At 39.6% G+C, this 72,089-nt stretch overlaps 1 protein-coding gene across 1 annotated transcript; it reads left to right on the plus strand.

The window, feature by feature from the left end:
* The first annotated feature begins 31,521 nt into the window (after positions 1-31,521).
* On the plus strand, positions 31,522-31,863 carry LOC122746788 (60S acidic ribosomal protein P1-like). The gene has a single exon (XM_043992739.1). The coding sequence runs from the start codon at positions 31,522-31,524 to the stop codon at positions 31,861-31,863; it is 342 nt and encodes a 113-aa protein (XP_043848674.1).
* Positions 31,864-72,089: the final 40,226 nt, after the last annotated feature.

Below are 72,089 nucleotides of genomic sequence, written 5' to 3' on the forward strand. Positions count from 1 at the left end.
TTGTCAGCTGGAATAAATTGTTCTCATCTGTCCATTCTGCTGGGGAAAGTCTTCACATGCTTGGGTTAGACACCCTCCACACACACACCTCACCAACTGGTTTATCAGTTACCTTCAACCTGGTTTAACCCATTTGCCAAGATGGTTTACTGGGGTGTGACCACTGGGCATTCTACAGCTTCTTAAAACTCTAAAGACAGGGCAGCTAGGTGGTGCAGTGATTAAGCACCAACCCTGGATTCAGGAGGACCTGAGTTCAATTCAGCCTCAGACACTTGACACTTATTAGCTGTGTGACCTGGCAAGTCACTTAACACTTATTGCCCCACCAAATAAATAAAAACTTTTTAAAACTCTAAAGAATCATAAACCTGGCATTGACAAATATTGAAAACACTATATGGTAACATTTTTATTCCTATTATATTCTCATAGGAGGCAAATTCCTGGGAGACAGGTAAGACCGATGAACAGTTATTTGATATTCATCTCAGATCTGTAATGTATGAGTACCAAGTCAAAGTCATATCTCCTAGCTAGTCGGGGTATCACTAAGCTCATCTGTGGGCTGGTCATCTCCTCCAAGAGGGGTGAGCTATAGAAAACTCTTCCTACAGCAACAACCACCAATTTGTGGACTCTGGACCTCTCAAGGGCACCAAAAGACACCTATCTCAGGATTGCTGCTGAGTTTTCTGTGCTCATAGGAGCGCAAAGCTACTAGGGACTTCAGCCTCCATTCTCAGACTCACCTGGGGGATCACATATACTCACTACAAAGTGTGTGTAGCCTCTAGAGCTGCTACTGGGAGAGAGGAAAATCTCCTCTCCTACTCCCATCCCCATCTCCACTGGAAGTCCAAGGGAAAGCTCTCAAAGAATCAAGTCACATGTTCAAAAGAGAGGAAGAGCAAGAGTAAAGATTGTTTAACCTTTTTAGAACCATTGTGGGTGGTTTTCCTGCTTAGTCTCAAGTCTTTAGCAACCAACTGGAGACTCAGGTTTCCACGTCCCTTTATCAAGTGGCCAGGTAATGAGTCCATTAGAGAGCTCTTTTGATTACCCTCATTATATTCATTAACCCCATTTTGCAGAGGAGAAAAAACAGCCTCAGCTATACTTCATTACCAACCTCTCCCTGAGCTTATTTGCATCTCCTACAGACAAATAATTGAATAATGATGAATGAACTAAACTACCAAACCTGAAGTCCTCTTGATCTCACAACTGCAGCAGCACCAGCAAATTCCTAATCCCCATTGTTATTTAAGGCCCTATGACAATGTGAACATAAAGATACTGGAAAGTGAATCCCAGTCCATAGAATTCTACCTCCCCTCCCCCACCTTCTCCCTGGCTATTCTTCCGACAGCCCAGTAGAAGTTGGGTGGGTGGTAGACCATATGTTTAGGGACTTATGGCCAACTGCGTAAATGTCAGGAGTGGACCCTCCCACCCAAACCCAGCCAACTCTATTTCTTCTTGCTAATGACATCATCTTCACATTTCTACTTTGCAACATCTTTCCTTCTCTCTCCTTTTCCCCCTCCCTTATCCCAGTAAGCTTTAAATGACCTTTTTTTCCCCCAACTACATATGACCTTCCATACCTCTCCTATACTATTCAACCTTCAGAAAGAAGAGAAAAAAAAACAAATGTGCCTCTATAGCCTGGCTATGTAAACAACCAAGGCTAAGGAGCCAAGGGGATAGAATTCAGAGAGATCTTTGTGTTGCTCTGAGGGAAGGGAAACAATGGTTTGGTGAGATGGGATTGCTTTCTTTAGTTTCAATGTAATAAGGTTAATTGTGATGAATTCTGTCAGTTATTTATGTGGGTGCCAGAAACATACTGACCAAGGAATGCCTTTGAAAGCCAGTACAAAGTAATGTCCTCATCCAGACAGAGTTCTGCCCTATCTGATCAAGAATGTGGAAATGGGTCATTTTTTCCCCTCTCTCACCCCCAAGTTATTGGTTGGACTCTCAATCTTTGAATAGGGGTGCTTCCTTTGTCTTGGAGGAGCTAGTTCTTCAAGCAAAAGTGTGAGGGTAAAAGGATAGTGGCAGAGGACAGTCTCAGAACACCCACCAAGTTGAGGGATGGCTGGCCAACAAATAGGACTTCAGGAGGTCATAAGATCTCATTGAGGACATGGCTGTAGTTTGTCTGGGCCAAGAGCTTCTTCCTGGGAAATATTTACCCAAAGCGATCTTTGTTTTCCTAGGGAGGACAGATAGCCCCAGGCAATGGATCAAGGAAGCTTTCCCTGTCCCCTTGGGAGACGAGCCTAGACAGCACTGGGTAGTTGCCACAATGTTCAGCTTTTCAGATTTAATAAGTCACAAATACAAAATATTAAACCTTAAAGGAACACGCCTAGTGTTTTTAGTTATGATTGACTAAGCTAAGCCACTCTTTTTTTAAAAGGAGGTAGGCTATTTCTTGCAGAGCCAGTGGTCCACATATATGTAACTAACTGTGTCCACTATCAATTTAGGTGGATAAAATCTGATTCTTGAGGGTGGTGTTATGGGGGAAAAATGGGGTACGGGGTGGGTTAAGGGTTGGGGTTCTTAGGAATTCCTCTTTAAAGAATTACACCCTCTTGCACACAAAAGTAGTTAGAATAAGGTGGTAGTTTATTTAGGGGCAAGGGAAGGGGAAGGGTGGGGGGTGAGGGAAACATGAAAGAAATCGTTGGACTTTTCATGGGGAGATAGCACAAAGCACATGGCTCAGAGGTACCAAATCTCCTCGAACAGGAGACTGGAAGGTACTTTTATAGAGGACTGATGGGGGTGGACCATCTGCCCCTGAAAGTTCCTTTAGTGAGAGAGGGACCATCCGCCACTGGTGGTAGCTGGGGGAATTGGGTGAGGAGTGGAGGACCATACCCCACTGGTAGTGACTAGAGGAATTGGGTGAGGGGGTTGCTACTGATCCCTCTTCAGAACGCAAAGGCCGCAGCCACACCCAAATTTATCTCCCCAGGGTAAGGGAGACCAGAATGAAGGGTAGGAATCCCAAGCTAGCTCAGTCCGATTTGGGTTCAGTTTATCTCTCTAGGCGTTATCTGTCCTCTGGTTTAGTTTCTCAAGGAGAAGCTTCCTTGATGTGCCCCAGAGAACTTCTGGGGTGCTCTGTACCCCATGACAGTCTTATATTTTAAAATGTAATAAAACTTTATTTAAAATGGTTTTAAAGGAGCACTCTTAGCTCATGGACTATAGAAAAATAGGCCATGGGCTAGATTTGACTCATGGGCTACAGTTGACTGCTGGTCTAGCCTACGTCTTTCTATCTCTTCTATGTGAACAGGATGAGATAGTTTATTAATGCCTTGGTAATGATGGAGGAAGGTAAAAAGGGTTAACAAATAACCTAAGACTTAATCAATAGTAGCTAAAAGGGTTACCAGAGAAACTAAAATTTGAGTTTTTATCAACTGTATCTAGAGGGTTTGAGTCCCTATCACCCAACACTATCAACAGAAGCTTAGGGAAGGTAACCAGGGACCATTAACCATTAAAATCCATTAATATTTCCTAGATGACAGGAAACAGAAACTGCACCTAGAAACCAGATCTTAAAGTAAAGAGATATCCTCAAAAGAGAGACCCTGACAAGTCTGACAAGTCTGAACATGTTTTTATGAATATCCACAGTAAGACCAAATATGTTCTTAGGTTCACCTTATGATGTTTAAAAACCCCAAAAACACACCCCTAGGGAAAAGTACCCACCTTGGAGGATTCTTAGGACCCCAAGAACTCAAATTAGGATATGAACCTCCCTAAGGAAGAAATGAAGATAATAAGAAGATAACCTACTTCTTGCTATAAATATAACCCATTTTTATTATATGTGGTCACCCTATTTCTGTCCCAAGTATAGGGAAAATTAGCTGGGGTTTATCATATATTTGTTACTAGAAATTAGAGGTGACTGCATCAGTTTTGGGGCATTAAGGATTTATTAAAGTATATTATATATTAGTAAAGAGAGCACACATGGTTCTGAAAGATAGGAAAGCCTGGCTAGGATCTGGGAGGGGGAGGGAAGAGAGAGAGAGAGAGAGAGAGGAGAGAGAGAGAGAGAGAGAGAGAGAGAGAGAGAGAACTGGGCCATGTGGCTCCCCTTCCAAGTTCCCAGGCCAAACAAGAGAGTCTCTGTGCAAGCTCACTTGCAGGCAGGAGCAGAGACTGCCCATACACATTGTTCAAAACTAATTGGTTAGCATCACTCATAATCTATTGGTTCACTAGATTTGAGGGTGGTTCAGGCCAGTCTTGCTAGAGAACAGACCCTCTGGCAGGAACAATGCTTTCGGGTAGGTGTGGTTTTGAATGAGGTAACTTCCTGACTCTGGGCTGACTTTAAGAGAGGTCAGGCCAGGGCAGCTAGGTGGTGCAGTGGATAGAGCACCAGTCCTGGATTCAGGAGTTCAGATCCAGCCTCAGACACTTTACACACTTACTGGCTGTGTTACCCTGGGCAAGTCACTTAACCCCAATTGCCTCACCAAAAAAAAAAAAAAGAAAGAAAGGTCAGGCCATGCTTAGTGAGGGGCCTCTGGAGAGTCCCAAAACCCCATTATTTTTTTCACAAGATCCAGGGTCATTATCTTAGAGGTGTGATGTTTAAAATCTAAATGTGTGGTTGCCTTAAATAGAAGCTTTAGGCACCAGTCTTTGGGCATTAAGCATTTATTAAAGCATACCAGTATTCACGTGGAGTTCAGAAAGTTAAGAAAAGGCCTGTCTTAGCCTAGAGTTCCAGCCTGGTCTGGTTCTTCCTCAAGTCCTCCTCCACGAGCCTGCTTCAATGAGGAACTGCCTCAAACTGAGTGTGGAAGCTTTTTTATAGGTCTGGAGCAGAGGCGGGTCCTTACATGCTGCTTCAAGCTGATTGGTTGGCGTCATCCAAATCCATTGGTTCACTGGGCTTGAAGGTGGTCTCAAGTTGAGTTCAAAGTCCTTAGCTTCTGAGAACAATACCTCCTTAAGAGCCGAGCTAGGCGTGTTTACAATCTAATTAACTTGAAGTAGGCTAATCAGCAAAGTCAACCACTCTCACTTAATTCAATCAGTTTAGATTAATCTCCAGGTGGGCCTTTGAGTATCTGACAAATCCCATTATTTTCTCACATAGTCTCTCCCTCCCTTCTTATTTTTAATAACTTAAGAACTTAAGAATTTCCTCCAGGGGTCAGATCCAAGGTCTATCCAGCCTAATATTCTCACTCTGACAATGGCACCTAGAGAAGGTTGGTGGAAAGACATTTTTATTTTCCATGATGTAAACATCAAAAATGTATACACAGGGGGCAGCTAGGTGGCACAGTAGATAAAGCCCCAGCCCTGGATTCAGGAATACCTGAGTTCAAATCCAGCCTCAGACACTTGACACTTACTAGCTGTGTGACCTTGGGCAAGTCATTCAACTCCCATTGCCCCACCAAAATAAATAAATAAATAAATAAATGTATGCACAGGTCATAGAGTGTCAGAACTAGAAGAAACTGTAAGATCATTTAGTCCAATTTCCTTATTTTATACATAAAAGAAAAAACTTTCTTGCTTTAAATACTTTGTTTTACCTGAGGCTCAGAGACTTTATGCAATGTGCTCAAAGATAAGCAGCTAACTCTATGATTTGTCAGGTGCTCTGACAAGGCAATCCAGTCAGGTATATTCCCCAAGCTTCCCTAGTTTTTCTTAATAACCCCTTATGAAGGATTATCCAGAGGTGTTCTAGTAAAAGTTTAACAACCTGCCCTTTTGTGGGGGGAAATGTGCACATGACCCACTTTTAAATTTAATCTACTTTTTAATCATTTTGTTCATCACTTTCTTAAGTTTCAACTATAAATCAAACAATAAACCAAGCCCCAATTTGTAGCATTTGCTGATTTTCAATGTATAAAAGCTCACACTGAAAATTTAACAATCAACTTTTATATAGCACAAGAAAACCCTTCTTGAAACCACTGTGGTCTTCAACCTGTACTGCCAGTCCTATAAAGGATTTATTTCAATATGTCTTATAAAGTTTTATTTCAAGGTTAACTACTTCATTAAAGCATTCAGTCTATAACAAACAAAACTAAGAGAACATTGTATATAGTGATAACCACAATTTACTGAGAACTGACTGATCCCCATTTCTAGGTCAATGAATTGCCTGCGACAGTAACAACAATATTGTTTTAAGAATGACTTTGAGTGACTAAGTGATTTGACTTTATAAATATCCAAATTAACTACAAAATACCTATGATGGAAAACTCTATCTTACATTCAGAGAAAGAACTGATAAATAGAAGCATGTATAGAATGGTTTTACATAAATATGTGCACATGTGTCCATATGTGTATGTGTATATATATACATATTAAGAGGAATAATGTGTCTTCTTCAGTAGGCAGGATACATTATTCAAGTCCTAGGGGCTTCTCCCCCATCTCCACCATTCCTTCCTTTTAATGCTGAGTTAACAGTTAACCAGTAGAGGATGCTCCTCTCAGATAAGAATAGAGTATATTATTCAAGCCCTAGAGGCTTATCCCCCCTCCCCAAAATTTTCCTTCCTTTCCCTGCTGAGTTAGCAGAGGTTTTCTGAAGTTAGATAACAAAGAATCATGAAATCTCAGGGTCTGGTTGTTCCACGGGGTGGGGCAGCAGTGGCGCCATATGGCAGGGGTGGGGGTGCAGTCTACATGTTTAGAAGTGTCAAGAAGAATGGGAACCCAGATCGGGGAGGGACTTCACGTTAGATCTATGATAAAAAGGGAAGTTTGCTATGGCAAAGTGTGCCACTGTCCTAGAGTGTGTGCCCTTTCTTGCAAAGTCATAATAAAATGGCCTTCCTTCTTTGCACCAGACTGGGAGTTGTGCCTCAGTTTATCTGCTTCTAACATATATACATACATATATACACATACATGTACATACACACACACACACGCACATATATGTGCGTGTGTGTGTGTCTAATGGTAGACATCTCTAGATTTGATGAATTGCCCAAATCTTAACCTTTTGCAGTTAGTTTTTTTCTCCCTTATAGTAAAGAACGGGAACTGATAGAAGAGCTCTGGGTATAGGGGATCCACAGTTTGGGGAAGGGGGAAAACAGAAGGGTCATGTAACCCTAATGGCCCAAGCCAGAATTGGCTTCTTTGGCCACAGCAGTCAGTTGAGTTCAGGAATAGATTATAATATGATTTCCCATGTTAATCTAACAGAACACTTTTTAATTTTTTTTTATTTTGGGGGGCAGGGCTATGGGAGTTAAGTGACTTGCCCAGGGCCACACAGCTGGTGTCAAGTGTCTGAGATTAGATTTGAACTCAAGTCCTCCTGAATCCAGGGCCGGTGCTTTATCCACTTCACCACCTAGCTACCCCTCCTCCATATATTCCTAACAAGGCAAGTTGGCCGGAGGTTATCTATGGACCAGAGAACAGGCCAGGTGAGTGAAAAACTTGCCCTTCCTTAAACCAAAACACTGGGGACCCTCTGAAGCTTGGGGCAGTGTAGCTTGGAAGTAGGACCCCACTGTAAGAAGGAGTTAAAAGTCAAGTAAAAGATGGGCAAGATGAGCAAGCAAAGACAGTTGCGAATCATAGAAAGTTTCTTTAGTGACAAGGAAGATCAAGGTGCACCCTCAGAAGAGGAGAGCAACATCAAGGCCCCTACATCAAAAGCTTCCAATAAAAATATGAATTGGTCTCAGGCCATAGAGGTACTCAAAAAGGACTTTGAAGACAAAATAAGAAAGGTAGAGGAAAAATGGAAAGAGAAATGAGAGTGAGGCAGGAAAGTCATGAGAAAAAAGTCAATAGCTTGAAAAGCCAAATGGAAAAGGAGATAGAAAAGCTCTCTGAAGAAAATAATTGCCTAAGAGTTAGGATTGAATAAATTGAAGCTAGTGACTTTATGAGAAACCAAGACACAATAAAGCAAATCCAAATGAATATAAAAAAAATAGAGGGCAATGTGAAATATCTTCTTGGAAAAAATGCTGACCTGGATCTAGGAGAGATCATCTGAAAATTATTGGACTACCTAAAAACCATGATCAAAATAAGAGCTTAGACATCATCTTCCAAGAGATTGTCAGGAAAAATGGCCTTGATATTCTAGAAGCAGAATATAAAATAGAAATTAACAGAATCCACTGATCACCTCCTGAAAGAGATCCCAAAATGAAAACTTCCAGGAAAATTCCAGAGCTCCCAGGTCAAGGAGAAAATATTGCAAATAGCCAGAAAGAAACAATTCAAATACTGTGGAGCCATGGTCAGGATAGCACAGGATCTATAAGCTTCTACATTAAATGATCAAAGGGCATGGAATATGATATTCCAGAGGGCAAAGGAATTGGGATTACAACCAAAAATCACCTACCCAGCAAAACTGATTATAATCTTTCAGGGGGAAAATGGGACTTCAATGAAAAAGAGGACTTTCAGGTATTCATGATGAAAAGACCTGAACTGATTAGAAAATTTGACTTCCAAATGCAAGACCGTAGAGAAGCATAAAAAGGTAAACAGGAAAGAGGAATCATGAAAGATGTTAAAAGGTTAAATTGTTTACATTCCTACATGGGAAGATGATATGTTTAAATCGTAAGAGCTTTTTGAGTATTAGGGAAGATGATAGGAGTAGATATAGACAGAGGGCACAGTTGGGAATTGATTATGAAGGGATGATATTTGTAAAGCATTTATTTTTTGTTTATCTTTTTTGGGGGGGAAGGGGCAGTTGGGGTTGGTTAGTGTTTTGTGTCTAAGACTGAATTTGGACTCTGATCCTCCTGGGTCCAGGGTGGGTGCTTTGTTCATTGTGTCACCTAACTCCCCCATGATGACATCTTTATTGTGAAATTGAGGGGGGAGAGGAATGTATTGGGGGAGGGAGAAGGGAATAGGTAGAAAGGGGTGAAATCTCACATGAAAGAAGCAGGGAAGGGTTTATGGAGTGGGGGGAGAGATGGGGGAGGAGTAGGGAAGTGAATGAGCCTTACACTAATCAGAATTAGCTCAAAGACCTTAATCTCATCAGAACTGGCTCAAGGAGGGAATAACAAACACTCAATTGGGTGGAGTAATCTATATAACCCTGCAGGAAAGTAGGAGGGGAAAAGGATGGGGGTGTGTGAAAGAAGGGAGGGCAAAGTGGGGGAGGGGGCAGTCAGAAGCAAAACACTTTTTGAGGAGGGATAGGGTAAAAGAAGAGAAAATAGAGTAAATATCATAGGAAAGGAATAGGATGGAGGGAAACAGTTAACAATAACAATTGTGAAATTTTGAAGCAGAGGCAAGAGTTATGTAAGATGATTGATGATGGATTGTTGAGTTGGTGATGATCGGAGGAAGATGAGGATTGATGAGGACTGATTGATGATGAAGATTGAATGAAGAAGAGGGAGATTGACAATGTTGAGGATAATGATGAGGATTGATGGATGATGCTTGATTGATAGATGATGTTTGATTGATAATTGATTGATGATGATGATGCTAAAATGTATGGCACTTATTTTTCTGGGCTATTGTGAAGAAAATTCTTTGTCAATTTTCAGATACTATATAAAAGTCATCTATTACTGTTGTTGCAATAATCAACGTTATGGATTCATTGTAAGGAAATCTCTCTTTAAAGTAATATATAGGAGGCAGCTAGTTGGCACAGTGGATAAAGCACAGGCCCCAGATTCAGGAGAATTTGAGTTCAATTCCAGCCTCAGACACTTGACCCTGGGCAAGTCACTTAACTCTCATTGCCCCACCAAAAACCAAAAACAAACAAACAAAAAGTAATATATAAATATAGTTTTACTATTAAAAAAAAGATGATCAGGATACTATCAGAAAGACCTGGGGGAACCTGCATAAACTGATGCAAAGTAAAATCTATTGTATACAAAATAACAGTAATATTGTGACATGTTCTGCTGTGAATGACTCGGTTATTTTCAGCAATGCAATGATCCAAGACAACTCTGAAGGTCTTATGAAAAATGCAATCCATCTACAGAGAGAGAACTGATGGTATTTGAATACAGATTGAAACATAATTATTTTTGTCAGTTACTTTATTGGAAACAAAAAAAAAATGATAAGCAGAATGCTATCAGAAAAACCTGGAAAGACGTACATGAACTGATGCAGAGTGAAATGTACTGTATACAAAATAACAGCAATAGTATAAGATGATCTGCTGTGAATGACTTGGTTATTTTCAGCAATGCAATGATCCAAGATAAATCTGAAAGACTTATAAAAATTGCAATCCATCTATAGAGAAAGAACTGATGGTATCTGAAAACAGATTGAAGCATACTTTTTTGATAGTTCCTTAATCTAAAGTTTTGTTTTTGTCTGTTTTCTTTCACAACCTGTTTAATGTGGAGATGTTTTGCATGACTACTCATGTATAACTTATATTGAATTGCTTGAGTTCTTAGGAGATGGGGTGGGGAGGGAGGGAGGAAGAGAAGTTGGAACACAAAGTTTTTTTTTAAATTGCTGTCAAAATTTGTTTCTACATATAATTTGGAAAAAATAAATAGATACATAAAATAAACAAAGTGATTGTTCTGATTCACAGCTCCACCAACAATGCATTATTGTGTCAATCTTTCCACAAGCCCTCAAACATTGACTATTTGCATCTTTTATTATCTTTGCCAACTTGCTGGGTATGAGGTAAAAAATCAAACTTTTTTTGATTTGCATTTCTCTTATTTTTTGTTATATGGAATATTCTTTTGCATAGTTGTTAATTGTTAGCACTTTTGAAAACTGTTTGTTCATTTACCTGTTGGAGAATGGCTTTTTGTCTCATGTATTAGGCTTTTGCCTCATAGAGACAGCTTAGTGGATATGTTAGTTAATGGTGGTACTCCTCACTTAAGATCATTCTGTTAAAAAAAAAAGTGAACATTATAGCATCAGAAAATTATCAATACTACAAAGATGAGTCTATAGGAAAATAAGATCATCATCAATGTGGCATCCTAGCTACTTCCCTACCACACTGTTGCTCTCTACCCCCCTACCTCTGGACTAATTTCCAGCTTCTTCCCTGGGCCTTTGTGCAACTGACTGGTAAAAGGTTACTCTATCTAGGTGTCTCCAAACCTACCACGATTCACTTCTATCATCTTCCAGCCATGTTTTAGTGTATACTCCCAGGAAAGCTAGGTGACTCAGTGGATAGACTACTGGCCCTGGCATCAGGAGAACCAGAGTTCAAATCTGGCCTCAGATACTTGACACTACTAGCTGTGTGACCCTGGGCAAGTCATTTAACCTGATTGCCTCAAACATCCTGGGCCATCTCCAATCATCCTGATGTATATCTTGCCACTGGACTCAGATAGCTCTGGAGGAGAGAGTGGTGCTGGTGACTTTGCACAGCCCTCCCTCACTTAAATCCAATTTAGTGAAAGTCATGATATCACCTCCCTCTGTCATGGTCCTCTTCAAGAACGAAGGGTAAGCAACAACAATTAGTATATACCCCACTCTTCTCCCTTTTCTCCTTCTTGTTATAGGAATAGTATTCAAAACAATCTTACCATTTCTGGAAAGGAGGTAGCAATCAATTGCCTACAACTCAATTCACCATCCCTCTGATTCCTACATCAAAACACCACTCCCCAGCCACCACTACCCTATTAGTGCTTGTTATACAAGGGCATAATAGCAACACTCTGTCAGGTTCAGCATTTAGCAACATGAGGAACTCTCAAGTGGAACAGGTAACAAAAAAATGGTTTACTTTGCTCTAATACAGCAGAAATATGCAACAGGATCTATTGGCAATATGGCCTCCATTCTGTCCATATGGAAATTTGCCTGGCCAATAAGGCAAGGTATGGTGACTCATGTGGTCTTCAGAAATCCACAAAGTGGGGGCAGCTAGGTGGTGCAGTGGATAAAGCACTGGCCCTGGATTCAGGAGGACCTGAGTTCAAATGCAGCCTCAGATGCTTGACACGTACTAGCTGTGTGACCCTGGGCAAGTCACTTAACCCTCATTGCCCCGCAAAAACAAACAAATAAATGGAAAAAAAGAAAAAAAAAAGAAATCCACAAAGTAAGAGAGGCCTTAACTCTATGTGTGTGGAACTTTTTAAGCCCTTGGGTGACCAGGAAGCTGCAACAAGGAAGACAGGGGTCAACCAAGTACCCGGGACAGCTTTGTTGCATTTTAGAAGAAATTACTCCATATCATGAGAATCAAGGAACCCTCATCCTAGGGATCAGGAACAGTCTTACTTTTTGCATTTGTTCCAGTATTTAGTATAGTACCCAGCATATAGTAAGCATCTATTTCCTATGCATCTTGTCTATACCTATTTATATGCACATTGTCTCCCTCATTAGAATATAAGTTCTTTTGTAAGGAAATCTGAGAAAGCAATATATGCTAATGACTACACATACATAAATGGAAAGAATAATCACTGCATTTAAAAATGAATGTTGTAGGGGGAGCTAGATGGCACAGTGGATAAAGCACTGGCCCTGGATTCAGGAGGACCTGAGTTCAAATCTAGCCTCAGACACTTGACACTTACTAGCTGTGTGACCCTGGGCAAGTCACTTAACCCTCATTGCCCTGCAAAAAAAAAAAAAAGAATGTTGTAGAATTTACAAACTTGACCCTCAAGAAGAGATATGAAAAGACACATCTCTTATACCTTTGCAGAGGTAGATAGGGGAGGGAATGGATGTGGAAGATTGCATCTAATGTCATTTTTTTTTTGCAGGACAATGAGGGTTAAGTGACTCACCCAGGGTCACACAGCTGGTGTCAGGTATCTGAGGCTGGATTTGAACTCAGGTCCTCTTGAATCCAGGGCTAGTGCTCTATCCACTGTGCTACCTAGCTGCCCCAATTTTTGCTTTTTCTATGCTTCTCCAGAGGTTAGTATAGTCCCCTGCCCATAATAAGTACTTATGAAATGTTTCACTGATGTGACTAATATGAAAATATGTTTGGCATGACTATACACATATAACCTATAATCTAATTGCTTTCCTTCTTAATAAGGAGGTAGAAAGAAAGGAAGGGATGGAATTTGGACATCAAGGTTTTAAAAGCAAATGTTAAAAAAAATGGTTTTTTACATGTAACTGGGGATAAATAACATCCTAAGAAAACTGCCCAAAAAAGAGAGAAATGTTTCATTGAGTGATTAATAAATACTTTTTCATTCATTGATCCCACTCATGAGGCATTGAAAGGGTAGCTACTCTCCTGTCCACACTGATCATTTGTCAGATAGCCCTTAGCTGAGGTCCTTGCAGAGCTATCCTAACACTCCATTTCACCTGTCTCTGAAGATTCAGTCAGCCTCAGATTAATTACATAGCAAGGTCAAGGGCCACACGGTCCAGTCAACCCCAAGTTGAATGGCTTCACTTATCTACTGGAAAACTTAAGTTCTTAGAGTCCTTAGGAACATGGTAACAACCCAGTGAGTCCTTTCAAATAATGTGCTTTATTCATTTGTTAACATAGTTCAAACCATGTATGTGTAAGGTGTAATATCTTTATCAAACAATGCTATTAGTAAGGCTAGTGAGCTTCTGATTCACTTGATCCTCACAACAACTCTGAGAGGTAGATGTTATTATCCTCAATTTAGATCAGGAAATTGGGTCAGGCAGAAGTCAAGTGATTTGTCTAGGGTGACACAGCTAGGAAACTGTCTGAGAGGATTTAAACTCAGATCTTCCTGACTCCAGACAAGGTGCTCTCTCCACTGTGCCATCGAGCTGCCTATTAAAGATAATAAGGGGGGTCAGCTATGTGTAGCAGTGGATAGAGCACCAGCCCTGGAGCCAGGAGGACCTGAGTTCAAATCCAGCCCCAGACACTTAACACTTACTAGCTGTGTGACCCTGGGCAAGTCACTTGACCCCAATTGCCAAGAAGAAGAAGGAAGAAGGAGGAGGAAGAAGGAGGAGGGAGGAGGAGGAGGGAGGAAGGAGGAGGAGGAGGAAGGAGAAGGAGGAGGAGGAGGAAGGAGGAGGAGGAGGAAGGAGGAGGAGGAGGAAGAAGAAGGAGATAATAAGAAAGTAAGCCAGAATATACAAACACTTTAATACTAAAATTAGCAGCTGCAGAAACAAAATGGGTAAACTAATGCTTGGCAATACAGGAGGCCCTCAATATATAGTAATTATCTTAGGGACTTGGTAAAAGGAAACTCAATGGAATATAGTATGGTGGTAATTCCAATTTCCTCTGCTTCTTAAATTTACTTGGTTTAGTTCAGAATGTGTGTTGATAATGAAGTAAAACTTAAAAATAAAATTAAAAAACAATAACAGTCTAGCTAGTAATTATTGTTCTTGAGTCATTATTTTAGTCATGTCCCAGTTGTGTCTGACTCTTCCTGACCCCATTTGGGGCTTTCTTGGCAAAAATACTGGAGTGGTTTGTCATTTCCTTTTCCAGTTCATTTTACAGATGAGGAAACTGAGACAAAGAGAGTTAAGTGACTTGCCCAGGGTCACACAGCTAGTAAAAGTGTCTGAGGCCAGATTTGAACTCAGGAAGATGAATTTTCCTGACTCCAAGCCTGGCACTCTATCCACTGTGCCATCTAGTTGCCTCACAGTAATTATGAGTAACTTCAACTTTCTACTTATACCAAAGATTTCAAATCTTTTAAATTTAATTTTTCTTATTATTGAGAGATAAAACAAGCATTTCCATAACACAGTACAATAGAGATTTCAATTTAACAAACATTTATCATATACCTACTATGGGGCCAACACAATTCTAGGTGCTAGAATAGGAAAATTAAAATGAGAGTCTCTGCCACCCAGAAGCTTAAAATAGGAGGTAGGGGGAGGGGTGTGGGGAGAAGGATGGACACAAATAAATAAAATAAATACAACATAATTTCGATGGAGAGTAGAGAAGTGCTAATAACTGAGGGAAAATGGAGAGAGACTTCCTGGGGGGGCAGCTAGGTGGCACAGTGGATAAAGCACTAGCCTTGGATTCAGGAAGACCCAAGTTCAAATCCAGCCTCAGACACTTGACACTTACTAGCTGTGTGGCCCTGGGCAAGTCACTTAACCCTCATTGCCCTACAAAAAAAAGAAAGAAAGAAGAAAGAAAGAAAAGAATGAAAGAAAGGAAAGAAAAGAAAGAAGAAAGAAAGAAAGAAAGAAAGAAAGAAAGAAAGAAAGAAAGAAAGAAAGAAAAAAGAAGAAAGAAAGAAAAAAGAAAAAGAAAGAAAGAGAAAGGAAGGAAGGAAGGAAGAAGGAAGGAAGGAAGGAAGGAAGGAAGGAAGGAAGGAAGGAAGGAAGGAAGGAAGGAAGGAAGAAAGAAAGAAGGAAAGAAAGACTTCCTGTAGGTAGCATTTCATCTGAGTGTTTAAGGGCATAGACTATTCTAAAAGGTGGAGGTGAAGAAAGAGAATTTCAGCCATGGGGGAAAAACCTATAAAAGCAAAGAAGCAAGAGATAGAATGTCAGGTACGGGGAACATCAAAGATGCCAGTGCCTCAGTTTACTTTAATGTCAATTGTGACAGCCTGTGAAAGGGAAGCTATACCTGAAAGTTAGGTTAGTGCCAACTCTACATTAGAATTCTTCATTGGCACAATTTCATAAGGTGTCACAGAATTGGTCTTTTTTTGCTCTTAGTAGTGTAATGATTAGAATGATGCCACCTACTGGAGACTTGCTATGGGAAAGCTCCGCCATGAGGAAAATGCCTCAGAGGCATTGTGGCTTTTCCTTGGCATCAGGAAATGACGTTTACTCATGGGTGCTGTCTATCAAGGCTACCAGCCAATCAACTTGAGGAGCCTCCTATTTTCTGGGAGGAGACAGGAAGAAGGAAAGGGAGCCTGCGCGGAGAGCTCTCCCTCTTTTGGGGTTCCTGACTTGATGGTGGTGGTGGCGGCAGAGGACTTCACAGGAAATTTGAGGAAAGATAGGAATGCCAGGCTGTTGGAATTCTGTTCTCAATCTTTTTTCTTTCTATTTTCCAATAAACCCTTAAAAACCTAAACTCGTTTTATCAGTGATTTTAGTCAGTTTCCCCCAAAACTGGGGGAACAGATTAGAATCCACATTTAGAATCTTAAATTACACAGTAGGTAGTGTCTATTACTTTTTAATATAAATGCAATGCATTTCTCTGCTATAAACCTATAGAGACACAAGTCTGAAAAAGATTATTTTTCTGAGAGAGCCCCTAAGGGAAGTCACCAGTCATAAGCTAAGGAAGTGTGGAGAGTCACTAACCTGATCTAGGAAAGGAAGTACATTAATTGGATTTCCAAACTGACAGGTATCTTAGCACCAAAGCTAAGAACTAGCAGCATCTTTAACCTAGAGATGGGAACTTTTCCTTCAAGATGCTAACATTGAAACACAGTAAAACACAAAAGGGCTGGGAAATGATGACTCTGTGTCATAAAGTCAAAAGCAGCTGCATTTTTGGCATCTTTTGAGCCCTTTTCTTAGACACAACTGTGTCAAAGACAACAAGACTACTGTACATCTACTGAGATGGGGAGTGGTTACAATATGCATCAGGGAGGAAGTACATGCATTGATGAAATCATGACTCTGCTTACCAGCCTACAGGGTGGTTAGTTGCCTACCACCTGCCATGGGTGACTGAGGTGCCCCACTCCCATGATGTAAAAGATAATGAGTAAAAGAAGAATCAGTGGGAGCTTGGGAGCAGTGGGTTTAAATAGATGACAACTAAAACCAACCAGATGATTACAAATTCAAAGTAAAAACATGTCATGAAACAGAAGAGGAGGCAATTAACATGGAATTCAACATGATCAAATGCTCCATCCATTTCCATATGGCTGTCATTCAGTCATTTTTCAGGGACAACTGGTCTTGTTCCTAATTTAAATAAGACTTTCAACTTCTCTCTTTGCTAATATCTTATCTATACCATCTCTTGAAGTATGCCACCTGTGCATGCCACAGAGATTCCCATAGCATTTCTAGACCCAGCTGTCTATACACCTGTATGCCCACTTGGATAGACAGAACTTTCTTACATATTTTTCCAATTTCCAACCAGAATTACACATGTCATGAGGGATCAGGGAGCTTAGATGAAATGTCTAGAACTTCTTTTTTTTTATGTGAGGCAATTAGGGTTAAGTGACTTGCCCAGAAGTGTTAAGTGTCTGAGGCTGGATTTGAACTCAGGTCCTCCTGACTTCAGGGCCGGTGTTCTATCCACTGCGCCACCTAGCTGCCCCAAACTTCATTTTTTTTAAGTGACAAGATGTCAGTTTTGCATCACCCTGACCCTAGAGTAGGGTCCAGAATCCAACATAGACTGAGGCAACGAACCTGTAACAAAGAAGGTCATTCTTTAGACAGACTAATACTGTTTATCACACAGGGAACAGTAATAGGAACCAGTCTGCTGCTGGGTCTCTCTGATCCTGTTATGGCCTCTGTACCAGAGCAAGGATCAGGGTCACATGTGTTGGTAGGTCACCACCTTAGATACAAGGAATTAGATTCAAGCTTATGAGATTGTGTTGCCCTCTAAAGGTGAGACCCATAGAAAGGTTATGCCTTTACTTCATCTGTAGCTGTTGGACCATCCTGACCAGGGCCAGAGGTTCTATGCAGGGAATAGAAACAGGAATGAAACTAAATCAGTCTTAATTCTCAACCAGCTGAACCTTCACACTAGTTGAAAGTGGCTGGAGCCAGCTAGAGTCTACTGGACTTTTGACCAGGGGCAATCCTACATTTGTGTCACCCAGATTCAAACTAGTCTCAGGAATTTGCAAAGTTCAAACTAGAAATCCAGAGACCTGATTCCACTCTAGATCAGACAAGTTAGGTTATACTGAAAGTTTAAATCTCCCTGACCTGAGTTGCCTCTGAGATCCTTGAAGAATCCAGAACTTAATACCTGAAGAAAGCAGTAACAGGAGTTTAGAGAATACAAATCAGTACCAAACAAGACCCCAGCATTCAATCCATAAGTATTCAGATCCTGACCTAACATGAAATTCCAACTCAGGAAGTTAATCTGGAAGGATGAGTAAACAAAAAAGGCATCCCACAATTAAGAATAATTATGGAAATACTTCAGAGATACCCAAGACAAACTAGAATAAGAAAACAACTCCATAGTATTTACAAGCAAAGAGTAAGAGAAAAACACAGCTTGACCATAAAGTCACATAGAATTTCTGAAACAAATAAAGCTAGATTTAAAAAAATCATATTATAAATTAAATGAGCTCTCTAGAAGAAAGAATTGGAAAAGAAATGAGGACAAAAAGAAAGACTTGACGAATTAAAAGCCTGGGGGCAGCTAGGTGGCACAGTGGATAAAGCACTGGGCCTGGATTCAGGAGGACCTGAGTTCAAATCCAGTTTCAGACACTTGACACTTACTAGCTGTGTGACCCTGGCCAAGTCACTTAACCCTTATTGCCCTGCAAAAAAAGAAAAAGAAGAAGAATTAAAAGCCTTTTGCACAAGAGATGCAAAACTCTACCCAAGTAACAAATTCCTTGAAAATTAGACAATAATATTAAAACAGTCAAAAGATTAAAAAAAATAGGGGCAGCTAGGTGGCACAGTGGATAAAGCATCAGCCCTGGATTCAGGAGGACCTGAGTTCAAATCCAGCTTCAGACACTTAACACTTATTAGCTGTGTGACCCTGGCCAAGTCACTTAACCCTCATTGCCCTGCAAAAAAAAAAAAGAAGAAGAGTTAGAAGCCTTTTGCACAAGAGATGCAAAACTCTACCCAAGTAACAAATTCCTTGAAAATAAGGCAATAATATTAAAACAGTCAAAAGATTTAAAAAAAATATAGGGGCAGCTAGGTGGCACGGTGGATAAAGCACTGGCCCTGGGTTCAGGAAGACCTGAGTTCAAATCTGACCTACTAGCTGTGTGACCTTGGGCAAGTTACTGACCCACAATAAATAAATAGATAGATGATAGATAGTTAGATAGATAGATAAGATAGATAGACAGACAAATGAATGAATAAATAAGTGAATGAATGAATAAATGAATAAATAAAATAAAATTTAAGATATCTCACATCCAAAGCAACTGACCTAGAAATCAAGTCAAGGAGGGAAAAAATCTACCAGAAAGCCATGGCCAAAAAAAGAACCTGGATTCCATAGATCAAGAAACCATAAATGAATGAAACTACCTATACCTGTTAAAATTAGAGGATAAAGGGAACATAGAAAAAAAAACCCACCAGCCACCTCCTGAAAAAAACAACCTAAAATTAAAATTTCTAAGAATGTCATAGCCAAAATCCAGAGGTTCCAAGTTGAAGGGGAAAAAAAATATATATATATACATATGTATATGTATATGTATATATATGTATGTGTATGTATATATATATATATATATATTTACTACCTATGTGATCTTAAAAAAAAAAAGTCATTTCCAATTCCTGGGCCTTGGTTTCCTATAATGATAGGCTTGGACTCCATAATCTCCATTGTCTCTTGCAGGTCTAAATCCTATGACCCCTATGACACCATAATCAAAAGGATTTTTAAACTACTGTATAACACATTAGAAATGTAATGTATTATATAGTAATTAATGGTTACCAAGTAATAATTCCCCCGTGAGTACTTTTTTTTTTCATGGAAGGATTTTACTCAAAGCTCTTTTACCAAACCCAGGATTAGAGCTTCATTTCACAAGGTCAATATTAGATCTCTTCTTGTATGACATTTGTTTGTTTATTGATTTAGGGGGTAGGAGAGTGATCCAGACCTGATCCACATGAGGAAACTCCCAACACCTATGCAAAAGTACAATTCTTAAATATCTTACAGTCTTAGAAAGTTGCCTTTTGTTCAGTCTTTTTTCAGTTGTATCTGACTTTTATGACCCTATTTGGGGGTCATAGTGATACTGGAATGATTTGCCATTTCCTTCTCCATCTTATTTTGCAGATGAGGAAACTGAGGCAAACAGGGCTCAGTGACTTGTCCAGGGTCACACAGTTAGTAAGTGTCTGAGGCCAGATTTTAACTCAGGAAGATGAGGGCTAGCACTGTAGCCACTCTGCTACCTAGCTGTCCTAGGATGTTTCCTAGGGAACTCTGAAGTTAAGTGACTTGCCCAGGGTCTCACACCTAGTATGTGTCAGAGGTAAAACCTGAACACTTCTCTCTGCCTTCAAAGCTGGCCTTCTACTGCCTACACCATGCTGCATTTATTTTATCAGAATTAACTACAGGGGCAGCTAGGTGGCTCAGTGGATAGAGCACCAGCCCTGGAGTCAGGAGTACCTGAGTTCAAATCCAGCCTCAGACCCTTGACACTTACTACCTGTGGGACCCTGGGCAAGTCACTTAACCCCAATTGCCTCACTAAAAAATTAAAAACAAAAACAAAAACAAAACTAAAGAATTAACTACAAAAGGCTCTTCTTTGGTAAGAACGTACAAGTAGTCTTGGTTGTTTGTAGATAGGCCTTTATAAAACACGTAGGTAAACCACCACCATAGCCTCAGGAAATTAGACTGAAGCTTATGAGATTGTGTTGCCCTCTAGTGGTGAGACCCATAAAAAGGTTATATATCTTTATTGCAGCTGTTGGAGGACTCTCCTTTCAATTGTTCTCCAGAGCAAGCAAAGCAAAAATCCCAACCTAAATATCCATAACTCAAAAGTCTTTCTTAGCTCCATGACTTCCCTATGAGCTTTAGGATGAGGGGGAAGGTGCTTAAAAAAAATGCAAAGAGACTAAAGCAAAAACTGCAAGAGAATACCAGTACACAGAAGAATTTTCTAACTATAGAAAAATCTTTGCACTGATGCAGAATCTTAAAAAGGATTGCCAGAATTAGATACAACAAAAACAAAGAAAAGAAGGAAGCAAGGAAGGAAGGAAGAGAAAAAAGAGAGAAGGGAAGGAGTGAAGGGGGGGGGAGGGGGGGAAAGAAAGAAGGAAGGGAGGAAGAGAAGGAGGAAGGAAGCTCTAAATTGTTGGAATTCTTTAATTCTTCCATTGATTTCTAGAAGAATAGTGACAACCTTCGATGTCACACATTGATCTGCCTGGCTTTCACTGCTCACAGGTGGTTTAGCTAAAAGGGAGAGATAGCCCTTGTCAATATCAAATGTAGGGGCAGCTAGGTGACACAGTGATAAAGCACCAGCCCTGGAGTGAGAAGATCTAAGTTCAAATCTGACCTCAAACACTTACACTTACTAGCTGCATGACCCTGGTGCAAGTCACTTAAACCTCATTGCCCTGCAAAAAAAACAAAACAAAACAAACAAACAAAAAATCAAATGGTAAACAAAGAAAAAATCCATTACTATTTAGCTCAGGAAAGAAATTTATATCCTGTTCTAAGAAATTAAATTTTGCCTCTATTATAATGTCATTGCCTTAACGTCAATGAATGAGATGTTAAGGATACATATTTAATGAGGTATAGTAAAGAACACTCAGGCATAGAAGACATCTTAGCCTTAACCTGTACATTCCCTCCCAAGGAGGTGGTGCTATGAAATAAGGAGAAGATGCTGGGATGAGACAGTAAGGTCTCCCCAACAATGCTACTTGCTACTACTCACAGTAAATCCTGAAATGAAAAAGTGGTTCAAGAAAAAATACTCAGAGGCAAATCTAACCTCCAAGCTGTCCACTTCTCCATATGGTAACAAAAGGCTGTATGTCTTACAGAAGGCAGCAACTTCTGAGGGCTCAGAGGAACTGTTTGGTTCCTCAACAACGCACCCAAGTGGAAAGAGATGAATCTGAAACATTGTTCACTGAAGCTGGCTGGGAATTTTACTCAAAAGTTCCTAGTACATATTAGATTGTAAACTCATAGATGGCACAACGCTAATATATGCCTAGGTTTTTTGCACATGGTGTCGCAAAAATCTTAGTATAGACTAACCCTAATAGACTTTTGGAATACCTTGTATAATATTTCACTTAGTACTAGGCAAATGTTTAATAATTTGTGGTTTTTTATATTAAATACTGGAGCAGCAGAAAGGGGTTATAGATGGAGAGTAATTATCCAAGTCAAGAAGACGTGTGTTCAAGCCCTGTCTCTGGCTATAGGACCCTGGGCAGCAAGTCATTTTGGTACATCAGGCAAATCTTTAAGACTCTAAGTTATAGAACAATTGTTGATCTGCATTGATAAAAAGGGTTTCTTCAATTGGGGTTTTACAAAACAGTGAAATCCTAGGTCAAGAGAGGGGGGGGGCAGCTAGGTGTGGTGCAGTGGATAGAGCACCGGCCCTGGATTCAGGAGTACCTGAGTTCAAATCTGACCTCAGACCCTTAACACTTACTAGCTGTGTGACTCTGGGCAAGTCACTTAACCCCAACTACCTCACTAAAAAACAAACAAACAAACAAACAAGAGAGAGAGAGAGAAAGGCAGAGACATAGAAAGACAGAGAGAAAAATAGAGAAGTGAGAGAAAAAGAGAAAGCTATACAGAGAAGTGATAGAGATATAGAGACAGACGGACAGACAGACAGATGGACAGACAGACGGATGTATGGACAGATGGATGGATGGATGGATGGATGGATGCTGACTACCTTATGGGTAGAGATAAACATTCTGTGTTTCTTTAATGCCATCTGCTCAGGCTCTAAGTAACAAGCATGATAAATAGAGACCAGTATGTCTGTTTATTATATAAAATAATTTGATAAAAAATGTTTCCGTAACATTTTAATTAGCTCATTGGCAAAGGACCTTGACATTTTGCTGACACCAAAATGAGTCTGAGATGTCAAATCTGAAATCAGCTAAGCTTATGTTTCTTATTGACTATATTTTAGAGAATTTCTCTTTTCTTTTTCAGGTCAAGGATATTCTAGACCACCAACATTTTGTATAATTACTGTCCCTTATTTGCTCATAAATTGAAGATCTAGAACTGGAAGAGAGTTTAGAGGTCACTCAGTCCAAAGCTCTTAGTTTATAGATGATGAAACTGAGGCCCAAAAAAGTAAGATGAGTTGCCCAATGTTACATAGCCAAAGAGAATTAATCCCAATCAAAGTATGTGAAAAAACAAACAAACCATTCCAGACACATAGGTGTTCTTTTTGTATCTATCTGAACCTAGTGGCATCTTCTTTGAACAGGATAAATGAACAGTTCCAGTAGTGTAGCTTGTCTCTGGATTTGGAAATCAAATTTACATGTCCAGTGGAAACTGATCTGTGCCTGCCACCAGTTCATCTATTAAGCATTCAGGTCAGTCTGCACACAGATGTTAGTAGGGAAGGTTTTGTTGTAAGTGCTGGTTTGCTTTAAACATGGCTGTATCTTGAACAATGCAGGACATTTCCCATTAAGTCCTCCTCCTTTTGGCAGAGCAATGCTGTGCATGGAGACTCTGATGTGTCTTATAAGAGCAAACATTTGAGAAGGCTAGAAAATAACTGTTCAGCTACCTCCTTTTTATAATCACCAATAACTGGATTATTTCATTGGCCATGTACTTTCTTATCATTCGTCCTTTTTTTTTTAAAATAACTAGGGACTGCAGTAGATTACAGTGCTGGGCCTGAAATTCAGGAAGACCTAAGTTCAATCCAGCCTCAGATAGTAGATGTGTTATTCTTGGATAAGTCACTTAATCTTATCTACCTCAATTTCCTCAACTTAAAATGGGGATAATAAAAATATCTACTTCCCAAAGATTGTTGTGAGGATCAAATGAGATAATATTTGTAAAAGAAAAAGTTTACCCCAGTGTTTGGCATATAGTAGGACACTTAGTAAATCTTTATTTGCTTCCTCTTTTACTTTGTTGCATTGATGGGCTAAACTGTACAGATTACAAAGTGGAAATTATGAAGAAAAAAACAGGGCAGTTAGGTGGCGCAGTGGATATAGCACTGCCCTGGATTCAGGAGTACCTGTGAGTTCAAATCCAGCCTCAGACACTTAACACTTACCAGCTGTGTGACCCTGAGCAAGTCACTTAACCCCAATTGCCTCACTAAAAAAAAGAAAGAAAGAAAGAAAAAAAAACAAATAAAGGATGTTATCAAAGTGTATACACAAAAATTTGAACTGGTCACATGACAAAAGTGAGGACACTGGACAACCTGGGTCATCCATTGATATCTTAGGGACATCAAGAGAAATCAAGGCAGGCTTCCAGCACATTGGGTGCACCTTGCCCCATTATGGTCAATCCAAGCAAAGATATGGACAAGAGTTGCCCAAGATAGGCAGGAATGGGCAGACTGGCTGTCATCTACATAGAAATGGAAAGAATATTTGCATCAGCAAGACCAGATATCCTCAGATCCCTTTCAGTATCTGAAAATTGGGGCAGCTAGGTGGCACAGTGGATAGAGTACTAGCCCTGGAGTCAGGAGTACCTGAGTTCAAATCTGGCCTCAGACACTTAACACTTACTAGCTGTGTGACCCTGGGCAAGTCACTTAACCCCAATTGCCTCACTAAAAAACAAACAAAAAACAAATATCTGAAAATCATTTTACTATAATCACTTCAGCTCTAAAAAATGTCAATGTAGCTATGATAAGGCAGCTAGATGGTATGGTACATAGAGCACCATGCCTGAAGTTAAGACGGCTCACCTATCTGAGGTTTTTGCCTCCAACACTTTCTAGCTGTGTGACCCTAGGCAATCACTTAACCCTGTTTACCTCAGTTCCTCAGTAAAGTAAAACTGGAGAAGGAAACCCCTCCCATATACCTTCCAAGAAAACCCCAATGAAGTCATGGACTCTACTTAATCGGGTCATGAAAAGTCAGACCTGACTGAAATGACTGAATAATAACAACAAGCTACTGTGGACCACAACTCTGAGATAGCGATGGTGGAGGAATAATATTGGGGCAAAGGAGAGTTTGGTTCTAAAAGGTTTTTCAGTCATTGCAGTTAAGAAGATTTACTGAACATTCTAATAAGAGAGAGAAGCAGTTTGGTGTAGTGGATAAAGGGCAGACCTTCAAGTCTTCCACTTCGGATACATAGTGACTGTGATAAATAAACAGTACCCCCACCCCAAAAAAAATCATTTGACTTTTCAGTACTCTAGGTCAGAGGTATCAAACAGGTGGCCCAGGCCATATTGTGGGGTGTGATGGAGATGGAACAGAAGTAGGTCTGAACCAGATTAAAATATAATTGGGAAATAGTTAACAAAATAAATAAAAATCCAATATATCATATATAAGATTAATGTATGGGGGCAACTAGGTGGCGCAGTGGGTAGAGCACCAGCTCTGGATTCAAGAGGACCTGAGTTCAAATTCGGCCTCAGACACTTTACACACTTACTAGCTGTGTGACCCTGGGCAAGTCACTTAACCCCAATTGCCTCACCAAAAAAAAAAAATATTAATGTATACTTTAAAAAAGTCAATATGTGGCCTACAGGAATCCTTATATACTATTTAGTGGCCCCTGTTTCTATTTGAGTTTGACACCCACTTCTCTAAACTACTCTCTAAGGCTACAACTTGTAGAGAAGGTGCTGACCCTGGAATGGTGAAAGGAGTTTCCTTACCTAACAGTTCTCTACGCCAATAAATCTTAAGTCTAGCTCCTATCCCTTAAGAAATGCAGAATTATGTTTCTCATGAAACCTAAGACTCTTTTTCCCTTTGGAGAAAAACCAATAGACACCAGTGCTCAATATCCTTAGGATACTAAGAGATAGTGAGAAAGGCCCACAGTACCTTCTTCCCACACAAACCCATGGGAGGACATGAACAACAACTGTAGTGAGAAGGTAAAGCTACAGGACCCAGAAATCTTTAAATGTTGGTTTCAACCGTAAAGAATTTCATTGTATCAAAATTGTAGCGGAGTCAGCGAGGTGGCACAATGGATAGAGACTTGGAATCAGGAAGACTCATATTCTTGGGTTTTTAAATACAGCCTCACACACTTACCAGCTCAGTGACCCCGTGAGAGGTCACTTAACCCTATTTGTCTCATTGTCCTCATCTTTAAAAAGAGCTGGAGAAGGAAATGGCAAACCACCTCCATTATCTCTGCCAAGAAAACCCCCAAATGGGGTCACAAAGAATTGGATACAACTAAAACAATTGACCCATAACAACAACCAAAGAACATTTACCCCCAGTTTCTCATGTGTCTATTCTCCATTGTTGGCTTTAGAAGCACAGGTCTAGACAAATCAGATAGTTTTTTCTCTTTGCAAACTTTTGATATCAAGTATCATAAAAAGACCAAAAAAAAAAAAACCCTCAGTACTTTTTTAATGTTTCTTGTGTTCATTGTTGAAGAGGACCAATTACACCATGGATGATGTTTTAAACTTGTACATGAATTGGATTTAAAGGAGCAGAGTTGCACAAAGTCATCAGCCTCAACTCTCTTCCAGAGTCATTGAAGTCCAGTGTAAATGAAAAAGTCAGGACAACTGATGATGGCCCAGGATGCAGTGGATAACCTTGGTGCCTTCAAGGTGTGACCAAGCTCTAAGAGCTCCACAGGGCCTGCCTCAACCACCTTCATGGCCATTAGAACAAATTGTTCTCATCTTCCCATTCCCATTCTGTGGGGGATGTCTTCACATGCTAGGAGTAGGTGTTCGGGGAGGGCTAGCACTTCTACTGAACCCTTTTCAGGGCTGCTCATCCACCTTTGATGTCCAACTTTTACCCAACTCTTACCTGTGGTTCCAAGAAACTCTCTCAGTGGCCACTTCCGGGTAAAACCATTTCTGCAGGACTAAATCAGGTTGAGGGTAACTGACAGATTTTTGAACGAATACATGAATGCCAAATTCCTGGGGTTCTCTGGAAATGTTATGCACAAAGTGCTCTCTCAAGCTTTGCCTGATAGCTAGAATGCTTGATTACAGAGCAAATAACCTCAGTCATACTTTTAATTTCAAAGGTTCAAATTTTATCTCAGAAATTTCATGAATCAGATCCTCAACAAGAAAGATCTTGGAGCTTTCCTGAATATTGTTAACAGATGGCTCATGACTGTGATTTTGGTATCACAGTGCATCTGTTTATGATAATGTGAAAAACAAAATGTAACTAAGTACTAAGCGAAAGTACTGTAGGCTTGTAATGTGTTTTATACAGTCTTATATTTCTACATCCTCAATAAACAGTGTTACTGATATTCTTATGCTGCAGGGGCTTAAGAAAAAGGGAATACAAAAGGATCCAAAAATCTTGAAATATTGGTTTCAAGCATGACAACCTGCCCAGGTTTCTGTTTTCCTCTTTGGGTATAAAGCTAAATTCTGTCTTGGTTACCATCTGAACTCATTCATTCATTCAATGAGCATTTTTTCTTATGGTTGTTGAGTCTTTTCAGACCTATCCAACTCTTTATAATCACATTTGGGGTTTTCTTGGCAAAGATACTGGAGCAGTTTGCCATTTCCTTCTCCAGTTCATTTTACAGATAAGAAACTGATGCAGGCAGGATAAGTATTTGCTCAGGGTCACACAGTTATTAAGTGTCTGAACTGGATTTGAACTCAGGAAGATTGAGTTTTTCCTGACTCTAGGGCCGGTGCCCCATCTACTGACCATCTAGCTGCTCAGTTAACATTTATTAAGCACCTATTAGTGCAAAGCATTGCACTTGAGATTGGGTTGTGGAGGTAAAAATTATAAAACCTGTGATCTCATCAACAGTAGGGAATTTCATGGGAGAACTCCTGTTATCGGTACAGATTAACATATACTCTGAAATGCCTGAGACTGAGAAGTTAATATGACCTGCCCAGAATCATCAGGTAGTATAATATGTGTCAGAGGTGAGACTTCAAATCAAGTCTTCCTGACTGGAAGATGGCCTATCTCCATTGTGTCATACTGCACTAGGAATATCAAGACAAAAATGCAACAATCCCTGCCCCTGTAGATCACAAAGGGGGTGGAGGCAAGGGGGGGGCAAAGCAACATACACACAGTACACAGTCATTTCAGTGAGAGGTTGGGGAATGGGCAAGAGGAAATTAATAACAGGGAATCCAAGGAGGCTTCCCAGAAGAGATGGCATTTTAACTGTGCCCTGAAGGAAATCAGGGATTCTTTGAGAAAAGGAGGAAGTGATTTTCTGTGCCCTAGTCAAAGAAGCTACTTCAATAACAGGAAGAGAAAATGACAAGTATGGGATTTATAAAGCTATCTTTATCTTGAGTTGGTGATGGTGAGAGATAAAGGAGAAAAGAACTGGTCCTGTAAAGGAGAGAGAACAGGCAGCTAGGTGGTACAGTTGATAGAACACCAGACCTGGAGTCAGGAAGACTCGAGTTTGGGTTTTGTTGTTGTTGTTGTTGTTGTTGGGGCAATGAGGGTTAAGTGACTTGCCCAGGGTCACACAGCTAGTAAGTAAGTGTCAAGTGTCTGAGGCTGGATTTGAACTCAGGTACTCCTGAATCCAGGGTCGTGCTTTATCCACTGTACCACCTAGCTGCCCTAAGACTTGAGTTTGAATCCAGCTCAGACACTTACTAGCTGTGTTGACCCTGGGTGAGCATATAATCCTATTTTGCCTCAGTTTTCCTCATCTGTAAAATGAGCTGGAGAAGGATATGGCAGACTGCTCCAGTATCTTTGCTAAGAAAACCCCAAAATGGGGTCACAAAGGTCAGCTACAATGGAAATGACCTAAACAACAACAAAGGAGAAAGGAAAGAATTGGTCCATATGAACCTGAATTTGCTGTAAGAGAATGAAACATATCTTATGCAATCATTCCAGTGATGGACAACAATTCCCTCAGAAAGTGATTTATGTTCTAAGGTCAGCTTTTTATGGGGTGGGGGGAGGGAGAGGTGGCCCATGGGGAGGACAGGATAGATATTCTCTTTCTTTCTTTTTTTTTTTTTGTTTGTAGGGCAATGAGGGTTAAGTGACTTGCCCAGGTTCACACAGCTAGTAAGGGGTCAAGGTGCTGAGGCCGGATTTGAACTCAGGTCCTCCTGACTCTAGACCAGTGCTCTATCCACTGCACCACCTAGCTGCCCTGTTTTAACCAAATGCCATATTTTTTATCCATTCCTTTAATGCTACCAATTTGGGGGTTTTTTGTGTGTTTGGTTTTGGTTTTTGTTTTTGCAAGGCAACGAGGGTTAAGTGACTTGCCCAGGGTCACACAGCTAGTAAGTGTCAAGTGTCTGAAGCCAGATTTGAAATCAGGTTCTCCTGAATCCAGGGCCGGTGCTCTATCCACTGCACCACTTAGCTGCCCCCTAATGCTACCAATTAAACAAAGCAAATTCCATCTCTTTGGGAATGTTTCTAGTTTGTGACAAACTCTGGTAATTACTCGCATAGAAGCTGGCAAAATACACCGTTTTTCTGTTTATTTTTTTCTTTTCTTTCTCAGCTATTTCCACTGTGACTTCATTCTGACCTTAAAAAGTCAACGATTTTTATGGGTTGAGGAAGATTCTGTCTACCAAGAAGTAATTTCCTTTGGCTACTACATTACTTCTAGAGCAAGAGAAATAGCAAGACATGAACAGTTTTAGGAGGGTGGGTAATCATGCGCACAGTGTGCTCAGTTGATGGAGTCTCAGTATTAAGATGCTGGGGAGCCTACTTCCAGAAGTGCATGAAGATTTATAATTGGTTTTGTCATCAAATTGAGATGTATCAAAAACCACTGACCAGCCAAAGCAAGCCATTTGTTCTGGTCTGGCTCTTTCCTTGCCGGCTAATATTGAAGATGAGTTTGCAGTGAGCCTCTGGGGGTGGGGAAGACCTAGGCCCCTCTCCTATCAGAACTAGCATGAAGATAAGAGCACATAGCCCTTCTGTTTCTTCTGTTTCTATTGGGTCCTTTCCCAGCCACGCTCTCTTGCTTCTAGGCGAAAGAAATTGAATATGGTTATGACCTTGTGAGCCTCAAAATATTGGGAGAAACAAGACACAAGAAGTCTGAGAGCTGAAGTGCATACTGGATTTTGCCTGAAGCCAAATCAATAAACTTGTTTGACCTAACCCAGGAGAAGCAGCAATGCCAACTCATCCATCCATCACATCCACCCATCCATCCATCCATCCATCCAGCCATCCACTGCTCATGCCGCATTTGGGAAATGTGAACAGCATGGCCTTCATAGAGCAAATGCTTTATAGAAATTTCTTTAATGTTGACTCTCCCCAAGGGCTGAAATGGTGCAGGGGGTCTTTTGTGGGGAGAAATTTATAACTGCAGATCCAGCTATTATCTTCACAATAAATTATCCTTATGTAAAAGCCAAATAATGTTCATTGGTTAGGTGGAATTGGGCAGCTAATCATTGAGGCTAACAGTGGGGAGGAACACCTTAAAATGGAAGTCTAAGTGGATAGCATTAAAGAAGACACCTCCCCCAAATCTTCAAAGTACTGGTAGACCCTGAGGGAAGATGTAGTCCGTTTTGCTCTGGAGACTAAGTCCAGGTCCCTACAATAGCAAAAAACCTTAGTCTAACCATCTGTGGATATTTAACGTCTTTCAGCATTCTGTTTTTTATTTATTTTATTTTATTTTGTGGGGCAATGAGGTTAAGTGACTTGCCCAGGGTGACACAGCTAGTAAGTATCAAGTGTCTGAGGCCAGATTGAACTCAAGTCTTCCTGAATCCAGGGCCCATGCTTTATGCTACTGCACCACTTAGCTGCCCCCAAGCATTCTGGTTTTTAAGATTTTTTTTTGTTAATCAATCTAATGTTATAGAAAGAATCCAACTATTCTCCTCATTATAATTATTCTTCAAGATTTATCCCTCTACTTCCATTAAGATGCCATTTTAGCAGATATGTCGAAGTTTTTTGGACTAATAAGAACTGGTTCTAGATCCATTTGTCAGGATCTGCATATTTTAATTATGCTAATGAATACTAAAATACTCATTAATAGAGTATTGATGAAATTGTGGGGAGTAAGACAAAAAGCAACCTGATTCCATTTCTCATACTAACCTATACATCTTTATAACCCAGTGAAGCAAATATCAGAAATATATTTTTGATTCAGGTGAAATATCTCTATCAACAGTTGTCACTATGATGACTATGTAGCATTTCTTGTGTACCTACTATGTGCCAGGCACAATATAAGTGCTAGGGATGTGAAGAAAGGCAATTCAATCCCTCTCCTCTAGGAGCTCAACAGTCTAATCTAGACTATAGTGTCTAGTTTAACCAAGAAATGTAGGATTCTGGATGATTCAGTTGAATAGGTGCTGGTCATTCATTAAAAAAAAAAAAAAAAGAAATTATTGAGTGCCTACCAAGTGCAACAGACTACCTTAGCTGGTACTAGGCTCTGGGTACTAGATGCTAGGTACTGTGAGAGATACAAAGATGTATAACTTTCTCTTCAGTTGTTCTGTAAGGTGCTCAGTTCTTCTTCGGAAGCTAAGGCCACGTTGGGGGGGAACCTTCACTTCAGCCGGCGGCTAGCACCACTACAAACAAGTCTCTCCTCATCCATCTCCCGAAATGGCCGTCTCTGAGCTCACTTGCATCTACTCTGCTCTCATCCTTCACAACGATGAGGTTACAGTCACGGAGGATAACATTAATGCCCTCATTAAAGCAGCAGGTGTAAATGTTGAATTCATTCTGGCCGAATTATTTTCAAAGGCCCTGAACAATGTAAACATTGCAAGTCTCATTCTGGCCAATGTAGGAATGGGGACCTGCCCCAGCAGCTGGGGTGCTGCCCTGCTGGAAGTGTTGCTCCTGCTAGCACAGCTGCCAGCTGAGGAGAAGGAAGAGGAAGCAAAAAAAGGAGAGTCTGATGGAGTCTGCTTGATGACATCGAGCTTTGTGTCTGTTTGACTAATATTTTTTGAATACACTTAACCAAGATGTATAACACATGATCCCTGCCCTCAGTGCCAAGGCATTCACAAGGCCCATGTCTGTCCACTGGTAGTATAATATAATGTTGATCAGTAATAACTGAGACAAGGTTCTAAGTAATTGCAATCACAGCACTTTATATAGCCTTCCTATATGCCAGGCCCTGTGCTCAGTGCCTTGACAATTCTCTCATTTGATCCTCACAACAAGCCTGAGAAGTATGTGCTTATTAGTATCCCCATTTTACAGATGAAGAAACTGAACAAACAGAGGTCAGTGATTTTCCCCGGGTCACATTTTCAGGCTAGATTTTAATTTGATCTGGTACAATCTTCACCAGAGACTGACATGGGATATGGGGTGAAGGTAGAGGAGTATGGAGTTTGTATTACATCTTCTAAATTCTCCTATTAGAATTTTAGGCAGATTCAACAGCAAAGCTGGAAAGGATCTTAGAAATCATTTTGTCCAAACCCCTGTTTTTTCATAAAAAAAAAATACAAAAGATCACAACAGAGAAATTGCAGATGTTTTCCGCTTAGAAATTGTTCCTGTAACTTTGGCTTTCTTCATTCAGTTTCCTTTGTATTGCAAAAGGATCTGACTTCCTGTTGTCTCCTCTTCTCCTTCTCTTCCTTCCATGTTCCGTATTTTAATCTAAAACAACTGGAGGTGTTTTCTGTTACTTGTTTCCTACACACGTTTTTGTATCTTACTGGTTACTGCTAAGTATAGTTAGTTGACTGCATATTTGTAGACATCTTTGGTTTGTTTTCCCATTATGGCAGGAAAGTGGAAGGACCATGGCATATTAGGCAGACATACAGAGAATGTAGCATAGCAAACATTTCTGAACACCAAAGACAGCCATTGCAGAAAACATGGATTTCTTGATACAGACTTCTCCCTTACCTGGTTGGTCATTTAGTGTTATGTTATAGAGTGTGTTAAAAAGTATTAAGAGCAGTAACAGAGCAAAAGAGTTATTTTCATAACTCAAGGAGAAAAACATGTACTGAGTTTTTCATGTTGAAAGACTGTTCTATAGGGGCAGCTAGGTGGCACAGTGGATAAAGCACCAGCCCTGGATTCAGGAGGACCTGGGCTCAAAGTTGACTTCACTTGACACTTACTAGCTGTGTGGACCCTGGGCAAGTCACTTAACCCTCATTGCTCCACAAACAAACAAACAAACAAACAAACAAAAGGTTTTGAAAGGACGTCTGTAGTTAGTCTAGCTTCAGTGAGGGAATCTTACCATGTTTGGTCCCCTTCCTAAAAAAAGAATGGGCAGGAAGTGGAGACCTTGGTGTTGAACGCAGGGCAATGTATTTGTTGTCCTCCTTGTCAGCAGAATCAAGGAGGATTCATTAACAAAGCAAATCTCTTTGCACACTCAGTCATAAAGACAACTGCCCTTTTTCGTTGGGAAAAGGAACCAAATCTGTACCCAACAAGGAACTTCTGGTTGCTTTGAGTCTTGGCTTTTCCATCTGTATAATGGAAATTGTGGAGTTGTGGGTTGGGGGCTTTTTTGGGGGGGTGGTTATGGATATGTTCCCCATGAAGAGGGGAGTCAGATGATCTAAATGGCTTTCAAGACTGTAATAAGGACAACTTCAGAAAGCTCCAAATAATATAAGAATAAACTATTCTTCAGGTCACCCATTTTAGAAGCCCAACTAATCATGATACAGTCTTTTTTTGTTGTTGTTGTTGTTTTGATAGGACAATAAATTATATCATACATTATAATGCTTCTATTTCCACATATTGGTAGTGACTTGTTATTTATGGATTGGAATGATTGTGACAAATAAAATGGCTAGAATATTATTAGAATTGGCAAAAAAATGTTTTTCACACTTCCAGGAGACTAGATGCAGATGAGTCCAAAACATATGGAAAACTTCAGCATCACTTTCTTAAGAAATATATTCAGGCCCTTTTTATTTACAAAGCAATCAGTTCCCAATATTATCTGCCTTCCAACACTTCACACAACACACACTCACAGAAAGAGAGAGAGGGAGAGAGAGAGGAAGAGAGAGAAAGAGAGAGAGAGCCCTCTCTTGGAACAAAATAAAACACTTAATTATATCTTTCAGTGTATGCAACATTCCATACCTATAACCCCTCACCTCTCCACAAGAGAGAGGTGTGCTTCATTGCCTATCCTCAAGGACAAAGATTGCTGAACTAGAATTAATTGTATGGACCCATCTTTGCCCTTTGAGAATAGGTGATTAAAGCACACTTCCTTCTCTTATGAGAGGTGAGGAGCTACAGGTCCTGCATGACAATGGTTCTTTACATTTGTAGAGGGAATAAAGAGAGAAGAGGCTGTGATTTGTTGCTGGAAATGAGACAAAAGTCACCAACATTGTCAGGGTTTTGGTTTTTTTTCCAGTCAGATGTTTTGATTGCATAGAATAAAGGAGCATGATGGGAAGGATATTGAAAGCAGCTTCCTTAACACTTAGCTCATTTTGTTGGAGTTTTGATTTTGTTTTTTTTTTTTTTTTGAGGATGCTCACCCCCTTGGGATACTGGTTTGCTTGGAAGGTTATAAGAACTAGGAACTAAATGAGTCTATAATCATCAGATGAGAATTGATGTGTGGAAGTCAGAGCCCAGTAGAGGGAAAAAGGAAGAGATGTGATATAGGCATACTGGTGAGTGACCTGCCTGAGGGGAAGAACTTCAGAGCCATCAACTGAAAGAACTAAAAGAGCTGTAACCTTCTTTTTTTTTTTTTTTTTTTTAAGTGAGGCAGTTGGGGTTAAGTGACCTTGCCCAGGGTCACACAGCTAGTATGTGTTAAGTGTCTGAGGCCGGATTTGAACTCAGGTACTCCTGACTCCAGGGCAGTGCTCTATCCACTGCGCCACCTAGCTGCCCCAAGCTGTAACCTTCTTAGCTTATTAATCACAGCCACTCCCTTATGGACAATGGACAAAATAGCATATGGTCTCAAGTAAAGCTTTAGCTGAGACATAGTAGAAAGTTGAAAGAATTTTACCCCACCCTTCATAGGAGACACTTACTAAGCTGGGCATCTTCTCTCTCCCCCTAGGAATTATGGAGGTAGTTGAAAGTTGTGGTCATTCCCTGGTAGGAAAGAAGTTTATCAACTATCCCAGCTGACATTAAGGTATTGTGTGATCCTGAGGTTATCTGGGTAGCTGAAAACTAGTTATAGGCAGAGATGCCCATGCTCACCATGAGATATACAGATTCAATGGCTGGGGTAGGGGAGAACAGTATAAAAGTGACACCAAGCAGAGAATAGGCCCAGCAAAGAGTGGCATGATAACATCGCTAGAAGACATCAATGGTTTTTACAATACTAGAAATATGAGTGGCCCCTCCCTGTGGAGCCCTAGTCACACAAGGTTCCCATATGTGTATGCCTCATGTTTGATCTACTCTTTCCATTAAATATGTATATTTATTTTATGAGAGGCTCCATGTAACAGAGGAAATGTTCTATTGTTACTTTGATTATAATGTCATTTCATGAAATTGCCCTTTGCTTTGGACTGCTTCCTCTAATTTATTAATAAAAGCAAACATATTGTTGGGATCTCATCAGTGTGGTCTCTAAAGGATTAAGAACCACAAAGTACCTAGAACCTAGGATAATTTTCTGGATTGGATGAGGGGTGGCCCTGATTGCTATACATTATTGAAATTATTGTATATTGTTGGTTCTGCTTTCTTCCATTTGCATCAGCTTTTATAGGCCTTCTCATGTTTCAATTAATTTTCATTGCTTATGGTTCAAAAATATTACATGGTCTTCATAGAGTAGTTTGTTTAGCCAGTTCCTGATCAATGAGCACTCACATTGATTTCAGTTTTTTGCTTGAAAATAATGCTGCTATTTTGGTATTTGGTAACTTTCTATCTTTAACCTCATTAGGATATATGTCTTATAGTGGAATCACTGGATAAAAGAATATGTACAGTTTAGTAACTATTCTCACATAATCCCAAATTGTTATATAGAAGTTATTCCTGTTCACAGCTCCATTATCAGGATTTTAGTGTTCAGTTTCACTGGGAGAGATTGTTGGAGTATTATTGTTCGACATCATGGCTTTCTATAGGATCTGCTCACTAGGCATGACTGTTTTCAAAGGAAACCCTGGCTAAGAACCTGACTCCTTCTCAAAGTCACATTTCAGTTTGGCAAGTGGTGAATCCAGAGCCCCTTCCAATTTTTTCACTATTTCCTTTGTGTAGTCTGGTAATGTGGCAAAGGAAAAACAAAACAAAACTAAGCTATAATAAACTAGTCTTGGAAAAAAAAATCACTTATGCAACCTCCCAACCCAGCTATATAAACACCATAATTTTCTGGTTGATGACTCTCTCAAGCAGGATAAAAGATGATCAGGCTAATGGCTACTGCTTTTGAAATGCACTGTTCTCTATGGCACAATCCTGTGGAGACAGCATTCAGGAAAACCATCAAAAACAGCAAAGCTAAGGGCACCTTTGTTTCCTGAGTCACTCAACAAGCACAGTCACTCTGCAATTTCTAGTCCCTGAAATGAGCAAAAGCAATGGGGAACATAAAAGGCTGCAGCTCCCATTCCATGTGGAACTGTAGCATCTACTGAATTTTAGGAGAGAAATATTTTATGAGTGGAACAAGATTTATGCACACTTAAGGAATTGTTTCCAAACAGTGAAACATCACTAAAACACAGGGAAAACTTCATATGCCTTCTTGCTTTTTGTCTTTTTTTTTTTTTTTGCAGGGCAATGAAGGTTAAGTGACTTGCCCAGAGTCACACAGCTAGTAAGTGTCAAATGTCTGAATCCGGATTTGAACTCAGGCCTCCTGAATTCAGGGCCAGTGCTTTATCCACTGTACCACCTAGCTGCCCCCATTTTCTTACTTTTTAATGACATAGCCTTTCTTGCACAAATGGACAAACCCTTAAAAGTATGAGAGCTTCCTCCTCTGAACTGAAAGAAATTCCAAGTTCATCATGTTGATGCATATGGCAGATCCTCGTAAGGCTACAGCAACAAATGGATATAGTTACTGTTCGTGGGGTTTTTTCTTATATACCACATATGAAAGTCAGAAGACCAACCACAGGGGCAGCTAGATGGCGCAGTGGATAGAGCACCGGCCCTGGAGTCAGGAGTACCTGAGTTCAAATCCGACCTCAGACACTTAACACTTACTAGCTGTGTGACCCTAGGCAAGTCACTTAATCCCAATTGCCTCACTAAAAAAAAACAACAACAACAACAACAAAAAAAGAAGACCAACCACAGCAACATTTCGCAATTTGTGTCTGATCCAGAAAAGTTATAAAGACACCCACCAAGCAGTCTTTTCCAGTTCTGATCTCCATAGAGTCTAACTTTAACCTTGTTGAGGTACCTGGACTTGCCTCTGACTCTTGTATCTTCTGTTTGGAAAGGTGTCAATGAAGAGTGGTAGTAGTAGTCGCATTATATAATACTCTAAGGTTTGCAAAGTACTTTACTTATCTCATTTGATCTTCGAAACTACCCTGTGAGACAGATATTGTTATTATCTCCATTTTGCAGAAAAAATCTTGAACTGAAGTAATTGACCCCTTGGGACACAAATTGGGGGGTAACCCAGAGGAGTGGTACTATACTGGATTCAAGGCACTCTGTGAGTCTATACTACCAAAACTGTAGCTCAAATCTCCCTTGAGGACACTTCTCAAAGCAGAAGCATTTGCTAAATTGACATTTTAAGAACAGCCATAGTATATTTTTTCCACAAACCACATTTTCCCCATAAAGATACATTCTTCTACATATACATACACCATAGGTGAGGAGTAGATACCCATAAAATTTGTAGGTGGAGAGACACACCCATAGGTAATACATGTGTCCAACTTACACTTCTGAAGCTGCAGGGTTACAGGGCTACAGGGCTGCTGATGTCCATGCACAGTTCCTGCCAACTTTATTCTAACAGTTCTTTGATAACTAACTATAATAGATTTTAGCTCTGGAAGATATCTTAAAAACCATCTAGTCCAACTCTCACATTTTACAGATGAGGAAACTGAGGCCTAGAGAGGTTGTGACTTGCCTAAGGTCACACAAGTAGTAAATGACAGAGGTAGGATTTGAACCTAGGGCCTAGAAATCAAAATTTAATATTCTTTCCATTATACCACTTTTTTTTGCCAAGGTCTCCTACTGCATCCTGGGTCATCACCAGTTTCCTTGACTTTTGTCCTGTCATTGATGACTCTGGAGGAGATAGTGAGTCTAACAACTTTGTACAATTCTGCCTCACTTAAATCTATTCACACTCAAGTCAAGGCATCACCCTCATTTTGTCTTTGATCCTCTCTGAGAATTAAGGATGAACAATAATCGACTGTTCTTTGGGGAATGTTCAATAGATGAGCAAATTACCTTCAGTTCATTGGAATTCCTACAAGCAATTGTGATCCTTTTTCCTTCCATTTTATCCAACAGATTGCCTCTACTATCTTTATTCTCTAATCTTCAGTTTCTCCCTATCTACTGACTCTTTTCTTGTTAACTGCAATCATCCACATCTCTCCTGTCTTTAAAAACAATCTCTCACTTGACCCAACCATTCCTGCTAGCAATTATCCAATATTTCTCCTTATTTCTTAGCTAGATATCTATACTAGATTCCACCACCCTCCTCCATTGACCTGCTACTAAGCTTTCTTTAATCTGGCTTCTGATCTCATCACTCAACTAAAACGTCTTTCCCCAAAGTTATCAAATGATCTCTTACTTGTCGAATCTGATGAGCTTTTCTTTCTTTCTTTCTTTCTTTCTTTCTTTCTTTCTTTTTTTTGCAGGGCAATGGGGGTTAAGTGACTTGTCAAGGGTCACACAGATAGTAAGTGTCAAGTGTCTAAGGCTGGATTTGAACTCGGGTCCTCCTGAATCCAGGGCTGGTGCTTTATCCACTGCGCCACCTAGCTTCCCCTTGATGAGCTTTTCTTAATTCTAATTCATGCTTATTTCTTTGTTGTCTTTGACATGAATCATTATCATCTCCTAGATACTCACTTATCTGTTTTTCTGACATTCCCCTCTCTTGGTTCTCATCCTATCCATCTGCTTGTTCTTCAGTCTCTTTTGTGGGATCTTTATCCAGATCTTATCCACAAATGGTGGTCTCATCTGAGTATTCTTATCTTTTCCCTCTATACCATTTTGTTTGGTGATCTCACCAGTACCAATGGGTTCCATTATCATACCTATGCCAGTGATTCCCAGATCTATATATCCAGTCTTAGTCTCTCTCCTGAGTCACAGTTTTATATGACCAACTGCCTTTTGTACTCAAAAACAAAATGGGGTCACAGAAAGTTGGACACAACTGAAACAACTCAACAACTACTTATACTTCATGCAATTTTGGTTATAAGCCAGTACAGTACTTAACTTTGGGGTGAATAGTGTGTTTAAGGAGGACTATCATATCTAAGGTGAGAGCTTACTAAGTCCTTTTCAGGACTGTTCATCTACCTTTGGTGTCCCCCTGATTCACCCAAATCTCACTTGTGGTTCAGAGAAGTTGTAGCAATGTGCAATGACCACACCCTGGTAAAACCATCTCAGCAGAAGGACTAAACCATGTTGAGGGTACCCAACAGGCCTCAAACCCATTAGTGAGTTAGGGGGCTGTCTACTGCAAACACATGAAGACTACTGCTGTAAGAATGAGCAGATGAGAATAATTTATTCTATGGCCATGAAGACTACTGAAACAGGTACTATGGAGTGCTTAGAACTAGGTCAAACATTGAAGATGCCAAGCTCACCCACTGTATCCCAGGCCATCACCATTTGTCTTGGTTTTTGTCTTGCCATTGGACTTCAATGACTCTGGAAGAGAAAGAATGAGGCCAACAACTTTGTATAATTCTGCCCCACTTAAATCCAATTAAGACATCACTCTGTGATGTCATTGGTCTTCTTCAAAAATGAAAGGTGAGGGGGCAGCTAGGTGGTGCAGTGGATAGAGCACTGGCCCTGGATTCAGGAGGATCCGAGTTCAAATCCGACCTCAGACACTTGACACTTACTAGCTGTTGTGACCTTGGGCAAGTCACTTAACCCTCATTGCCCTAAAAAAAAAAAGAAGAAGAAAAAAAAAGAAAAGTGAACAACTTAATTTTCATAGTTCCATTCTCCTACTTCTATAATAGCAGAGAACCCTCTGCAGATCTGAGCTGAAGTCCATGAGGGTCAGGACTCCTTCCCTTAACCTATAGTATTTCTCATAGACCTTTATCCTGTAGTTGTACTCACTTGAATATTCCAAAGGACAATTGGGACAAAGAAGTTTGGTCCAAGCTACATTTACTTCTACCAATGGCTTCTTCTCTGAAGGAAGTCCTGGATACTCAGCCTTCTCATGCAAGCATTCTGGCTTGCAGAGATTACCTTGACTCCCATGGAAGTGGGTAATGCACTCTGAATTCAAAGCTACCAGTGCCACCACTGATCTTTGGCTGGCAGCATTCAACTTAGCTCTTGTCATTATAGGGGATAGAGATTGGGACTAGATCATTAGTATGTGGAACTCCCAAAGGAGGAAAGTCTCTTTACCAATGCAGATCTGTACTTTATGGTCTTAGAGAATCAATTAGTGCCTTGTCCAGGGTCACACAGTCAGTATGTGTAAGAGGTAGAATTTAAACCTAGTTCTTCCTGACTCTAAGCTGGTTCTCTATCACTAAGTTGCAATGCCTCTCATCCACCTATTATTTGGAATTGTATAACAAATGTATAGTCTCACAGTTTTTCAGTAATAACCAGCTTCAAAGCCAAAGACTCTAATTTGTGAATGGGATAATAAAACTCACGGCCGATGAGCAAAGGCAATAGTTATTGGTGACTATCACTTTTCTAGGTCCAAACATTCTGAGACGCTGGTACATGTATTTATACCTAAATATATGATTAGATGAATATATGCTTTCATTCCAGTTACCTAGATAACATTTTCAAAGAAGGAAATCAGAGCATTAGGATAATAGGTATTTCAGTGAAAATTGTTATGGTATGCTGAGCCAAGTGAGGAAAGACATCATGGTGGAGTGGATCAAAGATTTAGAGTTGGGAAAGGATCTTAGGGGATATCAATTTGCAATCCCATTATTTTGCAGGTAAAGAAAACTAGACTCAGGGAGGTTGAGATGATTTGGCAAGTCACTCAACTAGTAAGTGTTAGAGATATGAATTTGGGTCATCCTAGCTCCAACGCTCTCTCTACTATGTCATGATGCTTCTCACAAAGTATACTAGATCTGCAGTCAGAGAACACAGATTCAAATTCTGTCTCTGCTATTTATTAATTAGGAGACTTAGATGGGCCTCAGTTTCACTATATGTAAAATAAGATATTTGTACTAGATTAAGCCTTCCAAACTCTAGATTTATTTGTTGAACTTTTTGTTGTTGTTCAGTCATTTCAGTTGTATCCCACTCTTTGTGATCTCATTTGGGGTTTTCTTGGCAGAGATGCTGGAGTGGCTTGCATTTCCTTCTCCAGCTCATTTTACAGATGACAAAACTGAGGCAGACAGACCAGGGTCATACAGCTAGTGAGTGTCTGAAGCCAGATTTGAAGGGAGGAAGCCCAGTGCTGAACTTTAAGTATTTTATATATATATTATGCAGACATGTTGGTGTGATTTCAACTCTCATTTGCACAGCTGGGATAATCTCGTCTTGTCACTATTAATTAGCACATGCATACATGCCCAGAGCCTGAAAAAAAATGGTAAATGAATGTTGCTTCTTCTTAGTTTCATCTTTACATTCGGCTTATTTGGAACTTTGTGATTGTAGAGAACTGAATATATACTATTACTGCTAAGTTCTAACAGTCAGGGTGAAAATTTCACAAGCCCTGAATTCTAGTTCCATCCTTGGTATGTAATGATGATGATGATGGCATTTACAGCCCTTTAAGATTTGTGAAGCACTTTACAAATTTTATCTCACTTGAACCTCATGACAATGCTAGAAAATAGGTATTATTATCATTCCGATTTTATAGATTAGAAAACTGAAGCAGACAACAGTTAAATGACTTACCCAAGGCCTCAGAACTAAGGCAGGATCTGAACCCAAGTCTTCCTGAATCTATGGCAGTACAGGGCTCTCTCCATTGTACCATCTAGCTCTCTGTACTGTATTGTATATTAGTCACTTACTAGTCAAAATACTTCACAAATGGAAAGAACTTTTGAGATTATCTAATCTAACCCCCACATTGTTTACATGAAAAACCCACTGAAGCAAAACAACAACAACAACCAAAACTTGAGTATTTAATCAGTTAGCAATCATTTGTTAAGCACCTACTATGTGCCAGGCACAGTGCTAAGAACAACTAACAAATACAAAAATAGAACAATCCCTGTCCTTAAGGAGTGTATTTTTTAAAGAGGGAGGCAACATGTAAATCTACAAGTGTATATAGAATAGAAGGCAGCTAGGTGGTGAAGTGGATGGAGCACTGGGCTTGGAATCAGAAAGACATCTTCATGACAAATCTGACTTCAGATAATTAATAGCTATGCAACCCTGGGCAAGTCACTTAACCCTGTTTGCCTCAGTTCCTTGTTAGTAAAATAATCAGGCACCAGCAGCAAGGAGGGGGAGGATATCAGAAAAGTCTTCATATGGGAAGTAGTTCTTAAACTGAGTTTTTAAAGAAACCAAAGATACCAAATAGCAGAAGTGAGGAGATGAAGGATTCTTTTTTTTTTTGGTGAGGTAATTGGGGTTAAGTGACTTACCCAGGGTCACACAGCTAGTAAGTGTCAAGTGTCTCAGTCCGGATTTGAACACAGATACTCCTGACTCCAGGGCCGGTGCACTATCCACTGCACCACCTAGCTGCCCAAGATGAAGGATTCTAAGCATGGGGGACTACCAGTAAAATAGTAAAGAAGGGGAAGACAGAGTGCCGTGTATAAAAGGCAAGGATTAGGTTGGTATAGCTGATCTACAAAGTACATGGAGAGGAGTAATCTGAGAGAATACTGGAAAGGTAAGAAAGAGCCAGGATGTGAAGGGCTTAATACCAGACAGAGAAATCAATATTTGAAAATAGAAGTAATAGGGAGCCACTAGAATTTCTTGAGCAGGGTTAGAGCCAGAAATAGCCATATCACTTAGAGTGAATCATTTCACTTGAACCTCAGTCTCCTTAGTTTAAAAAAAAAATGAGGACAATAATGGTTTAACAAGAATGAAGGGAAATCTATGGTTAGCCCATGTCCTTCACTAATACTCTTGAGATATCAAGGGCCACGATAACCCCCAGAACAATGCCTGGACCCTCGGGGGAAGTTTATAGGAGGACCTGAATTAGAGTCATACAGTATATAGGTGTGGATGAGTTGCCATCTGCATTGTTGGAGGGATCACTCATATAAATGAGATCTTAGCCTCATTTGAGACTACCTTTTTAGGTTTGTTGTAAAGATTACATTAGACAAGTGTGAAATTGTAAAGGAGTGCTACAAAAATGCAGTGTTATTAGCTCAGTGAAATTTAAAAAGCAGCTTGATTGATTGAATATAGAGTATATGGAGGTAAAGCTATTAAGAAATATAGATGGTGTCAACATGTGTTATCCACATTGTTGAAAATTTGAGTTGACCAGAAAATTCCCAAATTGACGAAAGCTAGATCGCCATGCTACAAAAAAATTTTAAATGTTTTCTAAAGAACTAAGGTTTTGAACTGGTGAGGGAGATGGTTTGGGAAGAAAAAGTGGGAGAAACTCAATGAAGTTAAAGTCCCTATCACTAGGGTTGTTGTGAGGTTCAAATGATATAATGTTTGTAAAATGCTTCATAAATCTTAAAGAGCTTTGAATGTCATCTATCATAATCACCACCACCACCATTATCATTACATGCGAAGGATGGGACTAGAATTAATCTATGAAATACATCCATTTTTCTTATCAAGCAAAGAAATTTGATTACCATTAAAAAGACTCATTGGCCTCTATTCCCTTCTCTTTTTGAAAAATGGAGACATTTGCTCTTCTCCAGCCCTGCTGAACTTTCAGATATCATTGACAATGGCTTGACAATCAAACCCACCATCTCTTTCAGTACCTTAGGATATCATTCCACTGGGCCAAGTGACTTAAGTTTATAAAGGTCAATTAGCTGCTCTTTTCCTATCACCTTACTTATTTTGGGTATCAATTCCCTGTTATCTATCTTTGTTCCATCATTTCCAGTGTAAAGGTTAGTCCCCTTGATGGAGAACAGAAGCAAAGAAGAATGAGGCAGCTCAACCTTCTGTGTTGTCAGTCATCATTCTCTCATTCACCACCAGTAACAGTTTGGTCTATTACTTTCCTATCTTAAAACTAAAACAGAATCCCCCAAAAAGCATCTTTCTTTTTCTTTTAGTTTCCATGAGTTCCTTAACTTCACCTCTTGCTGAACTTTAGTACATCTACAATGACAGGCCCATATCCTTCTCTTATATTCATCTCTTGTGACTGGTTCTTGCTTCCTTCTCTATATATCTTTGCAAAATCTAAAATGTTTGGTGAGTTCCCTGTGTATCCACATAAGTTACTTCAGGCAACTCCTGTTTTTCTCCTGCAATTGATAGTCCTTCTTTTCTGGGGGCAGTGAAAGATTGTATAATCAAACCGAAAGCTTTTTTCAACCAATTAATCAATCAATAAACCTTTATCAAATGCCTAATATGTGATAGGCACTGTGCTAAGCACTGTGATAAATTTTGGAAGTGGGTCAGGAGGTAGCAAGCACAAGATTTTCTTACAACATTGTAAGTACCTTTCAGGGAATAGCCCTCCTTCATTTTCATTTTTGTTTTTTGTGGGGCAATGAGGGTTGTGACTTGCCCAGGGTCACACAGCTAGTAAGTGTCAAGTGTCTGAGGCCAGATTTGAACTCAGGTCCTCCTGAATCCAGGGCCAGTGCTTTATCCACTGCGCCACCTAGCTGCCCCCCAGCTATTCTTGTAAATTAGCAGCTTTCCACCCCTGCCCCCAGCTTCCACCCCCCTCCCTTTATGTAAAGTCTTCCCCCATTAGGATTTAAGCTTCTTCAAGGTAGGGATCTGTCCTCTTTTCTTGTTTTTGTTTCACCCGTGTTTAACAAAGGACCAGACCTATAGCAAACTCTTTAAAAATCTTTTATCTGTCTAATCCAGCAAGCAGGAGAATTGCAGCATCTTAGAAATCCACAGGACTTTAGAGATCAACTTGTCCAAATCATTTGTTTAAGTGTGGTATAACATGCCATTGGGGGTTATTCAAGTTATTATGCATGTCAGTTCCATCTTAAAATAACTCCTGATACTGCCTACTCATTCATTCATGTCCAGCTAGTGTAAGATGATACCCTCTCAAACAAATGGGTAAATTCCTATGACATCAGGCCACTTTTCCATCATATTCATTCAGAGAATTTTAACAATATAATTTCCAAAATACAAGGTTCTGGGGTTCAGGATTCTGGGTATTGGTGATGTTTTTCACACCTTTACTAGGGAAGGGGTTGTAACGATTGGAATAACGCCACCTGCTGGATACTTACTGTAGAGGAGTTCTGCCCATGAAGGGAAGGTCTTTGAGGGCAAGACCAGGAGTCAGGAAGTGACGCGGGCTAGTGGGAGGAGGAAGGAAGAGACTGGCGCTCAGTCTCGCGCTCTTTCCTGGGGACGCTGGCGGAGAAGGGAGCTAGAAATGTGCTCTCCCTTTAATAGATAGGAATCTAGGCCTTTCTCTCTCTTTACCAAATTCTTATTCTCCTTAATAAATGCTTAAAAGTCTAACTCTTGCTAAAGCTTATAATTTATTGGCGACCACTCATTAGATATTTTAGACAGTTTAGCTAGAATTTTACCCCTTAACAGGGTTTAAGGACAGGGCGTAAATGGGACTCGGTGGACAGCTGACACAATTTCTGAAAAGTCAGGGCTACATGGCCAAAGCTAGACAAATGATCTCTGCCCATCCTCTTCTGGGGACCACCCTGACCCAGATTTCTTGCCAAAGTCCCGTCTTCAAATCTTGAAGCTCATCTTGTACAGACTTGTAAGCCCCCTTCATTTTAAAATTCAAAGACCTACTGTTGTGAGTAGGAATTGATTTGTCTTTTTGCCAGACCTGCTTATGGGTCAGGAAACAGTCCTCTTTTTATTATTTATTCAGATATTATTCATGGTGTGTGTGGAAAACTATTAAGCTTCTTAATTCCCCTTTCATAAATTCGTCTTGCATATTATGTGAAAGGAAAATAATGGAATCAGCTGCCTACTTAGTATTTAATTAAGGCTTTTAACCAAAGAAGGAATTTATGCTTTGGCATTTGGTTCACCAGTGTTTGTTGATTAAACAACATTTACCTATTTAGTGGGAGGTAGGAAACATTCCCTTTTTCCCTCATTCTAAAAAAATCCGCAGGCTGAAAATGGAATGGGTGTTTTGTTTGTTGGCTGTGACTTCCTCTTTGTTAAAAAAAAAAAATAAAGGGGCAGGGGAAGAGGGGGTGATAAATATGCCTCTTTAATCAATCCCATTACATTGTAAAATTGTATCTACTTTACTAGTCCTTTTGTTAATGGGGAAGCAGAATATAACCTGCTTCATAGCAAGCTGAAAATGAGCCCTCAAAGCTGATCGCATACTTCGTTTTTGATCTATGATTTTCCATGATTCCTGCAGTGATTCTAATTGCGTTCCTATTAATCTTCCTAATTTTCCCTTCATTATGCCGATTTATTCCCACTTGGTGTTGTGGATTCTATTGGGGTGGCTTCCAGTGATTATTAATTTGTGTTTATGCAGCATCTTTGAAAGTTGTATAGATTTAGGAAACATTTTTATACAGGGTCAGAATGTTACATTGTCAATTACTGTCCTACTACTGGTTAGAGTTTTATGGAACTGCTTGCTTTTGTTAGAAGGAAAGGTTCAAGGAAGGGAGAGGATCAGGAAGAGTCTCATGTTAAAAAAACAGAAGCAGGGGGCACCTAGGTGGCGCAGTGGATAGAGCACCGGCCCTGGAGTCAGGAGTACCTGAGTTCAAATCCGACCTCAGACACTTAACACTTATTAGCTGTGTGACCCTGGGCAAGTCACTTACCCCCGTTGCTCTACAAAAAAACAAAAACAAAAAACCACAAACAAAAAACAGAAGCAGCAATAAGACTGGTTTGTTTGTTTAAAGGAAAATATGGTAGCCATCATTTTGTCCATCTTTGATGTGGCTCCTGTGCTGTCTCAATTTTGACTTAAGAAGTGAAGCCCCAGGGCAGCTACATGGCACAGTGGATAAAGCACCGGCTCTGAATTCAGGAAGACCTGAGTTCAAATATGACTTCAGACACTTGACACTAGCTGTGTGACCCTGGGCAAGTCACTTAACCCTCATTGCCCTGTTCCCCCCCCCCCAAAAAAGAGTGAAGTCCCACATAAAAGAGTGGAGAGACTACAAAAAGGCAAAAACCAATCAGTATTCATTCTTATTTAAACTACTCAAGTCACTGGATCCTCAGTTCTCTCTTTGCTGGGAAACTTTGGATTCTTACCTAGAAGTCACTAGCCTGAACATTGCTATAGACTGATGTTTGAAGGATCTGTGATTTCATCAAGGTAGTAACATTCCAGTGTGAAAACTCTCTCTACCATTGCTGGGCTGTTGTGAAGAAAATTCTTTGTCAGATATAAGGTACTATATAAATGTTATCTATTATCGTTGTGTCAATCATCAGCCTCATGGATTTATTGTAAGGAAATCTCTCTTTAAAGTATTATATAAATGTAGTTTACCATAAAAAAAAGTGTGAGCAAGATGCTATCAGAAAAATCTGGAAAGACTTACATGAGCTGATTCAAAGTGAAATGTGCTGTAATAAAAAATAACAGCAATATTATAAGATGATTTACTGTGAATGACTAGGTTATTTTCAGCAATACAATGATCCAAGACAATTCTGAAGGATTTATGAAAAATGCAATCCATCTACAGAGAAAGAACTGATGGTATCTGTACAGATTGAAGCATAATTTTTTTTGTTAGTTCCTTTTTTCTAAAGGTTTTTGTCTGTTTTCTTCCATAACCTGACTAATGTGGAAATGTTTTGCATGACTACATATTGTGAGAAAATTATTAATAGGATGCTTTGGGGTTCTATGAGACCCAGAGAGCCTGGCCAGACCTTTGTTGGGGCCAGCACAAAGTCAGGACAATTTCAAAGGACCTTGGACTGTGAATAGGGATTAAAACCACGCCTACCTGAAGGCTTTTTCCCCTCAGAGGGCTCTGACATCAGCCAAACCACCCTCAAATCCAGTAAACCAATGGATTTGAATGATGCTACCCAATTGGCTTTAAGCAATGTGTAAAGGCGGTCTCTCTTCCTGCCAGCAGTGAGCTTACACAGGTACTTGCTCTCTTGGCTGGGGAACTTGGTGAGAGCAGACACAGCCCACTATGGTTTCCCATTATCTCTCTCTCCTCCCCTAGATCCTACCTAGGCTTTCCTATCTTTCAGAGCCATGTGTACTCTCTTTACTAATATTTAATATGCTTTAATAAATGCTTAATGTCCCCAAACTGGTGCAGTAGCCTCTAATTTCCAAGTAACATATATATATATATAGTAATGATTGGAATGACGCCACCTACTGGAGACTTGCTGTGGAGAGCTCCACTATGAGGAAAATGCCTCAGAGGCATTGTGGCTTTTCCTTGGCGTCAGGAAATGACGTTTGCTCATGGGTGCTGTCTATCAAGTCTACTAGCCAATCAACTGGAGGAGCCTCCTATGGTGGGAGGAGGAAGGAAGAGACTGGCGCTCACTCTCTTTCCTCTGGACTCGGGTGGAGAGCGGAGCTAGAAATGTGCTCTCCCTTTAAATAGATAGGAATCTAGGCCTTTCTCTCTCTTTACCAAATTCTTATTCTCCTTAATAAATGCTTAAAAGTCTAACTCTTGCTAAAGCTTATAATTTATTGGCGACCACTCATTAAATAGTTTAGACAGTTTAGCTAGAATTTTAGCCCTTAACAGATGGCTGACCACGAAGAGGAAAGCTGAACCTCACTTCTGATCTTCCGGTTGGGTAAGAAATTTCTCCTACCCTTTAAACTGCTAAGTACTGGCGCACTGGCTGTGTTTTCCCTTTAAATTTTTTCGAATGGACCTTTTAAACTCCCTAATTACCCTATTTTTGATTTTAGTCTGTTTAACCAGACAAATGGGAGATAAGATCATGTTAATGCTTTGTTTTTGTGGATTTTCTATTTTTCTTTTTATTTTTGTTAAAAGAGCCAGCAACTTACTCACAAAAGGAAATATCTCTCCCTCTCCCAACCATGCTTTTTCAGAGAAACCTGAAGAGATTCCTGCAGCTTTTCCCAGTTCTAACACTAATTGTTGCTCTAATTTTGCATGCCTGGAGGCAATGACCCACCCTCTAGAAGCTTTTAATCCCCTAGCACCTGGAGGCAAAGTGGGGGAAGAGGAATCCAGGCCTGAGTTCAAAATCAAGTCTGATTCAAATTGCGCTGGTCCCTCCCCTCCTCCCCAGACCCCACCCTCTACTCCTCCCATGGCCAAGCCCATTGCTTCCCCGGCCTGGGAAGTCCAGAGATCTAATGCTCATGCTCAACTTTCTCTAACTACATTTGCAGCTTCAGGCTCAGCCCTTCCCCAGCCTGGCTGTGCTTCTGAGACAACTTTAGAAAACCCTTTAAATTCCACATATGCCTGTTTTGTTCATAATTTTGCTAACCTGCTTTTGTCTTTAATTAGTAATCTTATAAAGCATTTGTATGGTGAAAAGACTGACAGATAATATAGAGGGGTTAAAGAAGAAAAACTTAAGCCGAATAAGGATGACAATCATCAACATAGTTCAAGACTCCACTTCTTTTGCCATGGAAGGGTATATATTTTACAGAAATGTAGAAGTAAGCAGCAAGGTATTGATATGAGTATTGGGGATTTTAGATATCGGAATCAAAAGTGTTCTGAATTCACTCAGAGTAATAGTATCAGTTCAGAGGTTACATAGGATTTCTATGCTATTACATATACATTTTGAAATTAATGGTATGGGTTTATTTTCATAGAGATTTTCATGCTTTTAAGATTGTCTTATACTTAGTTTTTAAAACAAGGAGAATATTTGTAAAAGCTTTTTAGTCATGTGATCAAGTTTATATTTTATAATACTCTTATTAATATTAAGTTCATGCTCATTTAGATTTCCTTAGTTTGAATTTCACTGTCTTTTATTGTTCCATGTGTATTTTCTTCTATTCATTTATCTAATTTTAAAAAATTGCAAGATGGTTTTGATTTCATAATACAATGTTAATTCTAGGAGTATCGTGCTCCCATATTCTGAGTTGTTTGTTTTTGTTATTTTTTCTCAACTGATTATTTGATCAAATTCTTTAAAGTATTTCCCTGGCAAATTGGTTGCCATGGCAAGTGTAAATTGATTCCAGAAGTATTATTTTTGATAAGCATATTCCAAAAAAAAAAGAGGGGAACGTTTGTAAAAGTTTTCTTTGTTCAAAAAAAAAGTTTTCTTTGAGATTCTGTTGTGCTTTAACTTGTATTTAAATATGTTCTGATTTTTCACAAAAGTAATTGTATACTAAGTTAAAAAAGGGGCATTATTTGAAATTGTTGCATAATTATATATTATATTCTGAGTCAAGATGTATTCACATTTTTTGCAATAATTTATTATCCTCAATTTTTAAATCCATATGAGACTTGGATTATGGGAACTTATCATTTAAGACATTAATTGCCTTTATTCTGAGTTATCAGATGCCAGTTGGCCAAGATGCCATCCAATATGTTCAGAGGAATACATGCAAGAGCAGACACTGAACTGTCACATGAGGGGAGACATGCATGAAGTCAAGGTGTGGCCGAGGGAACGGCTTTTGACAAATGTTGAGGTTGGATTCTCTTGGTTTAATATTTTATTTTATTTTTCCCACAATATTGTACAGATGGCTGGAAATATTGATCCCACCCATCTCACTTCTACACCTGGCTTCTATGCTCCCTCCTATATGCCTGATGCCATGGACCATCTCAATCCCATGCATCTGATTAAGTCTGACTCAGTTTCCTCCAATATGTTCGGTGGCATGGACATATATTCCATCCACCTATTTTAAACCTGGCATACTGCATGGGCAGTATATATTGCTCAAGTGTGGGAATGCTCATATCCCATCATTTCTCTGTTCTTTTATGGTAACCCCCATAATTATCTCAGGTGTCATGATAAATACAGTGTTGAATTTGGCCTTGACACCTAAACCCCAGCTATATTCCCTGAACTTGGGACAATTATGGGGCAACCACATATAATTTTATTCACCACAACATATATAACTTATATTGAATTGCTTGAGTTTTTAAGGGGGGGTGGAGAATTTGGAACACAAAGTTTTAAAAATTGATGTTAAAATTTGTTTTTACATGTAACTTGGGGAAATAAAATTCTAAATAAAGAAAGAAAAGAAAACACCCTCCACTAACTCAAATGAAAAACCCTCAATAACTTAACAGAGAATTCCTATGCAATTACATGAGACATAAAAATTAAAAGGATTGCCCTAGGTCATACAGCTAGGAAGTATCAGAGGTGAGATTTGAATGTAAGTCCTTCTGACTCTAAGCCCAGAACTATACTGTGCAGGTGGGCTTGGGTGATTTCCTGAAGGATAACCCTGTGACATTTGGTTAAGATAAGGGTTACATTCATCTGAAGGGTTAATTCAAATATTCCCCAAAATGAACATCATTGACTATACTACCAGCAGCTGTTTTCAGCATCCAGGGCTTTCCTTGGAGAGCTCTGATACTTGGAGAAATACATATAATGTGTCCCCTGGTTGGGCTAATTCTTTTCAGCAAAAGATATTGAACTATCTTTGAGATTTAATTGGCTCGGGGGCAGCTAGGTGGCACAGTGGATAGAGCACTGGCCCTGGAGTCAGGAGGACCTGAGTTCAAGTCTGGCCTGAGACACATAACACTTACTAGCTGTGTGACCCTGGGCAAGTCACTTAACTCCAATTGCCTCACCAAAAAAGAGAGAAAGAGGGAGAGAGAGAGAGAGAGAGAGAGAAATTTAATTGGCTCAGGAGAAAGGTTCAGTGAGCTCCCCTACCATGTGGATAAGGATAGTCTCCATTGATTGGTTGCCTGTATCTTTAAAACTGGCAAGACTAAGCCATTCATTTCCCACCTGCCCACCCCAGCTACTCCCCAGCTATGTTCTTTCCACCACACTTTTTCTGCTGCTCTCTTATTCTCTAATTCACGCACAGTGAACATAATGTGAACTGAACTAGTGAGAGGGGAAGCACATTCTTTCCCCTGCTTTCTCTCAGCTCTGAGAAATGGGACTAGTGGTGTTTGTTTCTATTGTGTCATTTGTCCTTCTTAGTCTCAAGTCCAAAAACTCTGCACAGGCTTTAGTCCCAGGCACCCTGTCTTCTCTAGGCTTCCGTGTTGACGTAGCCGACTACAATGAGGACATTTTAAGGTTATTGGGCAGAAATTTAATGGACATTACTTATACTTCCTCAGAGAACAGAGAGTACAGTCCCAATTCCAAGTCTAAATCTTCCCTCAGGTCCATGTCCCAGACACCGTAGATTCTCAGGGCTTCCATACGAGATGGACTCATTAACACGCTCTTAACAGTCATGCTGGCTCCAAGGTCACCATGGCTCAAATTCCTGAGGCCTCTGAGTATCGCCTCTGGCACCTGAGACTAAGAAGATCAAACAATACAAAAGGTAAATGAATATACTCAGGCCAACTTCTCAGAGCTAGAATAAAAGAAAGGGAGAAGGGGAAAGAGAGTCTTTCCCCCTCACATTTAGTTCATGGTAACCATGCCATGGATGAACTATCTTCACCCTCTGGATACTGCAGATAAAAGTGGCCAAGAAGAAAATAGCAGAAAAGAAGATGATGGAAAAGAATGTGGATGAAAAAATAACAAAAGGCTCAGTATCACCAGCTTTAAAGATGCAAGCAGTCAATCAAAGGAGGCTATACATACCCACATGGTAGAACATACAGCAGGCTCCATGTTAGGTAAATTAAATATGTTCAAAAGGTCCCTCAAGGGCATCTCCATGTTAGAACTGGGCATGCCCAGAGAAGCATGAATTAAAAAATAAAAAACAAAAAACAAACAAAAAATCCAGAAGAACTGCAGTTCCCCTTTAATGCATGACATTTGGACCACCATGACCAACACAAAGGCAAAGAAATCAAGCCTCAGAGCTCAGCTGAATCAGCAGTATTCTCACTGGCTACCTTTCCCTTTCTCTCTTTTTTTAAAAATTTTTTATTATTTTTTTGTGAGGCAATTGGGGTTAAGTGACTTGCCCAGGATCACACAGCCAGTAAGTGTTAAGTGTCTGAGGCCGGATTTGAACTCAGGTCCTCCTGACTCCAGGGCCGGTGCTCTATGCACTGTGCCATCTAGCTGCCCCACTTTCTCTTGATAAATAAGGTTTTTTTGGGGGGGGATTGTTGTTGTTGTTGTTTTGTCTAGATGAACGATGAATGTTTCATTTTATATATATATTTTCCTATAAGAAATGACAAGCAAGATGATTTTGGAAAATCCTGAAAAGACTTATATGAACTGATTTATAGCCAAGAGAACATTGTTCACAGTGACAGCAGGATTGTTTCATGGAGAACTATGAATGACTTAACTGTTTTTTTGACTTGCCCAGGGTCACACAGGTAGTAAGTGTCAAGTGTCTGAGGCTGGATTTGAACTCAGGTCCTCCTGAATCCAAGACTGGTGCTTTATCCACTGTGCCACCTAGCTGCCCCTATGACAACTATTCTTAGAAATACAATGATCCAAGACAATACCAAAGGACTAATGATAAAACATACTATCCACCTCCAAAGAAAGAACTGATATTGGTTGAACACAGACTGAAGCATATTATTTTTTACTTTCTTTCATTTTTTTCTCTATTCAAGATTTCTTGTACAAAATGATCAATATAGTAATATTTTACATAATTGCACATGTATAACCCACATCTGATTGCTTACCACCTCAGGGAGGAGAGAGGGAAGGGAGGAAAGAAGGGAAGGAGGAATAAAATTTGGAACTCAAAACTATAAATAAAAATGTTTATTATTAGAAAAAAATACATTTTTACCTGTCTTTATTTTTTATATCACCATAATTTCCCCAAGTGTTCTTTCTTACCCCCATCATAGAGAGCCATCCTATATAACAAATTATAATTTTAGACCAAGAATGAAAAAAAAAAACCAGAAATGGGGGGAAATAGCATAACAACAATATTTTTAAAAAAAAATTTTTTTTATTTTTTACGGGGCAATGGGGGTTAAGTGACTTGCCCAGGGTCACACAGCTAGTAAGTGTTAAGTGTCTGAGGCCGGATTTGAACTCAGGTCCTCCTGACTTCAGGGCCGGTGCTCTATCCACTGCGCCACCTAGCTGCCCCCCCAATACTTTTTTAAAATCTGAAAATATGTGCAATGTACAACACTTGTAGACTTTTCACCTCTGCCAAGGTCTTTTCTTTCCAACTGTTTTTTTTTTCTTCTTATAAGTGCAATACTCATTTGGGGATTTTTTTGGGATGAGTGGTCTTTCTTTCAATTTATATTATTGTAGTTATGTATATTGTTTTCTTGATTCTGTTTACTTCACTTTGTATTAGTTCACAGAAATCTTTCCATGCTTCTCCTTCTCGGGACCCAAAATAGCATTTTTTTTTATCATATCATACATTCCATTTATAAATGGGCACCTACTTTGTTTCCAAGTCTTTGTCATTGCAAAACGTATGGCTATAAATATTTTGGTGCACATGGGAACTGTCTTCTTATCAATGACCTCCCTGGAGCATAAGCCTAGTAATAGAATCTTTGTTTTTTTGTTTTGTTTTGTTTGTGAGGCAATTGGGGTTAAGTGACTTGCCTAGGGTCACACAGCTAGTAAGTGTTAAGTTTCTGAGGCTGGATTTGAACTCAGGTCCTCCTGAATCCACTCTATCCACTCTATCCACTGCACCACCTAGCTGCCCCATAGTAATAGCATCTTTGAGTCAAAGGGTACAGACACTTTATTCACTATATTTGTAAAATCTAAATTGCTTTCCAAAATAGATACTTAGTCACGTCTCTCCCAATAATGCACTAGTGTTTCTGTATTCCTACAACCTTTTCAACATTGATTATTCTCATTTTTGTCATCTTTGCCAATTTGGAGGGTATGAGGTAAAACCTCAAAGCTGCTTTGACTTACATTTCTCTTATTATTAGTTTTTTGAAGCATAATTTGGTATAGCTGTTTATAGTTTGCAATTCTTATTTTGAGAACTGTTTGTTCATAACCTTTCGTATCTTTTGGGAAATGGATTTTTATTTCAGACTTCTGGGAAAACTGAAAAGCCATCTGGAAGAAATTAGGCTTAGACTAATATCTTAAACCATATTCTACTGTAAAGAATTAATTGTTATTTGAGGTTTTTATGACCCCCATCTTTTGGCTAGAATTTTAAAAAGACCTCGGCAGGCACACTGGTCTGGGGCTCCACAAACCACACAGTGCTCCACTCACTGGTTGTAGCTGTCGCCATGGTGCTGGCACCTCACGTCATCATCACTCGCCAATGCCTACATGGGCCTGGCAAAATTATAATGATTGGAAGCCCAGTGAGGGCAGTCATGTGACTGTCAGAGTGGCCAGCCAATTGGCTGGGGCCTGTGTATGGTCAGCCTGGGGTCTGCTGGGAAGAAGGGAGGTTTTTTCACCATTCTAGCTTGAAGCTAGAAGTTGACAGGATGCTGCTGTGTGTTCTCAGCTGATTCCTGGGCAGTGGTGGTGTTCAGATTGTATAATTTCCCTTTCCCCATTTTATTTCCTTTCCCTTAATCCTACTGATCCTGTTTGTTTTTGGTTTTTTTTAAGTTCGTTCTTGTTAAATAAATCCTGTTCTGTTTTGAAGGAGGCTGTCAGTCTCCTTCCTTGCTCCAATATTGTGGCAAGCTGCCTAGCTAACACTCCCCAATTAAAAATTGGTCCCTACTGTGGTAAAAAAAAAAAACAAACACAGAAGTTTTAGCTGAATCATTTGAGAGTTGAGCGCATACTCCCCTTTTGGGGAGGAGACCAGGATGAACTTCCGGCACACCAGCTTAAAACTGAGGAAGGAATGGAAGTTCATTCTCTCTGGCTTTTCAACTTAGCTGTGGCAGCGCACACAGTTTGTGTTCGGCTTTTGGGTGTGCTGGTTCTTGGCCTGGTGGGCAGTTTGGGATTCAGTGAGTTTTATAAAGGAAAATAGACTAAGCTTAGATCTAAGATTATTCATTTGTATTTCTACTTTCCTATTTCCCTAATTGGTATCACCTTTTGTTGTCTAATTCCCAAGCAATAAAAACTAATCCCTCACAGATTTAAGCTCAGAGGCTTCTTCTTCTTAGTGGTCTGGGATATATATACATATACATACACACACACACACACACACACACACACACATATATATATATGAAAAGTTAAAAGGGGGAGTTTAATGCTCATATATCCAATTTTAAATCTCACGCTACACTACAATATATTCTAAATGGATATACAACCTTAATATTAAAATCATACTATTAAAAATAAGAGAAGAAGCTATGGGAAGGAGATATATTCTCAACTGTGGAGGCTAAATTTAATATATGGAGAGTTAATTGAGTAGCTTACCATAATATTGGGGTCCCAGAAATAATGAGGGACCTCTAGGTTCAAAGCTCCCTCCCCTCCAAACTGCCTTTTTAGATATTTCTCCCAGGCCAATAAGAAAGGAGCCTAATAGCCTCTTTTCCACAAATGAATCAGGTTTTGGTTAATGGGAATAAAATAAACAGCAAAGGTGAAATTAATAAAATCAAAAACAATGGAATAGGGAAAAAGAAATATGGGTAATCCTCCTAACTTTAACCCAAATATATACAACTCTCAAACTCGCTTCCAGTTCAGCTAATTCAAAAGAGCAGGGCTCCTATGATAACTCACCACCTGGGTCTTGTAGCTTCAATAAAAAAAGCTTACAGCCAGGGCCCGAAGGACTTGTCTGCTCCTGCTGCTGCTCATGCCACTGGGAGGAAAGTGACTCCGGAAGAGAGTGAGCTCCCCTCAGGGAGCATTTAATCTTCCTCCCCCAAAAGGGGAGGTCCTTCAAAACTGCCTATGGAGAGTGGTTTCTCCTTCTGACACTTCAGGGCAGGCCAGGTGTGGCTCATCCAATCAGTCAGCCAAATTTCAATAATCTTACCACACAACCAAAGAAAGGAGAGTGGCAATTACAGAAGACAAAATAATTATTTTTGATTGCATGGAACCAAAAGCTTTTGCACAAATACAATTAATATCTCTAGGATAAAAAGGAAAGCAAATAGGGAAAAAACCACATTTGCATCAGATTTTTCTGATATGGGTTGGTCCAAGATGTATAAACAGCTAATATACATAATTTACATATGCACATATGCACATATACCTATCTACAGGGAGATAGAAGCTTGCTAAAGGTATTTGTGACTGTGATGGAGGGGCAGATTCCAAGTTGAAGAGAAGCTCCTTGTGGTTGGTGAAGTACTCCAGGTACTCCTATTTGCAGATGATATTGTACTTATTGCATCAAGCCTCACAGGAGTTACACGTGAGGATGAGTGTTGGCTAGGTTGTCTTTGGGAAATTGTGTGGTGCTGTTAATGATCCTAAAATTCTCCTTGAGACAAAAATCTGTTTTTGTTTTTTACAGTGAAGGTATATGACTTCAAGTTATAGAACTCCATACTCTCTAAGGAATTAAAGTTGTGGGTCATTCAAAGGCCAATAGACAAACACAAGATGAGCACAAGTAGGTTACAACACATTATCAATGAGGTACTGTACAAAAGAAGCTATGGGAAGGATGTAATTGAAGAGGTGTAAGAGTTGAAAGGCAAATGGAAACAAAAATGCCTAAGACCACAAGCCATTCCCCAAACAATAAGCGATCAAAGTATAGGAACAGTTCTCAAAAGAATTTCAAACTATTAATAACCATATGAAAAATTGCTTCAAATCACTAACAAATAGTAAGACACAAATAAAAACAACTTTGAGATTTCACCTCACATTCAGCAAAGTGGCAGAGATGAAAAAAGACATGAAGAGTGAGTGTTGGAGGAGTTGGAGGAAGACAGGGACTATGAATTAATTCAGCCATTCTAAAAGATGCTTTGGAATTATTCTAAGAAAGCAAATAAAATGTCCATATATCCCATTGCTACACATATACCCCACAGAGGTCAAAGTAGAAAATCCTCATAAGCAATAAAATATTTATAGCATCACTTTTTGTAGTAGCAAAGAAGAGGAAACAGGGGCAGTTAGGTGGCGCAGTGGATAGAGCACCAGCCCTGGAGTCAGGAGTACCTGAGTTCAAATCTGGCCTCAGACACTTAACACTTACTAGTTGTGTGACCCTGGGCAAGTCACTTAACCCCAATTGCCTCACTAAAAAAAAAAAAAAAAAAAAAAAAGAGGAAAAAAAGTTGATTATTGATTAGGGAATGACCACAAATTGTGGTACATGAAGATAATAGGATAAATATTACCGCACCTGAGAAACAATAAATTTGAAAAATACAGAAAAGTATGGGAAGACTTATGTGAAATTATTTAAAATGAAGAAAGCAGAAACAGGAAAACCATATACACAAAGTCCACAGCAAAGTGCATGAGAAAAAAAGAGAAACAGAATCTTGTGTAATTATGACCAGGCTTAACCTCAAAGAGGAGATAAAAGAAAGCAGTTCCCTTCTTTCTTTGAAGAGATGACGGACTATGTGTATAGAACACTTCACATGCTGTTTGATGCAGGTAGTTCATTGGACACTTTTTCTGAAATTTTTTTTAAAATAAAGTTTGGATTTCTTAGGGAAGAAGGGGGAAAGATTGCATTTGAAATGAAGGTAATGCAAAAACAAAAGATAGCCATAACATTAAAAAAAAAAAAAGGCAAGTTGGTCAAGCAGTGAAAATAAGGGGGAATCATTTGTCATTGAAATGAGCTACTGGTATATCCACACAATGTAAATAGATCTAAAGCAGGGCTTCTTAAACTTTTCCCACTCATGACTCTTTTCACCCTAGAAATTTTTATGGAACCCTGGGTATATAGATAAATAAAATATGTATATGTGACATTTAACCATTGCCAAATTTTCAACCCCCAAATTCAGTTAAGCAACCCCTTATGGGGTTGAGACCCATAGTTTTAGAAGCTTTGATCTAAAGGAAGGTTCCCAAAACTTTGGGTGGAGGTCTGATAAGATGTGGAATGGCTTTAAAAGTATGGATCAATTTGGCTCTGAATAGTTGGAGGAGTTATCCACAAGGAGTTCACAGATCCATTTTATTATCAAAGTATTAGCCTCCCTGTTAGCTTTATCAACCTTTTTTTTCCACTAAGTTTTCTAAGTGTATGATGGAGAGCCTTCACTGTTTCAAGAAATTCTAACATTACTTTTACAAAGTCCTACTCTAAAGTCATCACATTCTTTTTTCATCAGAAGGTACTTCAGGATAGAGATCACCAGGCAATGGTTTCTTCCAAGTACTTCTTAATGCTTGATTTTTGGACACAATTCCAGGCTTAAACTATAATTGAGAAGTTAGCATTTTATATTATAGAAATATTGAAAGCCTTATATTATATTTGCATGATGTCAGCATTTTCCATGAAATCTCTCCTATAATATTTCATGTTCTGAAATATACTGTGCTCTTCAGATTGAACTAGTGAGGTAGCAATGAGAAGTAGGAAGATTATGGAAATTTAGTTTTGTGAAAATGACTTTTCATTATAGAATAGAATATTCAGGTAAGCTTAGGGTCCTAACTGCAAGCATTAAAATATATGATGAAACTAATGAAAAAGCATTCATCTGTGCATTCATTACCTGAAACCTTGTAATGGGTTAAAAAAAAAAAAGCATGACACTTTTGAACTGTCTAGGAAATTTAACTGATCCTTTTCCCCTTACCAAAGGTTTTATTTCATGCATGCCTATAGCATCAGAAATGACTAGTCAAATTGTCTTATTCCTCCATGATCTTTGTTATATGATACACTTGCCCCAGTTAGTTTCAGTCCAATTGAAAGAGTTCTTTCAAAGCTTACCATGTGCTAAATGAGACAACTTGGAGGTACAGTGGGAAGAGTGCTGTATTTGGAGTAAAAAAGACTTGAGTTTGAATTATGACTAAAAACTTATGAGCTGTGTGACCCTGGGTAAGTCATAACCTCTTAGACTCAGTTTCCTCATCTGTAAAATGAATATAATAGCACCTACCTCACAGCACTGTTGAAAGAAACAAATGAATTAAGTGCAGTGAAATGCTTTATAAAACTTAAAGTGCTTAAAGCAATAATTAATAAATATTGGTGGGGATCTAAACATACTATAAAGATATGATCCCTCCTCTTCAGCATTTTACAGATTGTGTGAGGAAACAAAATACAGTAATAAAACAACCAAATAGATAGATATAGATATAGATATAGATATAGATATAGATATATCCACATATGCTCAGAAATGTATTTTACAAAATACGTAGTAAAGGATGTTCCTATAATTAAGGGTCAAGATGAACACCTAAACATCAAGAGCTCTTGTGATAGCCACAAATACTTTTACCAGACAATAAGGACCTTCTCCTAGAAATGTGGATGTTTTGAAATGCAACCAGAAGTCCTGGAAGGAGCATTGGTGTTTGAGGCAAACCACCTAAGTCTGAATCCTAGCTCTGACAGTCATGTGTGTATGATCTTGGGGGACTTATTTAGCTTTCAGTGCCTTAGTTTCTTTATCTGTAAAATGGGGGTAAGAGTAGTTATGCTATCTACCTCACAGAGCTATAGAAAGGTTCAAATAAGATGATGGATTTTAAAATGCTTTATAATCCTAAATTGCTGTGTAGATTGTAAACTTATTTCTAGAAAGGAAGCAAGGCAAATGGATAGAATGCTGCAGCTGTAGTCAAGAAGACATAGGTATGAATCATGTTTCAGATATTTAATGCCTACATGACTCTGGGAAAGCAACTTAATTTATTTCACACACACACACACACACACACACACACACACACACACACACACACACACACACCCTTTCCTTAGTTTCCTTATTTGTAAAATGAGCGCAATAATATTGTAATATCTACCTCACAGTTTTGTTATAGGTTCAGTGAGATCATTTATGTAAAACACCATATAAGTAAGTTATTATTCTTGGCTGTCATACCCCTCCTGAAAGAAATTAATATTATACTATTTTATTAATAACTAATTATTAATTCGTGATCCATCCTTTTCCTCCTATTTTAAATACCCCACTTCTGAAAAGGCCTCTGAAGGGCAGGATTGAGTGATATGATTACTCCTAACCCCCAAAGCACATGCTTTTTAACTAGGTTGGGTGAGACTCCACCCAGCTGGGAAATCTGACTTTTGTTTATAGTATAAAACAGAATCCAGTCTAGAGGATTTCTTTCCCTGGGGGAAGGAACTTCTGTCCTTGATCCCCTCCATTAGAGTTTAGGGTGACTCTAAGCTCATGAAGGAGAAAACTAGTCAGAGAGGTCCAGATGGAATTGGCTTCACTTGCTCAGATGCCTTGAAGCTGCTGAGTCTCATTATCAAGCCAGGTTCTCAGCAGAAAGAGCTAAAGACTTGTATAGCTTACCTCCTCATTAAATGTCCACTAATCAGGGTTGAGTTTCACTTGTCCGGGAGTTCCACATCAAAAGGTAAACATCAGGGGCAGCTAGGTGACATGGTGGATAAAGCACTGGCCCTGGATTCAGGAGGACCTGAGTTCAACTCCAGCCTCAGACACTTGACACTTACTAGCTCTGTGACCCTGGGCAAGTGACTTAACCCCCATTACCCCACAAAAAAAAAAAGTAAACATCAGACTTAAGGTGTTTCAGAGTCTCCCTTGGTGTCTTTGGTTAACTGAGAGAAATCATTGACTATCAATTTATTGATTATTGACTAACCTAGTTAATACATTGATTATTAATACCTGGAAACTCTGTCTCACATGGTTTTATTCAGCACACTCCTTAGCATACAACCCATTTTAATATTTATCATGATGCACTTCATTCCTTTTCCGACTGAAAAATTAACATCTAGCTAAAAAGTTAGTGTGAAAAACAAATTGTGAGGAAACCCCATTTAAAAATTTCTGGGACTCAGTGTTGGAGAAGTATCAAAGGTCTTTATTTATTATCGCAGGCCAATGGGCCAACTCCCTAATGGAAATGGCCAAGATGGGGGGGGGGGACTCTTTTACCTCTTAATAGGCTGGCTCCACCCTTCTTCCTCAGTTACAATCTTTGTGCCAAGACACTGGTGCCAAATGCTAGTCAATTGGAATGCAGTACAGTAAAAAAGGGCAGCCCTCTAAACTCCTCCCCAACGTGACCAGCCAGGCTCTCTCTCATCATGTGATCCTAATTGCTGGGGAGGGGGAGGAAAGGAGCCATTGATAAGCACCCTTCTCCCAGCTGAAATTCACCTCCCAGACATTCCCCAGACAACTTCAATCAGCTTTGGGGGTTGGGGGGGGCATATTTTTCTCACAGTTAGGGGTTCTCTTTCACTCCAAAAATGAATAAACCTGCATTTCCTAAGCAATTTGTTTTTTAAAATTTTCTCAGATGGAAAGGTCTATGGGTCCCTAGCAGAACACGATATGTGAATGACTACCATGGGGCATACTTACCCCAAATCTCCTGGAGATGACAGAGATGCTGATAACAGCACCTTTCCCTCATTTTCCCCCCTTGAAAGTTCAAAATTCCCCCTGGGAATGCATTTCTCCTTAAATACCTCCCCCCTTTTATTTATTTCCATATACATCAGGTCACTGCAAAATTGAAAAGGGTACAAATGAAAGAAAAGAGTGAGTGCCACAAGACGAAAAACAGGCAATAGAAATATACTGCTGACCTTTTAGTTTATTTTTTTAAATAAAAGAACCTTTTGTCCTTAAATAATCTCTTTCTTCTTGATAGCTCCATGCTTTCAGACACTGAGCAATTCATGTCCAGAAAGACCTGTAGCCCTGCTGTGAAGTGGGTCACCATGACCATCATTATTGCTGCTGCTATTGGGGCATGGAGCAGTGTGTCTGCTACTTCCTACCCATGTTGATGTAGGAGGTGAAAAAAGCATTAACAGAAAAATCTAAGACCCAAGCTTTAATTCAGATATTAGCTCTAAAAGGGAGTCAGACCTCAGTTAATGGATAACTTCCAAGTCAGGATGCTAGGTTCTCCTACCCACAGAAATCATTACCCATAATGGAAACAGAGGGAGCTAGGCATGGAGACCTGAAAACTATAACAATAAAGGAATTGACAAGACTATAGAAGCTTAGACCAGAAAAAAATGAACAGTGAAGATGTTTTGAAACTAGCCATGGGAACCAGAAAGAGACATGCACAGAAAAGACCAAATTTGTCCCCAGATTCACCTTATGACATGTAAACCCCCAAAACACACCTCCACTGGAAAACCGCCTTGGGGGTTGGCCTAAGACCCCAGGAACTCCAAATTAGGATAAGCCCTCCCCTGTAATACTCCAAGGTGGAGAACATTATGAGTAGGACAGGCACTCCCTTGTACCTCCCCAAGGTGGAGATTATTATAATAAGACTGATAAATCAATTTATCTATACTATAAATATAACTGTCTTTTACTATTCAAGAGATACCTTTCCACTTTTCTGGTTCTCTCCCTGTGATCACTCACAGCATTGCAATAAAACTTGGTAAACTGAGTCACTGAGTCTTGTAATTCTTTTGGGATGACTCATGATCAATTTGACCCCAAATTCTGCCCACATCAATGTGACATTGAATATGTTATTTTACTTCTTTGAGTCTCAGTTTTCCTCATCTGTAAAAAGGAGGTGGTTGGACTAAATAACCAAGAGGGTGTCTTCTAATAGTATATACAGGCCTTGAGTATGTTTTAGTAACAAGTTCTCAAAATTAGATTAAGAATTTTTATAAATAAAATTTCATTGATTATTGTAAATAAAGTGACATAATTTTCCTGTTTTGAAGTCTCTCATAATTTTAAGAGACAGAAGGGTTCATTTTCCAAATCCTGGATTTTTTTTTTTTTTTAGATTCTTCCTTCAGCCTCTTGAGGGCAGTGTCCATATCAGGTATAGGGTTTTTGGTAACTGAAATTCTCTGAAGTTTTAGGTGATGTTCTTATTAGTTCTGTTGTTAATAGCATCAGAATCATAAGGCTTAGTCTGGTTTTTACCACATGAACTAGTTATTAGAAAATCAAATTTAGGCGTTTGTATAAATTGTCTGAGTCTTGACAGATTTTAACAGAATTACCTAGTAATTTTTGCAAGTGACTTAAAACCAGAGAAGCAGATCTACTAGGAGGAGCCCCTTTCAGAGCTGCCCTGAGAAAGAGACTTATTCAGAATATCAAGGGAATATTATTTCCAGAGGCCAGATGACTACCTGGAACATCCGTGACTCAAGATGAAATGTGCTGATTAAATGGATATTGGGAATAGCTTACCAGGTTACAAGGAGACATTTTTAATGATTATTATTGTGTTACTTAGTTTTTTGTTTCATAGTGTTTATGTTTGTTGAGTTTTCTTGGTTACCTAGGTCACATATAAATCTCCTCCTTTCAAATTAGTCCATGGTGATCCCTCTAAGAAGTTTGATTTGTAACCTGACTTTGTTTACCTATAGAGGCTATATAACAAGGTTTGTCTTCTTAGGGAATATATGAGATTATGACTCTGCTTGTATTCTTTGTGCTACTCACCTCACCCCTTTGAAATCCTTTAAGGGAGAATCATTCCATCCATAAATCCCTAATAGATGAAACATTTAAATAAGTGATTCTGGGGGGTTGAGAACTCAAGGATCAAAGAGGGAAATATTACATTAAAGTAGCATTTGTGACTTCGCAATGTGGTAAAAAGTTTTAACAGTCGGTTAGTGATAATGGAGAGACGCCAGTTTTTTTAAGGACCACCCTTTCGGGGAGGAGACCAACGGCATGGGCTACGCACGCAGTCCGCCTGCTACGCATGCTTTATCCTTATCCACCATTTTGTGAAATTAAGTTTTAACTGCTTGTAAGTCGCTTGGTTTTAGAGAAATCACATGATTATTCCCTTTTCCAAAGGTCATCCTATTTAAGGAATGTCACAAAACTCCCCCCCTCACCTCAGTGTCTCCTGATACCCTCCACCAGTAAGAAAACAGATATCTCAGGCCTTATGATCCTGTTTTGTCCTCCCTCCAAATTATATTGTTATTGCTTGTCCTTCATTCTCTGGTCAGCATTTTTTTGTTTGTTCATTTTTACCAGCGTATTTCTTGACTTTTAACTCCTTCTTAAAGTGGGGCACTGCTTCCAGAGTGGAGGGCGCACTGTCCCAGGCCTCAGGGGGTTTGAGCATCTGCTCTCAGAGACACCTCTAGGAACCTGCAAGTCTCTAATTCCTCTAAGGTAGTATGATTCAAGGAGAGGCATGTTCAACATTCCCCTGTCCTGTGCTCTGGTCTGGAAGCAACCACAGGCCTGCTTCTCTGCCCTCCAACTGGGAAAAGAATCCTACTGCATTGTGGCTGTAAGCTCTGGCGTGCCTGCACCCCACTCCCACTTGGGCTGCCACCCAAGACTGCAACCCGGACCTGATCATGGGCAAAACAACAGAGTCCTGCTTCAGTGCCAGCAAAAAGAGACCCCTATAATCTCCCCCTGGCCAACCGCTCAACCTCCTCACCGTCTGAAGCAGCTGCTGCTGCATCCAATTCAGAAGCTCTCGATTTCTTGTTTGCTGGCACGGCCTACACTGGGGTTGGGTCTCTGCCAGCATGGCCTGCATGGAGCTGCATTCTACTCACTCCCTGGTATAACAGACCTTTCGTGGTAACCTTCTAAGTTGTCTAATTTCACCCTGTCCTTTTTGTGGGTTCTGTTGCTCCAGGAATGTCTTATGGTATTATTTGAAGGTATTTGGAGGGGTCTTGGGGAGAGCTCAAGGAAGTCACTGCCTTTCTTCTGCCATCTTGGCTTCACCTCCTGTCCTTCATTCTCAAAGAGGGCCATGACATTGGGTGATATCATGACTTGCACTTAATTTGATTTAAGCGAGGGAGGGCTGTACAAATTCACCAACCTTACTCTTTCCTCTAGAGACATCTAGGTCCAATGGCAAGAAGTATATCAGGACAACTGGAGATGGCTCTGAATGTTTAAGGCAATTGGGTTAAATAACTTGCCCAGGATCATAAAACTAGTAAGTTTCTGAGGTAAGATTTGAACTTGAGTCCTCCCAACTTCAGGGCCAGTGCTCAATCCACTGTGCCTAGCTGCCCTTCCAAATTAAATTTTTTTTTTTTTTTAGTGAGGCAATTGGGGTTAAGTGACTTGCCCAGGGTCACACAGCCAGTAAGTGTTAAGTGTCTGAGGCCGGATTTGAACTCAGGTCCTCCTGACTCCAGGGCCGGTGCTCTATCCACTGCGCCACCTAGCTGCCCTTCCAAATTACATATTAACTGTGTAGAAACCTAGCTTTAGAGTCCTAGGCTACTGAGTCCTGGTCCTGGATTGTTTTGCATAAAGAAACTCAATTTCTTTATTCCACCACAACAGTTGGCAGCAAAAAACATTCAACAGAGCTTCCTCCCAAGAAGCAGCTGATAGTTCTGAGAATGCCACATTATTATAAATAAAAGAATCTTTCCTGGTTCACAGATTCTCAAAAACCAACATGGGAATACAAAGAAAACCATTCTAAGAGGCATTGTCTTTGGGACTTTTGTTGTTTGTTATTATGATTGTTATTGCTTTTTGTGATTTTTACTTTGGTCACTACAGTTTTAAATTCATTTGATTTATTTTGAACATCTCTTGATTTCACTCCCCTGGTTTCCTAAAGCATGCCTAAAGCCACTGGGCACTTAGTATATTGCACATTGTAAGATCCTAGAAGGCAGAGATCCTATATTATACCTCCACATCTTCAGTCTCTAGCATAGTACCATTGTGAGAAAATAATTATTAATAATGGATTTCTTGGGACAGCTAGGTGGCGCAGTGGATAGAGCACCGGCCCTGGAGTCAGGAGTACCTGAGTTCAAATCCGACCTCAGACACTTAACATTTACTAGCTGTGTGATCCTGGGCAGGTCACTTAACCCCAATTGCCTCACTACTACTACTACTACTACTACTAATAATAATAATGGATTTCTTGGGGAACCCAGATATTACTTTCTCAGTCCTCCCCCCCACTCCAACTCCAGAAAGTCCAGTCTTCATGAGAAACTTCATCAAATTTCATCTGGGACAAAACAAGTGAACAAAAGGAATGGAGATAGATTCTTTTGTCGACATTATTGAAGGACCAATGAGATTAAACTACACCCACATAATGGACTTTGCCTTGAACAACTTGAGTAAAGGGTTTTTGCATTCTTTTCACTGATGTCATCCCTAGAGTTCATTTTAATGTAAACCATCTTCAAGTCAGGTCAACCAACAAAGTTGAATGATGTTAACCAATTAATTAGTTTTGTTTGATGTATAATGATCCAATTAGCTTTGATAAATGTATAATGACCCACCTCTATCAAAAAAAGGATAAAAACTCTTGGAAAAATGACATGCAAGGTCTTCTGGGGTTTCTGGGGCTTCTGGGGTGTCTTCTGGCTCTCTTTTGGTTCTCTGAGACCACATGGTCCCTGTCTCATTCTTGCAGGTTCCCTTGCCTCTCTGACACCACACGGTCTCTTTCTCTTGGGTCTCCTTGAGACCACATGCTGTCTCTCTGGGAAACCACCTGAGAATTTTCGGGCTTTTCCCCTGCTCAGGTTAACTGGCATGTTGAAACTCTCTCCCTGACTTCTTTTCCATGCAGCCTGAGACTATAAGAAGTTAGGGAGATGTGGTCAATCCTTTACGGGCATAATATTGATAAATTAATGATATGCTTACCCAAAACTAGTGACTATAGTAATTATTTTCAATGAAACACTTTGCACACAGTTTTTGTTCTTTAATTATTCATTCATGTCTGGCTTTTCATGACCTCATGGTCCATAGCATGACAGACCCTTCTATCCTCCACTACATCCTAAAGTCTGTCCAGGCTCATGTTCATTGTTTTCGTGACACTATCTATACATCTCATCCTCTGCCATCCCCTTCTCCTTTTGCTTTTGGTCTTTCCCATCATCAGGGGCTGCACATAGTTGGTGATCAATAAAGGTTTGTTTTTGTGATTATTGGTGATGAGTACAATGATGAAATAAACTGGTGATAGCAGAATAAAGCTGAACTACAGATGTCTGAATAGAATTTTTTGGACTTTTTTTTCAACCTACAAGTCTAGTTATGCATGAATGTGTTACCTACTAAAATATAAAGTCTTTTAAATTTGGTACTATAAATAATACATTAAAAAAAGATTTCAAAATTTCAGTCCAATGGAAATATTAATAACACTTTGTTCATTGTATAACAGAGTGTCTTTTAATGCACAGAGGCTTTTATTAATTATATGTTACAAAAAGCCTGTTGTTTTCCAAGTGACTAATGCAAATAGGCAGGCAAAGGGGCTACGTTATGGCTTTCCAGTGAGTATAGCTAATGTTGAATGAGGTTCTGTCTTGGAGGTGACCATTCATTACCTGATTTTTTTCTTTGCTTGCAAACATAGCAACACTGCTCCACAAAGAATGCATGTATGGTTTCAGTTAGTTGTGTTTTCTGCCCAGAGGGATTAAAAGGTCTGCCTTCATCTAACCACATTCTTTTCATTCAATCAACTTTATGGCCAGTTATACAAAACTGCAAGATGATTCGACAAGATTTTATGTGTAACCTATGGACATAGAATAGTATACAGAGGGATTGGGTCTCATTAGCATGACATTCCAACTGAGTTAGACCACTGACAAATTTATTTTTGGTTCACATCTGTTGTAGGTCAGACTTAATTCTATTTTCTTATGATTCAGGTTTGGGATTAGAACAAAATGAAATACTTGTAGATCATTTAACAGTTAACAGAGGACATTTATTAGCTATAACATGGAAAGGATATTGAGCAAGAATATAGCCTTGATTCAGCTGGGCACAGCTCCCCCTCTCTGTATTTTCCATAGTGCCAAGCCTGAGGGAGAGAGCTCCTGACTTTTCCTATGCTGGGTTTTGTATTTAGTCCACCAGGAAGCTATGTCAATGCTTTAGTTCTCAGTCAATTAAGTTCGGGGGTGGGGGGTGGGGGGGTTGTTTGGAGTTTTTTTGGTGGGGCAATGAGGGTTAAGTGACTTGCCCAGGGTCACACAGCTAGTAAGTGTCAAGTATCTGAGGACAGATTTGAACTCAGGTCCTCCTGAATCCAGGGCCAGTGCTCCATCCACTGCACCAACTAGCTGCCCTTTAATTAAGCCTTGATGATTAAGTAAAAGGTAGCCTATTCTGCGTAGGGGAGAGCCTTGGGAAAAGCTAGCCTAGCCTAATTGGCAGGTACCCTGGTAGATATTGCTCCTACCACACATCAATAATCAATAGTTATAATAATAATAATAATAGCTAGCATTTATATAGCACCTACTACGATGCAGGCACTGTGCTTTACAAATATTCCATTTGATCCTCACCCTTAAAGACAGGTGTTATTATTATCCCTATTTTACATTTAAGGAAATTGACAGAGAGAGTTTAAGTGACTTGCTTAGTCTCACACAACTAGGTTAGTGCCTGAGGTGGAATTTGAATTGAGGTCTTCCCTATTTCAGGTCCAATGAACTATTCATTGTACCACCTAGCCTCCTTTTTAAGGAGTGGTATATCCAATTTACTCAGCTGGATCCATGATCTCATTCAGGTAGGGAGTTCCTCCATCCATACAGATCATAAACCCTTCCCCAACTTCACCATGCCTTTGCATTCTGGGCAATTCTTTTATATATACATATATATTCATATGTATTCCATAAAAGATCCACACAACAATACCAGAAGCCTTCCTCTAGTTCTTTTTTTTTTTTTTCATTTTTTTTCTTTCAGGGCAGTGAGGGTTAAGTGATTTGCCCAGGGTCACACAGCTAGTAAGTGTCAAGTGTCTGAGGCCAGATTTGAACTCAGGTTCTCCTGAATCCAGGGCCAATGCTTTATCCACTGCGCCACCTAGCTGCTCCATCTAGTTCTTTTAATGTCTCAGGGGAACTAGGGTGACATTCCCATTATCCACATGTGAATCCTTGCTTTTTTTTTTTGCAGGCAAATGAGGGTTAAGTGACTTGCCCAGGGTCACACAGCTAGTAAATGTCAAGTATCTGAAGCTGGATTCGAATTCAGGTCATCCTGAATCCAGGGCTGATGCTTTATCCACTGCACCACCTAGCTTCCCCTAAACCCTCACTTTTACCCCATGACTGGTTCACCTCGTCTTTTAGTCACATGTTATGTGATGATAGTTATGCCACTTTTTTACTCATACATCACCACTAAGAATATGCTTAAACCTACTTGGACACATTATGTATTTTTCTTTTAAAAAATAATAAATTTGGGGGCAGCTAGATGGCGTAGTGGTTAAAGCACCGGTCCTGAATTCAGGAGTACCTGAGTTCAAATCTGGCCTCAGACACTTGACACTTACTAACTGTGTGACCCTGGGCAAGTCACTTAACCCCCCATTGCCTACAAAAAAAATAAATAAATTTCCTTTTGCTTTGGGAAAAAAAAACCAACTATGTGTCTTTCCCATAAAGTCATCTGTAGTTCTCATCTTTCCAAGGTTAAGGTATTCCATGATTCACAGTGATGCACCCTCACTGGGATGGAGTATCAAGGTATACCTGAAATATAGGTTCAGGTCACAGCTTCAATATTCATTTGCTATGTAACTGTGGACTTTGTCAAACCTCAGTTTCTTACCAACCTACCTCATGAGAGTGATAGTACTGGCCTAATATATCCAGGTAAAAGAGGATTTAAATCCTGATTCTTTGCACACATCGGCTGTGTAATTTTGGGAAAGTCACTTAACCTTGAGGCAACTCTCTAAGACTAAGTTTCAAAGAGGGGAGAGAACTTGAATAGGTAGAGAAAGTTTCATCATCTGGAATTTCTCTATTATCAGTGAAATCACAGATCCAGTCCCTTCTCTATCTTATTGGGTTGTTGTAAGGTGAAAGCTTTATGAATTTTAAAATGCTACTTTAAACCTGAACCATGATTAATGCTAGTTTTAAACAGATGCATTTTTGTGGGTAGCAGACACTTTGGTATCATGGAATAATCGTTGTACAATTTTAAAAATATGATTCAGCCAAATTCTGGATTGCTTTCTTTTGAAATATTTGATAGACATACACACACATATGTGTATATATATATATATATATATATATACATATATATATATATGTAGTCCAGGCCCATATACATATATATAATATATAGATAGGTATATAGATATATAGATATATAGATGTAGTCCAGGCCCACTCAGCATGGGCCCCTGAATTCTACACCTAGGTTCATGGTACTCTGAGTCAATATTAATTCATTATTATTTCAAAACCATAGTTACTAAAGTAAAAACAACTAATCCAAACCTCTGACTCAAGTTCTCATTTTGGTTATTTTCTTGCAAATTAACCAGATTTGTTACATGAAATTATCATTACAAGGCATCCAATAAAAGGTAATATCAATGTAGATAAGGAAAAATCTGCCCCACCCCTAACACCACAGTCCCAGACTACCAACAGGAAAGGGAAAACTTGTGACTCAACTAACTTGTGCTTCTAAATTTGCATCCCAGATAAACTAATCCCAGAGCTGCTGCACTCTGCTTCCTCACAGGACTACTGATGCCACTGTAAAGTTGCTATCTAGCTATACTGTCTAAAAATCTAACGAGTGGTCCCCAATAAATTAGAAGCTTTAGCAAGAGTTTGAGATTCTTTTTTTTTTGGTGAGGCAATT

The sequence above is a fragment of the Dromiciops gliroides genome, chromosome 1 (assembly GCF_019393635.1).
Source record: "Dromiciops gliroides isolate mDroGli1 chromosome 1, mDroGli1.pri, whole genome shotgun sequence".
Classification (NCBI taxonomy): Eukaryota; Metazoa; Chordata; class Mammalia; order Microbiotheria; family Microbiotheriidae; genus Dromiciops; species Dromiciops gliroides.

Excerpts from the sequence above, each read along its gene's own strand:
- LOC122746788 (XM_043992739.1), top strand. The coding sequence starts at position 31,522 with ATGGCCGTCTCTGAGCTCACTTGCATCTACTCTGCTCTCATCCTTCAC.